Below are 72,089 nucleotides of genomic sequence, written 5' to 3'. Positions count from 1 at the left end.
GATGTCGTACACATGGATTTTAGTGAGGCGTTTGATACGGTGCACCAGGAACGGCTCCGGCAGAAGGTAAGTAGGCATGGCATAGACGCAAACCTGACCGATTGGATCAGTAACTGGCTATCACATAGAAGACAGAGCAGCCCACCCACCAGCGGTGGACCAAAGGGATCAGTGCTTGGTCCTCTGTTTTTTGTGATGTTTATCAATGTCATAGATGATGGAGTTGAAGGTTGGGCTAGTAAATTTGCTGATGACACCAAGATTGGTGGAGTAGTGGATAATGTGGAGGGCTCTTGTAGGCTGCAAAGAGACATTGACAGGATGCAGAGCTGGGCTGAAAAGTGGCAGATGGAATATAACCCTGATAAGTGTGAGGCGGTTCATTTCGTTGGATAAATTTGAATGTGGATTACATGGTTAACGGCAGGGTTCTGAAGAATCTTTACGCAAAGAGTAGTGAGGCCGTGGAATGCCCTGCCTGCTACAGTAGTAAACTCGCCAACATTGAGGGTATTTAAAGTTTATTGGATAAACATATGGATGATAATGACATAGTGTAGGTTAGATGGCTTTTGTTTCGGTGCAACATCGTGGGCCGAAGGGCCTGTACTGCGCTGTATCGTTCTATGTTCTATGTTCTAATGTGGAGGAGCAGAGAGATCTCCGAGTTCATATCAAAAGATCTCTGAAAGTTGCCACCCAAGTGGATAGATTGTTAGCATTTATTAGCAGGGGGATTGTGTTTAAAAGCCGTGAAGTTATGCTGCAACTGTCCAGGACCTTGGTTAGACAACATTTGCAGTATTGTGTGCAGTTTGGTCACCTCATTATAGGAAAGATGTGTAAGCATTGGATAGGGTGCAACGGCGATTTACCAGGATGCTGCCTGGATTGGTGGGAAGGTCTTTTGAGGAAAGGTTGAGGGAGCTAGGGCGTTTCTCATTCGAGCGGAGGAGGATGAGAGGTGACTTAATTGATGTGTATAAGATGATGAGAGTGATAGATAGAGTGGACGTTCAGCGACTTTTTCCTCGGGTGGATGTAGCTGTTACAAGAGGGCATAACTATAAGGTTCATGGTGGAAGATATGGGAGGGATGTCAAAGGTAAGTTCTTTACTCAGAGAGTGGTTGCGGCGTGGAACGCACTCCCAACTGTGATGGTGGAGTCGGGCACTTTAGGAACTTTCAAGGGGTTATTGGATAGGCATATGGAGTGCACTAGAATGATTGGGAGTAGGTTGATTTGATCTTAGTTTGAGGCTAGTTCGGCACAACATCGTGGGCCGAAGGGCCTGTACTGTGCTGTACAGTTCTATGTTCTATGTTCTATGAGTACAGACCCAGAGCCATCAAACGTTCCTCAGACAAGTTCTTCATTCCAGGAATCTTCATTATTTAGAATCTTCATTACTTAGAATCGCTGAATTATTGAATACCTACAGTACAAAACGTGGCCATTCGGCCCGTCGAGTCCGCAACTACCCTTTGAAAGAGCAGTCCACTCAAGCCCACATGCCTGTCATTGCCCAATAACCCATTAACCTAACAAATACATCCCTGGTCACTAAGGGGCAATTTAGCATGGTAAAGCCACCCACCCCACAGATTTTTTAACTTTTGGCGGGAGCATCCGGAGGAAACCCATGCAAACATGGGGAGAATGTGATAACTGTGCACAGACAGTCACACAAAGTTAAAATTGAACCTGGATTCCTGGCCCTGCGATGAAACAGTGCTAACCACTGTGACAGCATGCCGCCCATTTTAAGTGATTTAACACAGTTTGATGCCTTCGTTGATGTATGCACGCCCCCTGTAAGCTAATGTGAACTATTTGTCTGACAGGTATTGCAACGAACAATTGCCCACCTCCAAAGAACATCCCGAAATTATATCAGAGGGGATGTGTGTCTGGCCTCTGCGCCTCAGCAGTTGCTGTTTCGGACGTTGAGCTTGGAAATTAACAATTCATGTATCAACACTCTCCTCTTTTCCCCCTTCCCTCCCTCCATTTAACCACTCTTCCAGCCCTCCTTCCGACCTCCATTTCTCCCCTTCCCACTTCCCTCCCCTCTTCTCTACCTCCCCTTCCGTCCCTCCCTTCCAAAAATAGACACCATTTTCTGTTTCAGTGAGCAAATACACTTTATTGCAAGAAATTTGAGTAGTTAAGATACTTAATCGAATTATTCAGTTGATGAAGTTAAACCACAAGCTAAGTGTTAACTGGTTTTAAACTTGTGTATTATAAAATTATTGTTGTTAAGAAATGTTTTGCATTGAAGTTTACATGCTGACACATCTGAACCACACATTTAATTGAGATGATTATTAGTTGAAATATAATACAATAAACAAGATTGAACATATTTAACAAGGTGGCACACTGATTAGCACTGCGGCCTCACAACACCGAAGGACCCGTGTTTAATTTGAACCTTGGGCGATTGTGTAGTGTTTGCACATTCTCCTGTGACTGGCGGTTCCTCGAACCACGGAATAGAACCACAGAATTCCTACACTGCAGAATGAGGCCATTTGCTCCATCAGGTATACACCAACCCTCTCCAAGTGTACCTAACCTGGGACCACTCACTCACCCGATTCCAGGAACCTTACCTGCGCAGTCCTGGACATTATGGGAAACTTAGCTTGACCAATCCACCGCACCTGTGGGAGGAAATCAGAGCACCGGGAGGGAACCCACGTAGACACGGGAGAACATGCAAACTGCACACCAATCGCAAAAGGCTGGAATTGGACAGAAGTCCCAATGGATGAAATCGCCTTCTTCTGCACTGCAATGATTCGATAAACTAATGAACAAAAGGTTAGATATTGCCAGGGTAGTTTGAGCAAAAAGCCACGGGGCACTTTTAAAAACGTTTGACCAAATCTAAATGATAACATTCACTCGTTTCTAAGCATGCCACCAGTAAAGTTAAATAATATTGTTCTGCAGATTTAAATAGGTTCACATAATTCAAACAAATTGTTAAATCTATGTTCGTATACAAATAATCACCTTTAGTCATGAAAATACAAATTGCTTTAAAAGAATCAACAACATTCTTAATGCCTGTTTAGAAGAAAGAATTATGAAAAACATGATTTAAAAGGTCTACAGATCGGGCTTCCCCCTCCTGCCCCTCGCTGGAGATGCGCAGACCAGGAGCTGGAGGCCCGACGCTGCCGCATGGAAAGGAAGGTTGGACACATCGTCAGAGCGCAGGAAACTGCTTACAGTTTATTTTTATAATTAGCGGCCCGTGGATTCTCGCCACCAGCAGGAGGTTACGGTCCATTGGCAGGGGATTCTGTTCTTTATCCCCCCCCCCACACACACACACACAGCGCATTGACCAGGGGGGGGGGGCAGTGCAGCTGAATTTTGTCCCTCCCCCCCCATCTCCCCATCCCGACGCCCAGGTCCATCAGGGGCACTGTCGGTGAACGTTGCCCCTCATTCCTCCCTCCCCCTGCTTATAATGGACATTGTCGGTGAACTTTATCCCTCATCCCCCCTCCCCCCGTTTATCAGGGACACTGTCGGTGAATTCTGTACACACAGAATTCTGTGCCCACCCCCCCCCCCCCCCCCCGCGTTCATCAGGTACACTGTCACTGAATTCTGTCCCTCAGTTCACCCTTACCCGTTTGTTACGAACAGTGTCGGTGAACACTAACCGTCACTCCCCCCACCCACCACCCGTTTATCAAGGGCAAGGTGAATGACGAATAGTAGGGGTCACACAACCCACAGAACATTGTCCAAATACGTAAGAGCCAATGAGAGGCTCTGTAGAGACAAAGAAAAGAAGCACCATTATAGGAAGAACAATGAGCAACATCTTCTTCGTACCATCGGTCTGTGGAATTCCCATCAGCAGTAAATTGTACAGACCTGTCGGTGGGGAGGAAACAAGAGAATCCTCTGTTAGCACTAGAGTATATTTGTAAGCCCTACTTACATGAAAATAATGTGTCCCATTTCCTGTCCCTCGGGTGATGACTTGTCAAACATATTGGTCAGTTTTCAGAAAAGGTGGTGGTAGATTTATAGGGAGAGGATTCAGGTGCCGATGGTAAATTGGTTGGTACCACCCTGAAAAGTTAGTTAATGGGTAACCTGCAGACCTCCACCACTGAGCCTTCCTTCCTTATCACTCAGACAAGGAAGTTTTTCGCCTGCATGTATTGGCTATCTATCGAACTTGGGAAAAACGGGCGATGCTTTGAAAAATGTGCCATTCTCCTGATTCAGAAATACAAAAAGCAACTGAATAAAGACATAGATCAAATAATACAGAAACTGGTCAGAACATAGCGAAAAACACAAAACATTAACGCATAAAAAAGTATAAATCAATCACTTTCAAACAAAAATAAATTCATAGATGTTTCAAGAATTCGGGATGGCACAAATTCGGCATAAAACCTCGACCACGAGGTCTTACTTTTAAGGGAATCAACATCTGAGCTCTAATCGCTCATTTACTATCATTGGTTTCTAATTGCCAATTGAAAGCTCCTGATTCGTTCAAATGGATATCTCTACCTATAGGATGATTTATTGATCAAACATTGGCCGATACTTATGATTGACAGATGACCATCAAGGTTAGTTGAGGGTAATATCATGAGAATAGGTCGTTCACGCCGCTGCTGTACTCAGACCTTGGTGTAACAAATTAAATTGATGTATTTTCTTACTATGTTCCCTAAAAACATGTCTTTTCATTTTTCAGAAACGTTCATTGTCACATTATGCTCCATTCAATTACTCACATGAAACATTCTGTGAAACAATGTCTATACTCCTACAGACATGACACACAGTTCAATAGTTGAAACAATGGCTGTGTTGCCACAGTAATTGTCTTGTAAAATAATTTCACATTTTCACCCATGCATTCAATTAGTACCCAACCCATGAATTAATCAATGAATCAATAAATCAAGAACATATCACAGGTACACTGTCGGTGAATTATGTCCGTAATACACCCTCCCCCCACACCCACTTAATCAGGATGTGGAGATGCCGGCGTTGGACTGGGGTGAGCACAGTACGAAGTCTTACAGCACCAGGTTAAAGTCCAACAGGTTTGTTTCGATGTCACTAGCTTTCGGAGTGCTGCTCCTTCCTCAGGTGAATGCAGAGGTCTGTTCCAGAAACACACATAAAGACAAATTCAAAGATGCCAAACAATGCTTGGAATGCGAGCATTAGCAGGTGATTAAATCTTTACAGATCCAGAGATGGGGTAACCCCAGGTTAAAGAGGTGTGAATTGTATCAAGCCAGGACAGTTGGTAGGATTTCGCAGGCCAGATGATGGGGGATGAATGTAATGCAACATGAATCCCAGGTCCCGGTTGAGGCCGCACTCGTGTGCGGAACTTGGCTATAAGTTTCTGCTCGGCGATTCTGCGTTGTCGCGGGTCCTGAAGGCCGCCTTGGAGAACACTTACCCGGAGATCAGAGGCTGAATGCCCTTGACTGCTGAAGTGTTCCCCGACTGGAAGGGAACATTCCTGCCTGGTGATTGTTGCGCGATGTCCGTTCATTCGTTGTCGCAGCGTCTGCATGGTCTCGCCAATGTACCACGCTTCGGGACACCCTTTCCTGCAGCGTATGAGGTAGACAACGTTGGCCGAGTCGCACGAGTACCTGGTGGGTGGTGTTCTCACGTGTAATAGTGGTATCCATGTCGATGATCTGGCACGTCTTGCAGAGATTGCCATGGCAGGGTTGTGTGGTGTCGTGGTCACTGTTCTGAAGACTGGGTAGATTGCTGCAAACAATGGTTCGTTTGAGGTTGCGCGGTTGTTTGAAGGCAAGTAGTGGGGGTGTGGGGATGACCTTGACAAGATGTTCATCGTCATCAATGACTTGCTGAAGGCTGTGAAGAAGATGACGTAGTTTCTCCGCTCCGGGGAAGTACTGGACGACGAAGGGTATTCTGTCAGTTGTGTCCCATGTTTGTCTTCTGAGGAGGTCGGTCCGGTTTTTCGCTGTGGCGCGTTGGAACTGTCGATCGATGAGTTGAGTGCCATATCTCGTTCGTACGAGGGCATCTTTCAACGTCTGTAGATGTCTGTTATGCTTCTCCTCGTCTGAGGAGATCCTGTGTATACGTACGCTTCTCCATAGGGGATGGCTTCTTTAATGTGTTTAGGGTGGAAGCTGGAGAAGTGGAGCATCATGAGGTTATCCGTGGGTTTGCGGTAAAGCGAAGTGCTGAGGTGACCGTCCATGATGGAGACGAGTGTGTCCAAGAATGCAACTGATTTTGGAGAGTAGTCCATGGTGAGTCTGATGGTTGGATGGAACTTATTAATGTCATCGTGTAGTCGTTTCAGTGATTCTTCGCCGTGAGTCCAAAGGAAAAAAATGTCGTCGATGTATCTGGTGTATAACATCGGTTGAAGGTCCTGTGCGGTGAGTAGGTCCTGTTCAAACTTGTGCATGAAGATGTTGGCGTACTGGGGTGCGAATGTGGTCCCCATGGCTGTTCCGTGCGTCTGGATGAAGAACTTGTTGTCGAAGGTGAAGACGTTGTGATCTAGAATGAAGCGGATGAGTTGCAGAATTGCGTCTGGAGATTGGCAGTTGTCGGTGTTGAGTACTGAGGCTGTTGCAGCAATGCCGTCGTCATGGGGGATGCTGGTGTAGAGTGCCGAGACGTCCATTGTGACGAGGAATGTTCCTGGTTCAACTGGTCCATGGGTGCTGAGTTTCTGTAGGAAGTCCGTCGTGTCGCGACAGAAGCTGGCTGTACCTTGTACGATGGGTTTCAAGATGCCCTCAATGTAGCCAGAGAAGTTCTCACACAGGGTCCCATTGCCTGAAACGATAGGGCGGCCTGGTGTGTTGGCCTTATGTATTTTCGGGAGGCAGTAGAGATCTCCAATGCGGGGAGTAAGTGGGATGAGAGCACGTAGGGTGCTCTGAAGATCTGGATCCAAGGTTTTGATCAATCTGTTAAGTTAGCGGATGTGTTCCTTGGTCGGATCTGCGGGTAACTGTCTGTAGTGTTCTTGGTTGTTCAGTTGTCGGTATACTTCTTTGCAGTAGTCCGTTCTGTTCAGTACGACAGTGGCCCCCCTTTGTCTGCTGGTTTGGTGACGATGCTGCGGTTGGTCTTGAGAGCGCGGATGGCATTGCGTTGTGCTTGGGTGACGTTCGGGGCTGTCTTGTGAATGCGACTGATGAATCTGGCATTGACGCGACTCCTGACGGCTTGAGCATACATGTCGAGTCTAAGGCAGCGGCCTTCCGGAGGGAGCCAATTCGACTCTTTCCTCTTCGGTTGCCGCACCGCAGATTTCTCGGTCTGCTGTACCGGTTCATTGGTAGTCTGCTTGGGTTCGCTGTTGGCCTCTTGGGCCCTGTGGAAAAATTCCCGGAGCCTCATTCGCCTGATGAATTCCTCCATGTCTGCCGCGAGACTGATGTGGTCCATTTTGGTGGTGGTGCAGAAATTGAGCCCTCTGCTGAGGAATTCGATTTTGTCTGGTTGAAGGATGTAGTCTAACAAGTTGACACTAGATTTCCCTGTATTGTTTTCTACTGTGACACCGGGGGTGGCTTGGTTGCTGCTGGTGGTGATGCCAAGTTTCTCAAGCTTTCTGTTCTTGGTATGCATATAGGTGGCATAGTATTGTTGTCTCATCTGTTTGGCGGTGTTCCGCAGCTGTTCTGCTGCATCCTGAGCGCATGTTGCATTCAGTTGCATTCTTGGACACACTCGTCTCCATCAAGGACGGTCACCTTAGCACTTTGCTTTTCCGCAAACCCACGGATAACCTCATGATGCTCCACTTCTCCAGCTTCCACCCTAAACACATTAAAGAAGCCATCCCCTATGGACAAGCATTCAGTATATACAGGATCTGCTCAGACGAGGAGGAGCGTAACAGACATCTACAGACGTTGAAAGATGCCCTCGCACGAACGGGATATGGCACTCGACTCATCGATCGACAGTTCCAACGCGCCACAGCAAAAAACCGGACCAACCTCCTCAGAAGACAAACATGGGACACAACCGACAGAATACCCTTCGTCGTCCAGTACTTCCCGGAGCGGAGAAACTACGTCATCATCTTCACAGCCTTCAACACGTCATTGATGACGATGAACATCTTGCCAAGGTCATCCCCACACCCCCACTACTTGCCTTCAAACAACCGCGCAACCTCAAACGAACCATTGTTTGCAGCAAACTACCCAGTCTTCAGAACAGCGACCACGACACCACACAACCCTGTCATGGCAATCTCTGCAAGACGTGCCAGATCATCGACATGGATACCACTATTAGACGTGAGAACACCACCCACCAGGTACGCGGTACATACTCGTGAGACTCGGACAACGTTGTCTACCTCATACGCTGAAGGAAAGGATGTCCCGAAGCGTGGTACATTGGCGAGACCATGCAGACGCTGCGACAACGAATGAACGGATATCACGCAACAATCACCAGGCAGGAATGTTCCCTTCCAGTCGGGGAACACTTCAGCAGTCAAGGGCATTCAGCCTCTGATCTCCGGGTAAGCATTCTCCAAGGCGGCCTTCAGGACGCGCGACAACGCAGGATCGCCGAGCAGAAACTTATAGCCAAGTTCCGCACACATGAGTGCAGCCTCAACCGGGACCTGGGATTCATGTCGCATTACATTCATCCCCCACCATCTGGCCTGCGAAATCCTACCAACTGTCTTGGCTGGATACAATTCACACCTCATTAACCTGGGGTTACCCCATCTCTGGATCTGTAAAGATTTAATCACCTGCTAATGCTCGCATTCCTAGCATTGTTTGGCATCTTTGAATTTGTCTACATATGTGTTTCTGGAACAGACCTCTTCATTCACCTGAGGAAGGAGCAGCGCTCCGAAAGCTAGTGACATGGAAACAAACCTGCTGGACTTTAACCTGGTGTTGTAAGACTTCGTACTTTAAATCCTTTGGCAATCAGCTGACGACTATTAACGTACAGAATACAACTAATCTGATCATTCATCACATATTATTTTCAGCAATATATTGGAATGAAATCTATCGAAAAATGTGATTTATCCTTTCTTTAACCACCTAAGCAAATATTTGCTTTACATTAATTGAATGATTTGGTTGGATCTTAATTGCTACCATCTCAATTATTAGTTCATCCCGTCATGATGTGTCTCCCTTCCTCTGGGTAACTATGTTCATCCATCGGTTCATCCTGCCTTGAATGACTCACATCGCCACTAAACTCCTTCCTTCGAAGCGCGTACTTGTGCTCCAGAGTTCGATTTCCCGGTCAATCCATGTCAGTCTGGATTTGCTGCTCCAAACTCCAGGAAACCACATCGCTCCTCAAATGTAATAGATGCGATTAGGTTATTCCAGACTCAAATTGCTTCCGCATTGGAGACTGAATGTATTCAATTTCTGTAAGACAATCTGTCCACTCTCTCACACGTCTATCTTGGAGGGAACTTATCGACTCGGTCGGTGAAATTTTCATCTTTTGCTTTGACTTGGAAACTATCATCATCATCGATCACTTCTACTACCGTTCTCACTGCAAACTTCGACTGTGGCAGTCCATTCCCCTCCCTCGATCTCAGAGAACGAGTTTCCTTTCAATTTCTGCTATGATTTCCCCGGCTTCCACATCTCCCGTGAACATAGTTTATATCTCCGTTACTGACACAAAGGCCTCAGCTCCAATATTTCTGAATTTCGCCATACCGTATTAATCGATTCTGAGAATTTTTCCTTCCAATATGCTGCTGAGATTTATTCACTATTCAGTATTCAAGATTCCCCTCCAATGCTTTTAAAGCGACACCGCCAGCTCCAGTCAATTGGCCTTGTTCATATTTCCGTCCCTTCCCCTCATCGCTGGAACAATGTCAAGTCTCCTCTTGACGTCAGTTTGACCCAGAAAGCCTGCCTATGCAAACGATAATGTTCCAAAATTTCATCCTTAGCCAGTTCAGTGCCTGCAACTCAGTTCTGCGGATGATCCCTCTGGCACGGCGGGCTTTAAAGGCAGACTAAATTCAAATGTGGATTCAATAAATTTAGATGGTAACGTATTCAAAACTGCCATTATCTCCTTCTTTCTTCGTACTCAATAATTCTCATTATCTTCAGCCGTTTAACCACTGAAATAATTATGCATTATTTCACTATGAGATATTTGAGTTTGAACAAAAAACAAAACATGTCCCTACTGCCTGTTTACTCATTTAAAAATGAGAAGAGTGCCATGCTTAATCACATGTTGGCCGTTCCAACCTGCAGCAATTGTTTTTGTTTTTGCTTTCTCAGTGTCAGATTCAATGTCGTTAATGTATTTCTTAAGTAACGACAGGGAATAAAATGCAACGCGTGATGAGTAGAGGGCATTGAAATATAGAGTGGATTATGTGCCTTTTGCAGTAATTTTCTTAAAATAATTTCGGTTATGCTATTTTACTTCTCAGTCTGCTAGAGATATGGTTAAGCGCTTACCGCTTCCACAGGCTGTAATGTCACTCATGGGCGGGCTGGGTCTGTTTTTTTTGTTCAGTTTTCAGCCATGCCCTGCGCCTGTTGTCTTTAATTTCATGCTAGAGTTCTGCTCTGCGTTCTGAAGAAAAGTAGTTGTGTTCCTCAGACTGAATTCTGAAAGCGTCTCTCGCAAGGACTTGTGAATAATTCCCGTAGCCACTGAATGATACATTTAGCAATAAGTGGCATTTGACCCGTTTGTGGATGTTGCATTGTGGGAATTGTAGAAGTAGATGGGTAAGTCACCTCAAATATCCTGATTACGTTTTTAAGGACTGTTTGACTCTTTAGTGAATAGCTGAGCTTTTCCTTGAATGTTAATGGAATAAGCGTGTTTTCATATCAATGTTTTCTTTGATATAAATGAAGACCTATTTTTGTCAGGAAGTTTACTGCTGTGAGTAACGTATCATTTACAAACAGTTAACAAATTGAGATTTCCCATCCGCTTTCATAATATAAATTTAGGGTCTGGTCTTGTACTGCAACAAACAGGTCTCCAAAATGAACAGGGTTCAGCTCCACTGCATACATTACATGCTACCAAATGAAATACACAAATGTTACGTTGTCTTGATAACGTTCCACAATTGTACTCAGGGGGCAGCACGGTATCATAAGTGATTACCACTGTGGCTTCACAGCGCCAGAGTCCCAGGTTCGATTCCCTGTTGGGTCACTGTCTTTGCGGAGTCTTCACGTTCTCCCGGTGACTGCGTGGATTTCCTCTGGGTACTCCGGTTTCCTCCCTCAGTCCAAAGACATGAATTGGACATTATAAATTGTCCTTTGTGGCCAGAAAAGGTTAGGAGGGGTTATTGGGTCACGTATATAGGATGCAATTGAGGGTTTAAGTGGGTCGGTGCAGACCCAAGGGGCTGAATGGCCTCATTCTGCACTGTATGTTCTATGTTCCGCTTCGCTTCATGTTATTTTACAGGAGAAGTACTGTGCAGAAGATGCAGGACACTGCACTTACCTATGCTTCATTTTCAACTCACTTTAATCACAGGCACAATATCGCACACTCTTACACAGACTCAATCACATAGGTTCAACCACTCAAATAATCACAGAATCACTGACTCTCAATCAAACACACAGTTGTACTCATTGTAATTTAGACGAATGCGAGGTGGCCTTACTGAGACACATCGGCTTCTGAGCGGACTCTATAGCGTAGATGCTGAGAGGACGTTTCGCCTTGTGCGAGAATGTAGGTCCTGAGTATCAGAATCTCAGAGTAAGGATCGCCAATTTCGGGAAGATATGAGGAGGAATTTCTTCTCACTGGGGATAGACAATCTGGGAAAATCTTTACTGGAAAGAGCTACAGGGGCTTTGTCGTTGAATATGTTCAAGGTAGACATCGACATATTTAACCAGTAAGGGAATGATGCATTCTGGGGATAAGGCAGGAAAGTGTTCTTTAGAATGATCAGCGAAGCCATGATCTCATTGAATGGCGGAGCAGTGTCGATTGTCCGCGTGGCCGACGTATGCTCTTATGCCTTACGATCTAATAGTCTAATCCCCGCCTCAAAAACCTAAAGCATCACAGATGTTCACCATCCCACAATCATACATCATGAATGTAGGACGTTGTCACATATTATATTTTATATTTCTTGGAATAATGGTATGAAAAACCCCGATTTAAGACGGACAGCTTAGCTGCTAAAGCTATGATTAGGGGCTCGTAAACGCTGGATAGTCATTGATTTCAAACATTTACTTGTTTACGGATACGGCAGCACGGTAACATTGTGGATAGCACAATTGCTTCACAGCTCCAGGGTCCCAGGTTCGATTCCGGCTTGGGCCACTGTCTGTGCGGAGTCTGCACATCCTCCCCCTGTGTGCGTGGGTTTCAACCAGGTGCTCCGGTTTCCTCCCACAGTCCAAAGATGTGCAGGTTAGGTGGATTGGCCATGATAAATTGCCCTTAGTGTCCAAAATTGCCCTTAGTGTTGGGTGGGGTTACTGAGTTATGGGGAAAGGGTGAAGGTGTTAACCTTGGGTAGGGTGCTCTTTCCAAGAGCCGGTACAGACTCGATGGGCCGAATGGCCTCCTTCTGCACTGTAAATTCTATGATAATCTATGATAGGTGACAATAGGAACATGGTTTAGATTTTGAAGGATCCATGCTGTGCGAGAATTATGTGAGGGATGGTGCTTAATGCTGGATGTGGAGAAGCCGGCGCTGGAGTGGGGTGGGCACAATAAGAAGTCACAGAATTCAACAGGTTTGTTTGAAATCACGCGCCTCCAGAGCGCTCCTTCTGCATCTGATAAAGAAACAGCTCTTCGAAAGCTTGTGATTTCAACTGAATCTGTTGGACTTTAATGTTGTGTTATGAGACTTCACGCTGATCCTGGGTGAACAGGGCATGGGATATCTTAGAGGGAAGAGATCGAGGAACGCCTTATGATGAAATTAAGCGATGAAACCAGGTCTGATTGAGCAGAATTCGGCCATTCGGCCAATCAAGTCTTCGCCGTCATTCAATCATGACTGATACGTTTCTCATCCGCATTCTCCTGCGTTTTCCTCAAAACCCCTGATACCCTTTTTAATCAACACCATATCTGTCTCTGTCTTCAAGTCACTCAGTGATGTGCCCTCCAAAGCCCATTGTGGCAACGTTCACCACCCTCTGGCTGAAGACATTCCTTCTCATCTCAGTAGTTTTGGAGATTTCCATAGGATTGTAGCCTGACAGACAGGACGTTAGCTGGCTCCTGGATGGCTCGCCACACAGTTGTTACACATGTTCCAAGGGTCTCAGTCACGCCCTTTAACCTCAATCTCCTTTTTTTCTGGTTTCTATTCTGCAACTTGTCCGCGAAACGCACTTGTGCTGAATGTAGCCATGAATTACCGAAGATGTTTTTGAAATGAAAGTGCTGTGCTCTATCTTACTATTTGAAAATATAATCACTTGTATTTGTTCGAATAATTCAATTCATTATCGTATTTTTGCTGAACTTTGCACTGACTACTGTTGATTATATTCTGTGCTTCCAGATGTTTGATGTTCTACATTATTTTGTTTCCACTATTTTGCCTGAAACTGACATTGTTTTAAATGTTCTATAATTCATAACTCTACTTTAAGTACATGAAAAAAATTAGTTGCCTATCAGTTCTTCGATAATGTTGTTGCTGAAAATGGACGGACAATAGTATCTATGCTTCCTATTCACCTGCTTTAATATCTTTGGTGCTTTGGTTGCAATCCACTCCGAGAGATTTTCAACTGTCTTCGATTACTTTATGAAATGTCCGTGTTACATATATTAGCGCTTTCCATTTAAATTAACTTGCTACCAGTTGTCAGTTTAGTTCCTCACGCCGGGAGTTACTCTTCATTTTCAATCCATCAGTCCTCCTCAAATGATTTATTTTTCAGCTCTGATCACACAATACCAGTTACACCCTTCCTTCGGACAGGGAGCCGAGTTTCAGAAGTGTCTTCCCATTTTTATCCATGCCAATCTGTCTCTTGCTGCTCCAGATTCGAGTAACCAGAGTATTTCTTAAATTCACGAGGGATGGCTTCTGGCCTGACATACAACATGCGGTCTTTTTCCGTCCTGTTCCCGCTCCATTATTCCTCCACGTTCTTCCTGTGCACTATTTTATTCGCTATGCTTCACCATCGCAACAATTATATTGATCACCAGCTGCTGTATTGGAATTTAAACAGTCGCAGATTCCTCATCATTTCGTTCCAGGGACCCTGTTGTGAAGTAACAGTGTGTGGGTTGTTAAAGCATAGGGACAATCTTATCTCAAGTTGTGCCACTGAGTGCGTCTGTATGTGTGCTGACGATGCTGTCTTGTTTAGGATACATGGAGCTCTGCTACCTGTGCTGCGTTAGGGTAATACAGTGTGCTGTGTATTATTGTTCAAAATTCCTTTCCTCATCCTCCTAAGGTTCCTGATTATTCTGATGTGTGTAGAACTCATTTGCTTACTTTTCTTTGAACCAAATATTGCAATAAATTTGCCTTTAATTCCATCAGCCTTCTTCTTCCCATCTATTGTCATTTTCATTTTCCGTCAACTCCTTGACTTATGGAGCTACATTTAATATAATTGGATTTCCACCAATATGTATTGTAATCATGCCGCCTTCAGAAGCACGCTCCATTATAAGTCAACTAATGCCATCCACTCCACCAACCCCATACGGCTTCCTGGAGATACTCTGTTCCTCTTTCTCAGTTTCTGACCCTCCATTTCATTATGTATTACCGGCTTCCCTGCGAGAAATGGACTTCTGATGCTTTTTTTTGTTATTCCTTAACCGAGATTCCTGTCCTCCATTGTGATTGGAACCCTCAAACGTTCCCATTCCATTTTTCGTTTTGCTCCAATTAACTTCTCCCCTTCCGGGAGGAATAATGATGAAGTCACCATACCAAAACTTACACCACACCAAATTCGGCATTCAACGCAAGTGTTCCAACTTTTTTCCACATCCAGATGAGTTCGTCGCAACCATATATTGACCCCATCTTCCACATGCCGCTCATGCTGAAAGCTTTGACTACCGGTGCGGTTTTTAATGATGTCTTCAATTATAATGCTTATTGAATCAGTGCTAGGAGAAACTGTTATGTTGACATTCTTAGCTATCTGCTGTTAAAATGTTATACAATGTGAAAATTGAACCTGTAATACTGGCTATGAAATAATACAAAATGAAAGCATGTCATACCTGCCGAGTTTGAGCAGCACCGCAGCACTGTGGTTAGCACAGTTGCTTCACAGCTCCAGGGTCCCAGGTTCGATTCCCGGCTTGGGTCACTGTCTCTGCGGAGTTGCACATTCTGTCCGCGCCTGCGTAGGTTTCCTCCGGGTGCTCCGGTTTCCTCCCACAGTCCAAAGATGTGCAGATTAGGTGGGTTGGCCATGCTAAATGTCGCTCAGTGTACAAAAGGTGGTGTGGGATACTTGGGGTTGCAGGGATAGAGCGGAGGTGTGGTCTTCGGTACGCTGTTCTTTCCGAGGTCCAGCGCTGACTCGATGGGCCGACTGGCCTCCTTCACTGTAAATTCTATGAAATAGTTGACACGCGTCAACCATTCCGAAAAAGCGTCTATTTGGCATCTTCCTGTGCAAGTAGTGGAGATGTAACAGAGGTCCATTTGCCTCATCATTTTAACTGTCCCAAATCGCTCGCATACTTTCCAGTGAAAAAGGATTTTTTAGTGAAATTCGTGTAATTTCAAATTTATGCACAGCAAAGATGGGTGAAGGCCATTCACCGATTGTGTGTCCACTTAGTCGATGCGCGTCTTTCAGTCTGCAAGCATAAATATGCGTATCCGATCATTTGTCACTCTAATTTCACATCCAACTCCTCTCTGATTTACATAGCCGGGACCCGCCGCACACTCCTACTGAAGGTAAATCATGAACATCACTATTTTACTGTTAAACATTTGATTGTTGATGTGTGGCTCAGAACTGTGCATGAAACGTCGCATGCTTTCTTCCATGGGTCCAGCCAAACCAATTATTTCCTTAGTCTTTGTTGGACATCCACTGTCTCCAGCACAGTAAGGTATTCCTCAATCATTACAGCTACAGTTCACGTTTCCACACCCCACCCCATCTATCTCTCGCTCTGTCACACACACAGACACACACGCACATACACACATGTAACTCACATACACGCGGACTTATCTATCTTCCCTTTATGTTTTCCCTTAACATCTTGCACACGGAGGTACCTATTCCGAACAAACAAACACACAGACAAAGAATAGTGATTGGCTAATCAGTCCTCTGGCCTGCGTCAGTAATTTCTCACTGACTGGAGCAGCACGTATGAAATCATGCTTCTCTATTTTAGTGCTAAACGCATCTCCCGGTATTCGGTTCATGCTATTATATCTTACTGGTGGTGATTTGTTTTTCCTGACTACCAAACTGTAGTGTTTGTTCATACCCTCATCAACTGTACGAGCAAGCCTTCTCGCTAGAATCTCCTCCCGTCTCCTTGATGGAGCAATCTGCCCGAGTTTCAGATGTCACTTCCCCCCCCCACCCCCCCCAGATGCATTCACAAGTTTTGATCTGATTTGATTTATTATTATCACATATATTAGTATACAGTGAAAAGTGAATTGTTTCTTGCATGCTGTATCCACAACGCATACCGTACATAGGGAAGGAAGGAGAGACTGCAGAATGTAATGTTACAGTCATAGCTCGGGTGTAGAGAAAATATCAACTTAATTCGAGGTATGTCCATTAAAATGTCTGACGGCAACAGAGAAGAAGCTGTTCCTGACTCGGTTGGTACGTGACCTTAAACGTTTGTATCTTTATCCTGATGGAAGACTGTGGGAGAGAGGTGCGTGAGGTCCTTAATTATGTTGGCTGCCTCTCCGAGGCAGCGGGAATTATTGACAGGGTCAAAGGATGGGAGGTGATTTGCGCGTTGGAGTAGGCTCCATTCACGACCTTTTGTAGTTTTCTGCGGTCTTGGGCAAAGCAAGATGCATACCAACCTGTGAACAACCGGAAATAATGCTTTCTATGGTGCATCTGTAAATGTCGGTGAGAGTCGTAGCTGACATGCCAAATTTGCTTAGTCTTCTGAGAAAGTAGAGTCGTTGGTGGGCTTTCTTAACTATAGAGTCGGCATGGGAGTCCAGGACAGGTTGTTGGTGAACTAGACAGCTAAAAACCTGAAGCTCTCGACCCTCTGTACATCGTTCCCACTGATGTATACAGGGGCACGTTCTCCACTACGCTTTCTGAAGTCGATGACAATCTCCATCGTTTTGTTGACATTGAGGGAGAGATTATGGTCGTTGCACCAGTTCGCCAGGTTGTTTGATATCTGACCCAATGTGGTGGTGTCATCAGCAAATTGGAAAATCGAGTTGGAGGGGAATTTGGCAACACAGTCATAGGTGCATAAGGAATATAGTAGGGGCTGGCGCCAAAGCCTTGTGGGGCACCGGCTTTGAGGATGATCGTGGAGGAGGTGTTGTTGCCTATCTTTACTGAGTTAGGAAGTTCGAATCGCAGCGGGAGGAGCCGATGCCCAGGCCACATAATTTCGAGATGTCTTTCGCAAGAGTAATTGTGTTGAAGGCTGAGCTGTAGTCAATAAATTAGAGTCTGACATAGGTGTCTTTGTTATCTAGGTGTTCTAGCGTTGAGTGCAGGGCCAGGCAGATGCCGTCTGCTGTGGAATTGTTTCAGCGGTACGCGAACTATAGTGGATCAAGGCATTCCGGGAGGCTGGATTTGATTTGTGCCATGACTAATCTTTCGAAGCACTTCATGATGATGGATGTCAGACCCACTGGACGATAGTCATTAAGACACGCTGCTTGGCTTTTCTTTGGTACAGGCATGATGATATTCTTCCTGAAGCAGATAGGGACCTCAGATTGTTGGAAAAAGAGTTTGAATTTTGTCTGCGATTACCCCCGCCAGCTGATTCCCGCACGACCTGAGTCCTCGTCCGGGTACCTCATCCGGTCCAGTGGCTTTCCGTGTGTTGACCTTTGAGAAGGCTACTCTGACATCTGCAATGATAAGAAGTCTTACAAGACCAGGTTAAAGTTCAACAGGTTTGTTTCGAATCACTAGCTTTCGGAGCACAGGTCAGGTGAATGGGTTACTGTGCTCACTCCAGTCCAAAGCCGGAAACTCCACATCATCTGCAATGGCGACCTCGGATACAAGTTCATTCGAGGCTTCTGGGTTGGACGGCGTGGCCTCTTGCTCTAAGCCTACTAAGAACGCGTTGTGCTCATCAGGGAGGGTGCGTTGCAGCGGGCGATTTTATATACCTTTATCTTGAAGCCCGTTATGTCTTGCAGACCTTGCCATTGTCGGCGGGGTTCCATATGGCTAGCCTGGAACTGGAGCTTGGCCAGTACTGTCTTTTGGCATCTTTGATGAATCTCCTTACATCATATCTGGCTTTCTTGTATAGGTCAGGGTCGCCATCTTGAACGCCTCAGACCTATACTTCAGCAAGCAGTGTTCATCCAGGTTTTCCGGTTGGGAAACATACGGATTTACTTCTCTTTTCGTTAAATTTTAGAGTGCCCAATTATCTTTTTTTCAAATAAGGAGCAATGTTTAGTGTGGTCAATCCACCGAACCTGCACATCTTTGGGTTGTAGGGGTGAAACTCACGCAGACATGGGGCAAATGTGCAAACTCCACATGGTTAGTGACCCAGGGCCCAAGTCCTCAGTGCCGCAGTCCCACTGCTATGCACTGCGCCACACGACGCCCTGCGGGTTTACTTCTTTGGCATATAGTCTTCTACACATTTACTAATGCATTCAGTTACTATCGTGGCGGACTCCTTCAGGCTGGTCGCAAAGTTTTTGAATACTGCCCAATCCACTTACTCTAAGCAGTCGAGTAGGAGATCATCCGATTCCTCATACCAACATTGCAGGACTTCCTATGGCGAATTCTCCCGCTTCCGTTTTTGCTTATAAGCCGGGAGCAGGAGCACAGCCTTGTGTTCAGATTTGCCAAAGAGTGGGCGGCCGAGAGACCGGTAGTTATGTTTGACAATTGTGCAGCAGTGGTCCAGGATGTTTAGGCCTCTAGTGGAACAGGTGACATGCTGGTGGTAACTTGGTCGTAGGCTCTTGTGCTTGGCCAGATTGTGGTCCCCATCTACGATGAACAAGGCATTGGGATGTTTCATTTCAAGGCTATTTGTGGTGGTGTATATTTGGTACAGCGCGATTTTCACATTCGCATGGGGAGGGATGTAAACTACGGTCAGGATAACGGAACTGAACCCCCGCGGAAGGTAGTAGGAGCGGCATTTTAGCGTCAGGTATTTGAGCGACAGGTATTTGAGGTCCGGGGAGCAGAAATTCGCCAGTATTGCATTATCGACGCACCAAGAGGTGTTGATTAGGAGGAAGATCCCATCTCCCCTTGCCTTGACTAAGGCTGCCGCCCTGTCCATTCAGTGGATTGAAAAGCCCGCTGGCTGCAGGGCACCGCCAGCTGAAGGAGGAGTGAGCTAGTTTCCGTGAAACAGAACACACTGCAGTGCCTCAGTGTCTTTGAAAAGTGAATCTGGCTTTAGAACATAATAAGAACATAAGAACTAGGAGCAGGAGTAGGCTACCTGGCCCCTTGAGCCTGCTCCGCCATTCAGTGAGATCATGGCTGATCTTTTGTGGACTCAGCTCCACTTTCCAGCCCGAACACCATAACCCTTAATCCCATTATTCTTCAAAAAACTATCTATCTTTATCTTAAAAACATTTAATGAAAGAGACTCTACTGCTTCACTGGGCACGGAATTCCATAGATTCACAACCCCTTGGGTGAAGACGTTCCTCCTAAACGCAGTCCTATATCTACTTCCCATTATTTTGAGGCTATGCCCCCTATTTCTGCTTTCACCCGCCAGTGGAAACAACCTGCCAGCATCTATCCTGTCTGTTCCCTTCATTATCTTATATGTTTCTATAAGATCCCCCCTCATCCTTCTAAATTCCAACAAGTACAGTCCCAGTCTACTCAACCTCTCCTCGTAATCCAACCCCTTCAGCTCTGGGATAAACCTCGTGATTCTCCTCTGCACACCCTCCAGTGCCACTATGTCCTTTCTCAAGTAAGGAGACCAAAACTGAACACAATACTCCAGGTGTGGCCTCACTAACACCTTATACAACTGCAGCCAGAACCTCCCGAGTCTTAAACTCCATCCCTCTAGCAATGAAGGACAAAATTCCATTTGCCTTCTTGCCTTCCTGTTGCAACTGTAAACCAACTTTTTGCGACTCATGCACTAGCACACCCAGGTCTCTCTGCACAGCAGCATGTTTTAATATTTTATCATTTAAATAATAATCCCTTTTGCTGTTATTCCTACCAAAATGGATAACCTCACATTTGTCAACATTGTATTCCATTTGCCAGTCCCTTGCCCATTCACTTAACCTATCCAAATCCCTCTGCAGACTTTCAGTATCCTCTGCAGTTTTTGATTTACCATTTATCTTGGTGTCGTCTGCAAACTTGGACACATTGCCCTTGGTCCCCAACTCCAAATCATCTATGTAAATTGTGAACAATTGTGGGCCCAACACTGATCCCTGAGGGACACCACTAGCTACTGATTGCCAACCAGAAAAACACCCATTGATCCCCACTCTTTGCTTTCTATTAATTAATAAATCCTATATCCATGCGACTACTTTCCCCTTAATGCCATGCATCTTTATCTTATGCAGCAACCTTTTGTGTGGCACCTTGTCAAAGGCTTTCTGGAAATCCAGATATACCACATCCATTGGCTCCCCGTTATCTACCGCACTGTTAATGTCCTCAAGGAACTCCACTAAATTAGTTAGGCATGGCCTGCCGTTTATGAACCCATGCTGCGTCTGCCCAATGGGACAATTTCCATCCAGGTGCCTCGCTATTTCTTCCTTGATGATACAGTCCAGCATCTTCCCTACTACCGAAGTTAAGCACACTAGTCTATAATTACCCGCTTTCTGCCTACCTTCTTTTTTAAACAGTGGTGTCACGTTTGCTAATTTCCAATGCCCCGGGACCACCCCAGAGTCTAGTGAATTTTGGTAAATTATCACTAGTGCATTTGCAATTTCCCTCGCCATCTCCTTTAGCACTCTGGAATGCATTCCATCAGGTCCAGGACACTTGTCTGCCTTTAGCCCCATTAGCTTGCCCATCACTACCTCCTTGGTGATAACAATCCTCTCAAGGTCCTCACCTGTCATAGCCTCATTTCCATCTGTCACGGCCATATTATTTGTGTCTTCCACTGTGAAGACCGACCCAAAAAACCTGTTCAGTTCCACAGCCATTTCCTCATCTCCCATTATTAAATCTCCTTTCTCATCCTCTTAAGGACCAATATTTACCTTAGCCACTCTTTTTTGTTTTATGTATTTGTAGAAACTTTTACTATCTGTTTTTATATTCTGAGCAAGTTTACTCTCATAATCTATCTTACTCTTCTTCATAGATTTTTTTAGTAGCTTTCTGTTGCCCCATAAAGATTTTCCAGTCCTCTGGTCTCCTACTGATCTTTGCTACTTTGTATGTTTTTTTCTTCAATTTGATACTCTCCATTATTTCCTTCGATATCCACGGTCGATTTTCCCTCTTTTTACCATCCTTCCTTTTTGTTGGTATAAACCTTTGCTGAGCACTGTGAAAAATCACTTGGAAGGTTCTCCACTGTTCCTCAACTGTTTCACCATCAAGTCTTTGCTCCCAGTCTACCTGAGCTAGTTCTTCTCTCATCCCACTGTAATCTCCTTTGTTTAAGCACAAAACACTAGTGCTTGATTTTACCTTCTCACCCTCCATCTGTATTTTAAATTCCACCATATTGTGATCGCTCCTTCTGAGAGGACCCCTAACTATGAGATCCTGAATCAATCCTGTCTCATTACACAGGGCCAGATCTAGGACCGCTTGTTCCCTTGTAGGTTCCATTACATACTCTTCTAGGAAACTATCGCGGATACATTCTATAAACTCCTCCTCAAGGCTGCCTTGACCGACCTGGTTAAACCAATCGACATGTAGATTAAAATTCCCCATGATGACTGCTGTACCATCTCTACATGCATCTGTTATTTTTTTGTTTATTGCCTGCCTCACCATAATGTTACTATTTGGTGGCCTATAGATGACTCCTATCAGTGACTGTTTCGCCTTACTATTCCTGATTTCCACCCAACTGGATTCAACCTTATCCTCCCTTGCACCGATGTCATCCCTTACTGTTGCCCGGATGTCATCCTTAAATAACTTTAAATAAAATTAAGTTTGTCGAGTTTGTTTTCCGGAGATTGGACATTAGCTCGGAGTAAGCAAGACAGAGGGGCTTTGGGCCAGCGTTATTTCACTCTCTCCCGCAGGCCTGCACGTTTTCCACGCTTCTTGGAGTTACTGCTTCTTTTCGAGCTTGGAGACAGTGAGAGTATGCAGTGTTAAGGACATAGTTGTGTCCAATGAGGTTCTTCACTCTTGTTGGTGTGTGGATGGAGGATGTGTTCCCTTCCAGTTCCTGCGTCGGTAGATGGGTCTTCGCGGTCGAGCGTTCCGGTTCTCTGTTGGGCTGCGGTTTTGCTTCACAGGTCGGTGGATGTCCAGAGCACGCTTGGCATTGATGGGTCAAAGGCCGATAAGTGGATGACGTCTCTTGTGTCGCGGTGCGGATGAGGCGATGGCCGGGTCCGTGTGTTCGTGTCTGCAGGGTCCTTTTCCAGATCACGGCCTTCCTTCAGAGGTAGACGACCTCTAGACCTGCAAGGAAATTTAAAAGTGCAGTATTAGTGAATGTTAGGCTGTGGAAGTTGATGTTTAGGAGTGTGGGACGACTGTAGAGTAGGGGAGTGGAGAGAATGCTTGGGGCCTACAGGTCGTCCCAGTTGTCCGGGTGAGAGGTATTGGGGGCTGGGGCGGAGTGGGTTCCATCCACTTGGATGTTTGTCTGGTCGTTGGAGAGCAGCAGCGTCAAGTTCCCATCTTCGGCGGTGTTTTCCAGGTTTCTGGGAGATCGCAAAGTGAAGGCCAGGACATCTCGGGTGCTTTACCGGTCTCTGGAAGTCGGTGTAAGGGAATCCCGAGGCCTCGGACTGCACCGTCGGCAGCTGATCCCACATGGTCGGTTGGTCCAGGTCGAATCACGTCATCAGTTTCAGATGTCTCCAGGGTCCCAAGGATCGCCTTAGCTGTAAATGTTTGAATTAGAATATTGCTAGAGAGTTTAAACGAGTTAGAATTAAGTTTTGGAAACTAGAACGAGAGTAAAAGATGGAATTAGAGGGTATTCTGGGCACAGCTTGCAAGAAGTCGCCTCGCCCCGACGCCATTTTTGAATGTTTTTCTTTTCGCAAGAAGCTGTAGCATTCCTTCCTGTTGTAACTTTCCAGCCACATGATCGCCAGCGTCCATACTCAGTTACGCCTGATACTGGTAGTGATCTGAATATTCGCTGATATCCTTTCCTGCTTGTTAATTTCCAACCAGCCCCCTAAATGTTGATGAGGGCACTCCCTCCTTCCGTTGACATATTTGGTTGGTACCGATAGAAGCCACGTTTTCTGACCGCCCACCTCCCCACCGCAGGCGCTCATTAAGACCCCCAACCCCAACCATCTCAGAGAGGTGGGAGGCAACACACCACTAAAGATTCACTGCTGCGAATGCACAATCGGCAAGATGTTGAACCGTCAATTGAATGATCTGTCACTTTGTATTCAAAACTTGGTAGTCTGTCCCTCACACCCTGAGCAGCTGAACGACACTTGACTATTGTGCTCCCCATGGGAACTGCCATCTTCATCAGTACTCAGAGCTCAACGGTTGTTGGAGAGTGTGATACACTCAGGAAACTCCTACATTGTGTGCCTTTACACTTTCTGACTGCCTGGTGGGCACACCTACCTACTCTCCCTGTTCCCGAACAAATGCTCTGCTGGCCATGTTTATCAACGAGATATCCATGCAGGCGGCATGGTGACGTATTGCTTTCCACTGATGCCTCAGGGCACTGAGGACTCGCGTTCGAGCCCGGTCCCGGGTTACTGTCCACGGGGAGCTTGAGCATTATCCCCATGTCTGCGTGGGTTTTACCACTACAACCGAAAGATGTGCGGGGTAGTTGGATTGGGAACGATAAATTGCCCCTTCATTGGGGACAAAAACAATTAAAATAAAATAAAACAAGTCTTGGCATCACCAGCATGGATTAATTTGGTTGGCAAAACACCACTATTGCTGGAATCAATCACACCAGCCGACGCAGTCACGCCAACACCAGATGCACATTCAGTAGCAGTACTAGAACCAAGCGCGGGTGCTCCAGCCGACATTGCACCAACCGCAATAGGACCAGACAAAACGGCAGCAGCAACGCTTGAATCGGCCACCTCGGCACCAGCAACTGCTCACTCCGACCCTCAACCCAGAATCTTAGATTAGTTTGCGTGCTCTACGAATTTGACGTTTCCAATCATGCTGTGCTCATGAATTAGTTTCAGTTCCTTGGATCGTTTAATGTTGCAATGGAAGCCATTAATGGCTGGCATTTATCTATTGATTAACAACGTCCGCTGTTAAGGACGGCAGCAGGATCCGAAGGTGCAGCAGAATAGCCCTGAGAAACACTTCAGAATTGGAAACTAATAACTGAAAGAACACGTTCGAGTGAAGGTCAGCACTGAGAATGTACGAATATATATCTAGCGAATATATATCATCATCCACAATGTCCTGTAAGCTCCCCAAGACATCATTAACTCCAGCACCAGCGAGGCAACTTATCATCCTGGAGCCTCAGATACGGTCACAGAAACGACTATCTGTTCCTATTACAATCTAATCCCCCTATGAATATTATTTTCCTAAACCTATTACACCTCCGCTTTGCATCAAACCCGACCGCGGTGCACCAAATTTGACTGTTGCTGTTCTCCCCTGAGAGGCCAGTCCCATCAACAGTATCCAGCTTGTTATATCTGTTTTTACAAGAGAATGGTCACAGGCGATTCCGCCACTTACTGCCTAACACTCTAGCTCTGCGAGGTGGCCACCCATTCACTTCATGCCTGCGAAGTCTCAGCTGTGGTGTAACGACCTCTCTACACGTGTTATCTCCGGCACTCTGCGCCTCACAGGCGCTCAAAGTGTCCTCTTCCGCTGCTCCAGCTCAGAACTCGAGGCTTCCAGCAGCTATAGTTGGTATCACGTCCCGCACACATGCTTGCCCCGGGCGTTGGACAAGTTCCCGGCTTCCTACATGGACAAAAAGCAGCGAACCACGGTTTTGATCTCTCCTGCCATGATTAACCCATTAAATTAAACCTTTGAAAGATGATGGATATTACATGATATCTAATTCTCTATGACCCTTCATTCCTTGCCCTGGCTACGATCAATTATAGCCCTTACAATTTAGGAATCACAGAAGGTATGTTCAACAATAAGTGACAAAGTTGTAACGACTTAACGTACTTACCCACTACTTGGGGTTAATCCGCTCTCTCCCTTGTAGCCTCAGCTGCATCTGAGCAAGATCGCTCTCTGAAGATTTACAAGTTACAAGGTGTGGAGAAAAAGCGAAGAGCACCACTTCCCGCACTGCAATGAATTCCCACTGCTTCAAATTCCCAAGTTTAAAACTATCTCTGCTCAATGCGCTTTCCAGCCCTTGACGTAAAAAGAGCTGAGGTGGTTTGAGATGACTCAGAGACTCACACACCAGTTAACCTTCAAAAATAAGTAATCAAAACCTCTTGATTCCTAATCGGGCATTGGATGATGGACAGATAACTGCCAATCAGCTCCCTTGATGGGGCAGTTCCTTACCATCATGTTAACTGACTACTAAACTTAAAAAAAAGGAAAGAATGTAAGACACTTTTCAATTCCCACACTGTTTCAAATTCCCAAATTTAAAACTCACTTTGGCTGTGTTTCACTGCGAATGTGTCCTCTCCCACTGCTCGTGAGCAGTGCCCATTAATGTCAGTCTCTGTCAATGCAGGGATTTACTGAATGTTAGTCTTTAATCAGAGTGGAATACCCAACCACAGTGACAATATATTATTGGGCGTATTTTTCAATGAAGAATTGTACTGAGTGCGGGTCAGCCTAGAATACAGTCACAATTTCCATACATTAATTGGGGTATCTGTTAATTTAGATTTGTACTGAGTGTAACGATAATAATAACAGTAATTCTCTAATCAGATTGGGATACACAACTACAGGTACCGTGCATCATTGGGAGCTCTGTCAATGTAGAATTGTATTCAGTGTGGGTCACTGATCAGAATGGACTACATAAACGCATTGACCACATATTAATGGGACGATCTGCCAATGTAAAATTGGACCGAGTGTGAGGTTCTGACCAGAGTCGAACAGCTAGGCACAGTTACCATACATTAATGTCAGTTTATATCAATGTAGAATTGTACTGAGTGTGGGTCTCTGATCAGAGTGGAACACCTCAGCACAATAATCATTCATTAATGGCAGTATGTGTCAACGTCGAATTGTGCAGTGTACCTAAATACATGGAAATAATTTATTTGGTTAGTTTCTGAAATTTATCGTTGTTGTTGAATGATCTCTGCATACCATGTTTGACCGAGTGAATTGATGGAAAACCAGAAGTTTACTGTTGGGTGAACTAGTCAGATTAACAATACACGAAGAAAAACAGTCGCTATTTCCGAACAAACTGCTCCACCAGAATCAGACATCACCGAATTCCAGACATTTCAACGACCCGATACAAGGCTGGGACTGCTACAATCCACGTTGTATTTTAATTATACATGCATTCCTCTATAATTGCTGAAATACGTTGGTTTGATGTTTAATTTCCTTGATAAATCGTCTTGCTGCTCGAAATTATTTGCCAGTTGTTCATCTGAATGTTTACCTGCATTCGCACTCATATTTTCAAAATTATGTGAGAAACTTGTTGTTTCGATCAAAAATACAGCACCTGGGGCAGCACGGTAGCGCAGTGATTAGCACTGCAGCCTCACGGCGCCGATGGCCCTGGTTCTATCCCGGATCTGGGTCACTGTCCGTGTCGAGTTTGCACATTCTCCCCGTGTTGCGTGGGTTTCGGCCCCACAATGTGGCAGCACGGTAGCATTGTGGATAGCACAATTGCTTAACAGCTCCAGGGTCCCAGGTTCGATTCCCGGCTTGGGACACTGTCTGTGCGGAGTCTGCACATCCTCCCGTGTGTGCGTGGGTTTCCTCCGGCTGCTCCGGTTTCCTCCCACAGTCCAAAGATGTGCGGGTTAGGTGGATTGGCCATGCTAAATTGCCCTTAGTGTCCAAAATTGCCCTTAGTGTTGGATGGGGTTACTGGGTTATAGGGATAGGGTGGAGGTGTGGACCTTGGGTAGGGTGCCCTTTCCAAGAGCCGGTGCAGACTCGATGGGCCGAATGCACTGCAAATTCTATGATAATCCAAAGATGTGAAGTTTAGGTGGATTGGCCACGCTAAATTGGACAAAATGTATTGGGCACTCTATTTTGATTTAAAAGAGCACCTGAAGCTTAGCTATAGTGAAACTCTTTTATCATTGTTTTATCCACCCTGCAAGTCTATTAATTGTCACTATCATATACCGATATGCTGTTGTATTATTCCTCTCTTTCCAATCTACTAACCACCTCTTATATTTTATGAATCTGATTTCCGTATATTAACCCTGTTATAAAACATCCGTGCATGAAGCAGGGGTGTTTTATACATTCATTCTCTCCCGAATTGTGCCGTCAGAGAATGAGGATGAGTGCAAACGTTGCTGTTTTTCTGAAGAATGTGTGGAGCTGTGAAAGCTACGCTGTGCAGGACACGTGGAAAAATAAATCGAATAGCATCGTGGAAAAACTGCGGCAGAGAATGAGGCCATCCGGCCCAACTAGTCCGTGCCAGCCCGAGGACACCAAGGTGACCTTACTAATCCCACCTTCCTGCACTGGGTTCACAGCCTTGTAACTTACCGTACAGAAACGGCAGATCCAGGTACATTTTAAAAAGTGTTCCAAATCCTCCAGTACCATCTCGGACAGCGATTTCGAGCCTCCCGCAACCTCTGCATATAAAGTTATTCCTCACCCCCCCCCCCCCCCTCGCATCGTCTGCCACTTATGTTTCATAGAATTTACAGTGCAGAAGAAGGCCATTCGGCCCATCGAGTCTGCACCGGCTCTTGGAAAGAGCAACCCACCTAAGGTCCACACCTCCACCCTATCCCTATAACCCAGCAATCCCACCCAACCCTATGGGCAATTTTGGACACTAAGGGCAATTTAGCATGGCCAATCCACCTAACCTGCACATCTTTGGACTGTGGGAGGAAACCGGAGCACCCGGAGGAAACCCACGCACACACTGGGAGGATATGCAGACTCCGCACAGACAGTGATCCAAGCCGGAATCGAACCTGGGACCCTGGAGCTGTGAAGCAATTGTGCTATCCACAATGCTACCGTGCTGCCCCTATGTTGAATCTATGTCCCCTGGTTTTAGAATTCTACAGCAAGGGAGACCATTTTGTCCTGTCCACTCTATCTCTTCCATTCACAATTTGGGACACCTCAACTAAGTCACCGCTCAGCCATCCTTGTTCCAAGGAAAAGTAGACGAACCTATAAAATCTCTCCTGGTACCGACACTTTTCGAACCTTGGTGACATTCTTGTAAACCTCCTCTGCTGTCTGTCCAGAGCAATAACGTCCTTCCTGTAATGTGGTGACCAAAACTGGAGACACTGTCCAGTTCCAGCCTCTCCAGCCTGTTATACAATTTAAACATTACATTCTTACTTTCATATTCTATATCTCTGCCAATTAAGTCGAGCATTCCATATGGTTTCGTTACAACCTTGTCTCCTTGAACAGCTGCCGTTAGGGACGTGTGAACTTGTTCACCAAGATCTCTTACTTCATCTACCCCTCGTAGTATATTACCATTTATTGTGTGACCCCCATAGTTTTTGACCTCCCTCAATGCATTACCTCACACTTCTCTGTATTAATTTCCATCTGTCATTTTACTGCGCATTCTGAGGCCGTCTGCATTTGCCCTGGGGGCTACTCTTGAGGTGTTGCAGAGTTGTTGAATAGTTTATCGTGTATATCGAGAGTGACTCTAATTTAATTCTTAAATTCAGTATATAGACCGAAAATGGAATATCCACCAGGCCAAAGTAATTGTTTCAGATAAACCTATGAGAATTGCTTAGTAGGAATTTAATAGATATCAGAACCAAGCATTTTTTCAAGTCGGATCCGTCAGGGACTGAGGACACAGAGTAAGGGATACAATTATAATGATCCAATGGTGGAAACATTGTTTCAAGAAATGTTGCATAAAATCCCTCTTAACGAATACACCAATGTTCTGCAAATACATCTAGTACTGAAAAAGTATTGCATCCTTATAACATAAACATTGAGTGATAAAAATGGAGCAAAACCTGAACAACAAGCCAGGTTAATGCACAACACCTTATCTTTGTAAAACTGGGACACGTAGACATTTAATGCATTTGATAGACATTAATGAACCTTCATCAATGACCAATGCCTGGAGAACAAATTATGCTCTGAGTGACAGACAGTTATTTGAACAAATCGGGAAGCCTCAGCTCAGAATTAGAAACCAATGAGAGCAAATAAGGTTTTAGGCCATTTATAAGTCTTTGTTTAAGATTAAAGTTTTGTTCTTTATTTCTGCTTTAAGAATTTCCGAACCATCTACTGATTTCCAAATATCTTTGTTTAACTCTCTTTCTTATCGTTTTATGTATTATTTGATCTGAATTTTGATTTATTTTTATGTAAGAGAATCAAGATGACTAATTAGCAATAACGTTGTATCTTGGACTCCTCCAATCAAGCGCACTTTCGGGTGTTATTTGAAGATGAAATAAGGGATCTGATCACATATCTCTGACACTGGGCCTTGATGTTGGGGGGATGGGGCACATTGTTCCATATCTGGAAGTATCCAAACACGGAGAGGGCGTATTTTGGGGATATGCATGGTCTGGGAATGGGCGAATCCTGGCTACGGCCGATTTCTGAGTATTCTGATTGTGTGTTTGAGCACTGACTCGACCAACATTATTGTTGTTTTGGTATCGTGCTAGACGATCTGGCCACATGATGTTGACGGTGACCGTTGGGAAATGCAGTAATTGTGCTGTGTTTTGCATACCACTGAATATTCGAGTTCTATGAAGTGTTAATCCGCGTTAGGTCGGATGATTTACTGGGGAGTGGGTGGCTCATCTGATGAGAATTGTGGATGATTTTGCGAAGGCTGAGGTTTTCATTGTCTAAACGATACCTGTCACCGTAAAACCTGTCAAACAGATTAATTCCGATGGCAAATCTCATTAAATCATTTGGAGTATTGAAACGCTTAGAGTATCCAATCCATTTGTTCCAATTAAGGGGCAATTTAGTGTGGCCAATCCATCTAATCTGCACATCTTTGGGTTGTGGGAGCAAACCCCACGCAAACACGGGGAGAATGCACACACTCCAGTGACACAGAGATCGGATCGAATCTGGGACCTCGGCGCTGTGAGACTGCAGTGCTAACCACTGAGGCACCGTGCTGCCCTTCCTCCTATCAACTTTGTCCATTAACCGACAGGGTTGAGAAATTTGACAATTGTGAACTCTGACGAAGACCCAATCCCCTCCCCCCATTTTTGTGCAAAATAGATGCCTTCATACCTTTGTCAGAAAATGAGAATATGATATCAGTAATCCAAAATAGTTTCTGTCATCTCTGTCTTACAGTTCATTTACTAGCAATTATGATCCTCTCTCGGAGAAATTGCGGCCTTTCCATCTGCATCACTCGGTATCTCATCGCCTTGGCAACGGCGGATCTGCTGGTTATTATCATTGTTGTCATATTGACCATCATGAATTATTATTATTTCCCAGTGAGTTTCCTGTACATCACCCCTGTGTGCAGTGGTAAAATTGTCCTGATTGGGGCAGCCACTGATTGTTCCGTTTGGTTCACTATAGCGTTTTCCTTTGATCGATTTTTGGCCATTTGTTGTCAAAAGCAGGAAATAAAATACTGCACCGGGAAAACAGCGACTGTGGTTCAAGCAACAGCTGGGATACTGTAATTTTTAAAAAACATTCCCTTATACTTTACAATTCAACCTAAACTCATATTCAACAACGTACCGTGGGGCTGTTTAACAAAGGCTAGATCGTACATTGATCCTGGATGGGTTGGATTTCAGTGGTTTGATAAGGTCACAACTCCTTTGCTCCCATTCTGTTTAATTCTGTTGCTGAATGCTCTGACAGTCAGACACATCATAATGGCAAGTCGGATCCGTAAGGGACTGAGGGCACAGAGTAAGAGAGAACATGACAATGATCCAGTGATGGAAAGCAGAAGAAATTCTATGATTTTACTCTTCAGCATATCTGCAACCTTCATTCTCTTGTGGTCGGCCAATGTTATAAAATTCGTGTATGTTAAAGTGATCGGATTATTTAATATCGGTGAATCTGCATATACATTAGAACGTGCTGCATCTATGTTGCTCAATTTAAATTGTTGCACAAACACATTTATTTATGTGGTAACTCAGGCCAAGTTCAGAGAACAAATTAAGTAAACGCTGAAATATCCGTTCAGAGCCATTGCACAGAGACTCAACCAATCCAGGAGCTCCGCCTGATGACTGACAGCCGGATCAGCGAATCAGGCGTAACGCAGATCACGACGGTCTGCTTCAGCCAAGCAGAAATCTTGTTCCAATCACTGCGATAACCTTTCCATCAGAGCCAGTCATCCAGTCAGTAAAGTTCACCTCAGCAAACCGTAGAATATGACCTGGTGAAATAATGACTCATCAGCCAAACAGGCACTCTAACAGAATCACCCACAGAATAAGTTAGTAAATAAAGAGAGAGAATGCTTCATGTCGTTGAACGGCAGTTATAAACTACATCATCTCCATTCATGACATTGTGGTGTTTTAATTATGACGGGGAGCCGGGCATGATGGAAGGAAATGTGGCCAGTCATTTACTGGCGGAGGAGAATCGCTTCCTGGTTTGACATCGCCGCTGAACACGTCTGGAGAGTTCCAGCGACATTGTGTGATATCGTGACACGCATTCGCTTTCCGACCGCCAATCGGGATATTCACAACATGAAACACAAGGAATAGTGGTGGCGAGTCCAGGAAAGTCACAACCTAAAAAAAGTTCTGTTCAGAGTAATGTACAATAACACATTTCAACACACGATCTTGTTCCTATGGCTAATTATATGAAATTAAATCTAGACTATGACCCAAAATTTGCCAGGAATAAATAAAAGTGGGAAGCAGCGCATGAATAATAAGAATACTTTCACAAAGGCCGCATTCCCAACACAATTTCTCAATCAGAATTATAGTTTTCATTGGATAGTAAGTGAATATTGTTCACATTGCAAGACTTCCCCACAGACAACAATCGGAGAATGAGCAGTGAATCTGTTTTAGTTGAAGGTTCATGGATAAATATCATCGCACTCATCAGTATAGCCTCATATAATTTAATACAGAGAAACATGGAACATAGGAGCAGAAGAAGGCCATTCAGCCTCTCGCGATTGTTCCGCCGTTTAATGTGATCATGGCCTGCGATAATGTAGCTCCCCCATTCTTACGACGAGCCAATACACGAATGCGTTCAGTTTTACACCAGTTTTATATGAAGTGTGTTCTAAAGATGCATGAGCCTCTGCGTGCAAAATAAATAAACATCTCATCTCAGTTCGAAAGCACTTAATTGTAAACAGTGATACTTAGTTCTCCATTCCCCGAATATGGATACTCCCTGTCCACACTTACCCTATCCAGATCCCTCAGAAGCTTGAAGGTTTCAGTGAATTCGAATCTAACTCTTGCAAATTCCACCGCAGGGAAGGTCCATACCACGTACAACCCAGCCTGACTAGACATTGTGCTGGTAAAGATTAGATGATCTATTTCCAATGAGTTTAGATCCTTCCCTAAATAAGATAGGCAATGTTGTATAGAGAATTCCAAATGTGGTGTCAAAGAACAAAGAACAATACAGCACTGGAACAGGCCCTTTGGCCCTTCAAGTCTGTACCGGTTATGATACCAACCTTTGCCAAAACCCTCAGCAACTCCCTTGTGCCGTATCCCTCCATACCCAGCCTATCCATGTGTTTGTCAAGATGCCTAGAACGCCATTAATGTATCTGCTTCCACAACCTCCCCTGGCAACGCATTCCAGGCACTCACCACCCACCGTGTAAAACATCTGCCCCGCACACCTTCTCTAAACATTTCCCCACGGACCTTAAACCGAAATTCCCTGGTGGTTGACGCCCTCACCCTGGGAAAGAGTACCTGTCCATCTGCTCTCTCCATGCCCCTCAAAATCTTGTAGTCCTCTATCAGGTCAGCCCACTATTCCGTCTTTCTAATGAAAACAGTCCGAGTCTATCCAGCCTCTACACACAGCCTCTCCGGACCAGGCAACGTCCTGGTAAACCTCCTCTGCACCCTCTCCAAATCCTCCACACCCTTCTGGTAGTGTGGCGGCCAGAATAAAACAAACAATGAACAAAGAAATGTACAGCACAGGAACAGGCCCTTCGGCCCTCCAAGCCCGTGCCGACCATGCTGCCCGACTAAACTACAATCTTCTACACTTCCTGAGTCCGTATCCCTCTATTCCCATCCAATTCATGTATTTGTCAAGATGCCCCTTAAATGTCACTATCGTCCCTGCTTCCACCACCTCCTCCGGTAGCGAGTTCCAGGCACCCACTACCCTCTGTGTAAAAAACTTGCCTCGTACATTTACTCTAAACCTTGCCCCTCTCATCTTAAACCTATGCCCCCTAGTAATTGACCTCTCTACCCTGGGGGAAAGCCTCTGACTATCCACTCTGTCTATGCCCCTCATAATTTTGTAGACCTCTATCAGGTCGCCCCTCAGCCTCCATCGTTCCAGTGAGAACAAACTGAGTTTATTCAAACGCTCCTCATAGCTAATGCCCTCATCGCTATCCGCAATTTCACCAACCTTTGTGTCGTCTGCAAACTTACTAATCAGACCAGTTACATTTTCCTCCAAATCATTTATATATACTACAAACAGCAAAGGTCCCAGCACTGATCCTTGCGGAACACCACTGGTCGCAGCCCTCCAATTAGAAAAGCATCCTTCCATTGCTACTCTCTGCCTTCTATGACCTAGCCAGTTCTGTATCCACCTTGCCAGCTCACCCCTGATCCCGTGTGACTTCACCTGTTGTACTAGTCTTCCATGAGGGACCTTGTCAAAGGCCTTACTGAAGTTCATATAGACAACATCCACTGCCCTACCTGCATCAATCATCTTTGTGAACTCCATACCAGGCAACAATATGTAGACTCTATCAAGTTAGTGAGACACGACCTCCCCTTCACAAAACCATGCTGCCTCTCACTATTAAGTCCATTTGCTTCCACATGGGAGTAGATCCTGTCTCGAAGAATTCTCTCCAGTAATTTCCCTACCACTGAAGTAAGGCTCGCCGGCCTGTAGTTCCCTGGATTATCCTTGCTACCATTCTTAAGCAGACGAACAACATTGGCTATTCTCCAGTCCTCCGGGACATCACCTGAAGACAGTGATGATCCAAAGATTTCTGTCAAGGCCTCAGCAATTTCCTCTCCAGGCTCCTTCAGTATTCTGGGGTAGATCCCATCAGGCCCTGGGGACTTATCTACCTTAATATTTTTTAAGACGCCCAAAACCTCGTCTTTTTGGATCTCAATGTGACCCAGGCTATCTGCACACCCTTCTCCAGACTCAACATCTACCAATTCCTTCTCTTTGATTAATACATAGAACATAGAACGATACAGTGCAGTACAGGCCCTTCGGCCCACGATGTTGCACTGACATGGGAAGTCAAAAAACAAAAACCATCTAACCTACACTATGCCATTATCATCCATATGCTTATCCAATAAACTTTTATATGCCCTCAATGTTGGCGAGTTCACTACTGTTGCAGGTAGGGCATTCCACGGCCTCACCACTCTTTGCGTAAAGAACCTACCTCTGACCTCTGCCCCATATCTATTACCCCTCAGTTTAAGGCTATGTCCCCTCGTGCTAGCCATTTCCATCCGCGGGAGAAGGCTCTCACTGTCCACCCTATCTAACCCTCTGATCATTTTGTATGCCTCTATTAAGTCTCCTCTTAACCTTCTTCTCTCTAACGAAAACAACCTCAAGTCCATCAGCCTTTCCTCATAAGATTTTCCCTCCATACCAGGCAATATTCGACCCCAGAAGGCAATGGAGGCCAAGTCACTGAACGAATTGAAGATAGAAACATATATATATTTTTGATTTTAATGGCAGCAAGTGGAATGTGGAGGCAGCGGAATATGTCAGTGAAATCGAGGATCAGTCATGATCACATTGTATAGCGGAGCAGGCTCGAAGGTCCGAATGGCCTACACCAGCTCCAAGTTTCCATCACCCTTCGTCTGTTCCTCACTTTCTGCCCCACTCGCCCCGTGTCTCCCTCTCTGCCCCTGTGTCTGTCTGTTTGTCTGTCTGTGTGCGCCTCTCTATCCGTGTCCCTCTCTCTGTCTCCCTCTGCCTCTCTATCTTTGTCCATCTTTCTGTATTCTTCTCTCTTTGTCACCCTCTCCATGTCCTTCTCTCCGTGTCCCTATCACCATGACTCTCTCTCCGTGTATCTCTATCCATGTATCTCTTTCCATGTGTTTCTCTCCGCGTCTTTCACTGACCCTCTCACTGTGTCGCTCTCTGTCTACATCTCGCTTTCTGTATTTCTCTCTGTATATATTCTTCTCTATATCTCCGTGCGTCTGTCTCTATGCGTCTGTGTGTGTGTGTGTCTCTATCTCCGTGTCTCTCACTCTCTCTTTCTCACTCTCCCTGTCTCTGTGTGTCCCCTCCCTCCCATCCTGTGTTTCTCTCCCTCTCACTCTGTATACCTGAAACTCCCGTGGAGTTTAACAGATGAGCAGTTTTTCCACAGAATCTGAGGAGAAAGTGCAAGGACTTTGATACAGTGTTTAAAACAATTTGCGCAATATTTTTTAATGTTTCGTTCTTTGGAAAAATGTCTGTAAAAGCTGCTGAAATCAATTTCTACTTCATATATTTCTGGAAATGTGAGTATGTTTTATATTTACAGGGATATGGTGTTGGGAATGTTTGAATGGAATGTTTTGTGCCAAAGTAAAGTGTAAATTTACTGACAGAAGATATTTGCAGTAAGTGTCCCGAGATAGTGAATTGTTTCAGTGATATTGACGTCTCTGACACATCAGAAACACGAAGTAAATATTTTTGAAAAAGAGAGATAGCAGGAAATCCCTACAATTAAGTGTCAGATCTAATCACTTTCTGCCGCGCATTTGGTCCTACCTTCGAGCGGCAGAGTGGTTTGCACTGCTGCCTCACAGCTCCAGGGACCGGGTTCAATTCCGGCCTCGGGTCACTGTCTGTGTGGAGTTTGAACTTCCTCCCAGTGTCTATATGGGTTTCCTCAGGGAACTGCGGTTTCCTCCCACAGTCCAAAGATGTGCAGGTTAGGCAGATTGGCCATGATCAATTATCCCTTAGTGTGCAGATATTGGTATGGAGATAAAATGGAGGCGAGGGCATAAGTGGGGAGGTCTTTCTAAGGGCCAGTGCAGAATCGATCGGCCAATTGGCCTGCTTCTGTACTGTAAATCCCACGATTCTCTCTGTTTCACTGCAGTGCTGCCGGAGGCCATTCGACCCATCGATTCCTTACAGGTCTCCGAAAGGGCACTCGCCCTCGGTCCAAGCTGCATCGTACCCCGTGGTCCTGCACATTTACCATGGCCAATCCACCTAACCTGCACATCGCTGGACTTTAGGAGGAAGCCGGAGCACCCGGAGGAAACCCACACAGACACGGGGAGAAAGTCTCTGCACACAATCAGTCTCTAAGGTTTGGAATTCATCTGGGAGCATGGCACAGTGAGGCAAATGAATCCCTATCTGGAACCCACTCTTGGGTGTCTGTTATTCTGAATGAAAGATCATAAGGCATTGGAGCAAAATTAGGCCACTCGGCCCATCGAGTCTGCTCTGCCATTCAATCATGGCTGATATTTTTCTCATCCCCAATCTCCTGCCTTCTCCCCATAACCCCTGATCCCCTTATTAATCAAGAACCTATCTATCTCCGTCTCAAAGACACTCAGTGATTCGACCCCAAGAGTTCCACAGATTCACCACCCTCTGGCTGAAGAAATTCTTCCTCGGCTCTGTATGAAAGGGTGGTCCCTTTAGTCTGAGATTGTATCCTCTGGTTCTCGATTTTCCTGCAAGTGGAAACATCCACTCCAAGTCCACTCTATCCAGGCCTCGCAGTACATGTGAGTTTCAGTAAGATTCCCCCTCATCCTTCTGAACACCAATGAGTACAGACCCAGAGTCCTCAACCTTTCCTCATACGACCAACCTTTCATTCCAGGGATCTTTCTTGTGCACCTCCTCTGGACCCTTTCCAAGGCCAGCACATTCTTCCTCAGATACGGGGCCGAAAACTGCTCACAATAGTCTAAATGGGGTCTGACCAGAACCTTATACAGCCTCAGAAGTACATCTCTGGTCTTGCATTCTAGCCCTCTTGACATGAATTCTAACATCGCACTTCCCTTCTAACTGCCGTTTAACCTGCCCATTAACACATTAACACATTAACCTGTCCTTTTACAGATCTTTGTATCATCTGCAAACGTAGAACAGTTCCTTCTTCCAGGCGGTTTGTTCTTTCACCTTTGTTTGTTTCCACCTTGTCACAGCGATTCTCCTTTGCTAATTCTGACCCCCCTCACCTCGCGGTTTATTAAATCTGATATTACCAGAAGACATAGGCCCGTCGAGACTGCTCCGCCATTCAATCATGGCTGATAATTTTCTCATCCCCATTCTCCTGCCTTCTCCCCATAACCCCTGATCCCCTTATTAATCTGTTCGTCTGTCGAACCATTCCGCACGCTACCACGCATCTAATGTCCGCTTTTGTTGCATCGTCACTTGTGCAGGCAATTGGACCTTGTTTCGCTGGGATAGGATCGATGACAAGCAGGAACAGACCAGAGCGAAGGCAGCCAGGCCCATGTGAGAATTTATCTATGTCTGAAACACACTCAGTGAATTGGCCTCCACAGCCTTCTGCGGTAAAGAGTTCCACAGATTCACCACCCTCTGGCTGAAGAAATGGCTCCTCATCTCTGTTTTAAAGGATCACCCCTTTAGTCTGAAATTGTGCCTCTGCTTCTATCGTTTCCTACAAGTGGAAACATCCTCTCCACGTCTACTCGCTCCAGGCGTCGCAGTATACTGTAAGTTGCAATAAGATTCCCCCTCATCATTCTGAACTCCAACGAGTACAGACCCAGAGTCCTCAACCGTTCCTCATATGGCAAGCTCTTCATAACCAGGTATCATTCTTGTGAAACTTCTCTGGATGCTATCCAAGGCCAGCACATCCTTGCTCAGATACGGGACGCAAAACTGCTCACCATATTCCAAATGGGGTCTGACGAGAGCTACGTACAAACTGAGAAATACACCCCTGGTCTTGACCTCCAGCCCACTCGACATGAATTTGCTTCTTAACTGCCGACTGAACCTCCACATTAACCTTAATAGAATCGTGAACAAGGACTTTGATGGGTCGTCACCTGTGCAGGCAATTGGACCTTGTTTCGCTGGGATAGGGTCGGTGACAAGCAGGAACAGACCAGAGCGAAGACAGCCAGACCTGTGTGAGAATAAACCACGGGCGGCTCCGTGTACTTTCAAAATTATACTGACTTGGCATTATGGATTCTCAAATTGGTCATTAAACGAAACGGGCCAGTCTCGTATCCGGTGCGGGTGTAAGGGAAGGACGTGAATATACATGTGGACCATCTGTGGAGCTCAATGGAACAGATACCGAGGACTATCCACGGATCCAGTGCCTTGCGTTGTCTCTCCCTCAGGAGCGATTGCCGGTGGCACCCAGCAATGCGACCGCACTTTGGGACTCTACAATATGGGATTTGGACCACTTTGACCAGGAGTCGGACATTGACGTTTCTGCCCACAGACATCGCCGCAGGTTCAGGAGTGATCGCTGAAATAAAGGCTGACGAATCACCCAGAAACGACGCTTCCGGGTCCATTTCACCCCTTCGGGCCTGGAGCACTTGTCAAATGTAGCAATGAATTTCGCGCCTTCTGTCGAAATTGACGAGGTGTTGGACGTGGGGGCGGGGGGTGTTGTTATCCTACAAGAGTCCCATAACTCTGTGACGTCTGGGTCCCTGTGGCGTTAACTGGATCACAGCGACCCAGCTGTTAGGGGGGGATCTAATAACAGTTTCCTGGGACATCTGGAATATAAATAACCCGGCCCATGTGGGCTGGGCGCGGGAGACCCATTGGGGAATGGGAGGGATGTATAGTAACCAAAATAAAACTGAACGTTTCTCCAGCCAAATAGGCTTCCGAGTGGTCGCTTGCCTGAGATTGCACAGATACTATCGATGGGAATGGCCTCACAGACGAAAGCGGCATCAGGCGAGGAATTCAGTAGTTGCAGGAGATTACTTGAAGGGGAAGAGATGGGAATTCCTGTGGCCACCATTGAGTCTACAACATGGCACGTTGAATTACAATTCCATAGCAATGCTCAAAGACACTGATTGTCAGACACCTCGATCTCATTTGTATGCAATGCCATCAACTGAAATATATATCATGAGGAACACATATTTTGTAACACTTAGGTGCTGACAATTCAGGTTCTTCAGTCCTTTCCTGGTAGCTTGACTCATGTTTACCGTTCTGCAGTTAGTAACATCCTGTGTTGTAAGATGTGTTACTGAACCAACAAAGTGTGTACTTCCCTTATCTCCAGCCCAGTCACAAAGACAAGGAAGAAGGTGAACATCTATTTTGGCCTTTCTAAACATTGATACGAATCTCCTTGGGAAAAGGAAAATGTTTACTTTGTCAGTTCTGCTGTGGATCCGTGAGTATGGCTTCCTAGATTATTCCTGAATTAGCTGCATCGAGGAAAAGAGGTTCAACATGTAAATAACAAAGTGCTGAAATTGAGGAAATGGATGTGCAGTGTGTAGCCAGCTATATCAACACTTTACATATTGAGACTCAAATTTATATGATTTGCATTTTTGAAATCGAAGGAATTTGCAAAAAAAGGAAAAGCCGGAATGGAATGAGTTGTTTGCATTGGATTTGGATTCTGTTTATTGTCACGTGTACCGAGGTACAGTGAAAGGTATTTTCCTGCGAGCAGCTCAACAGATCATTAACTACATGAAAAGAAAAGGAAATAAAGGAAAATACATAGTAGGACAACACAAGGTACACAATGGAACTACATAACACCGGCATCGGGTGAAGCATACAGGGTGTGGTGTTAATGAGGTCAGTCCATAAGAGGGTCATTTAGGAGTCTGGTAACGGCGAGTTAGAAGCTGATTTCGAGTCTGTTCGTGCGTGTTCTCAGACTTCTGTATCTCCTGTCCGATGGAAGAAGTTGGAAAAGTGAGTAAGTCAGGTGGGAGGGATCGTTGATTCTACTGCCCTCTTTCCCCACGCATCGGGAGGTGTACATGGTGTCACTGGATGGGAGGCAGGTTAGTGTGATGGACTGGGCGGTGTTCACGCTTCTCTGACGTTTCTTGCGGTCCTCGGCCGAGCAGTTGCCATACCAGGCTGTGATGCAGCCCGATAGGATGCTTTCTATGATGCATCTGTAAATGTTGGTAAGAGTTAATGTGGACACGCCAAATGTCCTTAGTTTCCTGAGGAAGTATAGGCGCAGTTGTGCTTTCTTGGTGGTAGCATCGACGTGGCAATACTAGGACAGGTTTTTGGTAATGTGTCCCCCTAGGAATTTGAATATTTGAGTTTGGGTATCTGAAAGTGGAAAACGGGAGGACGATGTGTCCCGCTTCTGAAACCTCAACATACTTTATAAGAGACGGGCTGAATGGATTAAATTGGGAATGTAGATCCAGAGAATAGAAACGTAACATTCCAACAGAATAGAAGGAGGCCATTTATCCCATCCAGTCTGCACCGACCCTCTGAAACTGCGCCCTACCCAAACCCAAACCTATTCCCCCGTCCTCTACCTGTTATCTGCCCTGCACGTCCCTGAACACTAAGGGGTAATTCTACACTAGCCAATCCACCCAACCTGCACATTTTTCGACAATAAGGCACAATTTAGCTTGGCCATAGCACCTACCCTGCAAATCTTTGGACTGTGGGAGGAAACCGGAGCACCCGGAGGAAACCCACGCAGTCACGGGGATAACGTGCAGAGTCCACACAAACAGTGACCCGAGGCTGAAATTGAATCCGTATGCCTGACAGTGTGAGGCAGCCATTGCTAACCACTGTGCCACATGCCACCCCTGAAATGAAAATAGAAACAAAATATCTCAAGGATACATTTACAGTCCAGAAATGTGCAGACCGGGTCCTGCTAAATTGCCCCTTATTGTCCGAAGGTTAGATAGGGTAATGGGGGCAGGGAGTAGGGATTGGGACTGAGGAGGTTGAATTCCAGAGATTGAATTGCAGATGAACCGAATGGCCTTCTGCAGCGCAGGGATTCTTTGATTCTGCCGAACTCACTGCAAACTAGAAATGATGATAACAGAAAGTTTGGAGACGGAGTTAACATTGACGTCTGGAGACGATGAATTATATTCAGCTCAGATGAGGTCAGGCGTGAAAGACGATTAATAAAAACAGTGAGGATAAACTGTACTGTTCGATAGTACCTGTGACAGCATTCATTACCAAATGGAAATGGACAATGTTGAGCAAGAGGGACTGATATAGGAGGCAGGCGTTGCCACAGCATGTTGGGGCACGGTGTGGATCTAAATCCGTAGCTGGTGATTTGAGAGGATGGGACCTATGGGAAGTGTACGAACACAGACATGTCCAATTTGACACCAGGAGATAAAATTACTCAGTTGCTTCGAATGAACGAACACGTATTTTGGAAGAGAACAGGCAGGTGGGAGGGGGCGAAGAGAGATGGACGGAGCAAGGAAGGTGGTAATGATCAGGGAGGCTAAGTGAGACAATTACCAAACAGAACATTAATTCTCCGAACTCAGATATACTTTATGGCATGGTGGCACAGTGGTCTGCTTGGGTTTCCTCCGGGTGCTCGGGTTTCCTTCTACAGTCGGAAGATGTGAAGGTTTGGTGGATTGGCTATGCTAACTTGCCCCTTAACTTGCAGGTTAGGAAGGGTTATGGGGGTTGCGTGGGAATTATAGGGCGGTGGACTGGGCCTGGGAGGGTATTTGTAACGGTCGGTGTTAGTCGAGCTGGGCCGAAGTGCCTCCTCCTGCGCTGTCGGGATTCTATGGTTCTATATTAGGAGTTGTTTATATCTTCCATTCTCCGGATATGATTGAATTCAGCGAGAAATACAGTAATTTTGTAGTCTGTCTACAGATGCTTCCTGAACTGCAAAGTGTCTCTGCATCACCTACTTCTCTATTTTGTTTCCCGTCGTTACCGAGCAACTTGCTGTCCAAAATATTGGATCCATCCAATTATTGTTCTCTGGGGAAGTTGTTCGCTCTGCATCTGAGGAGGTCAAAGTGCAATAAAAGTCACAAGCTGACTTTTTACCCAAATCGTTATACAGGGAGACAGAGGATATGGAAAAATAGGTCTTTGAGCCAATCGATCAGGAAGCAAAGGTATTGGTTAGATGATTTTATTTGTGTGAATGGGCAATGGTTTCCGCGAGAGTTCCATTTGGCACGTACGCGGGGCTACTGCTGTTTGCTGTTCATTTAGCAATTTTGTCTTTACTGTTGGCGGCATGATTAGGAAGCTCTAATCTTAAGTCCCCCAACATCCCTCATCACAATTTGCAAGAGCCGGTGCAGATTCAATGGGCCAATGGCCTCCTTCTGCATTGTAAATTCTATGATAATCTATGATAATTTCAGACTGCTCCTTATTCTGAGTCTGTGATTCTTGATTGTAGATTCAACAGCCATGGCAGGATGTGGGGAGTGTGGGGAAGGGATTATAAAATCTGTCCTGCCCTGTAATAGTTTTGTAAGTCCCAATTACATCTTTGCTTCGAAATAGTAGAGGTAACAGGCTCAGTTACCTCAATCGCTCCTCACTGGCGAGCTCCGCCATCCCTGGAATTAACTTGGTGTATGCTTTAAGGCACATCTGAAGTTCCTTAGGAACGGAGACAAACACTGTGCACAATACTCCCGATGCAGACTCAACACGTCTGTATCGCATTGCAGCAAGGCATCTTCATTCCTGTCCTCAAATCCTCGTAAATTAAAGGGCACAATGGCATTTTCGTTGCCAATTGCGGACTGCATCCATCAATGCCCCGTTGCCCTTCAGAAGGTGATGCTGTTCGTGAACCGGCACAGTCACTGGGGGCAGGTGTAAGGTCCTTATTTGAAGGAAATGGATGTTGCCTGGCACTTGCTCTGCCTTTCTGTTCATTTCCTACCCAACTGCATACTTGCACACTTATTCATGTCATATCCCACCTGTCAGGAGCAAATAATGCGTGTCCTTGATATGTATGTCCCTGTCAGGCAGGGAGGAAATGGTCGAGTGAGGGATCCATGGTTTACAAAAGAGGTTGAATGTCTTGTCAAGAGGAAGAAGGACGTAAGGATGAGAAAACAAGGTTCAGTTAGTTCACTTGAGGGATACAAGATAGCTAGGAAGGAGCTCAAGAAAGGGCTTACGGGAGCTAGGAGGGGGCATGAGAAGTACTTGCCGCAGGACCAAGGTGATGTTAGGGCCGGTCACGGACAAAAGTGGGAACGTGTGCATGGAGTCTGAAGATACAGGAGAGGCCCTAAATGAATACTTTTCTTCAGTGTTCACAAAGGAGAGGGGCCATGTTGTTGAGGAGGATATTGCGATACAGGCAGCCAGGCTGGAGGACGTAGGTATTCGGAAGGAAGATGTGTCAGAAATGTTGAGAAGCCTGAGGACAGATAAGACCCCTGGGCCTGATGGGATATACCCTTGGATTCTTTGGAAGGCGAGGGATGAGATTGCAGAGCCTTTGGCTTTGATCGTTATGTCCTCACTGTCAGGAATAGTGAATTCCTCACTACAGGAATAGTGCCATGAGACTGGAGAGAGGCGACTGCTGTCTCCTCGTTCAAGAAAGGGAATAGGTATAACCCTGGGAATTATAGGCCGGTTAGTCTCACTTCGGTCATAGGTAAATTATTGGAAATGGTTCTGAGAGATAGCGTTCAAGATCATTTGGAAAGATACAGCGTAATCCAGGATAGTCAGCATGGATTTGTGAGGGGTACGTCTTGCCTCACAAGTTTGATTGTATTCTTTGAGAAGGAAACTGTGTACATAGATGAAGGTAGAGCAGTTGACGTCGATGCATGGATTTTTGTAAGGCGTTTGATAAGGTGCCCAATGGTCGGCTCATGCAGAAAGTAAGGAGGCATGGCATAGAGGGAAATTTGGCCGATTGGATCAGTAACTGGCTATCACATAGAAGACAGAGGGTGGTAGTAGACGGTACATTTTCATCCTGGAGCCCAGTCACCAGCTGTGTACCACAGGGATCAGTGCTGGGTATTCTGCGATTTCTGATTTTTATCAATGAATTGGATGATGGAGTTGAAGGTTGGGTTAGTAAATTTGCTGATGACACCAAGATTAGTGGAGTAGTGGATAATGTCGAGGGCTGTTGTAGGCTGCAAAGAGACATTGCTCGGATGCAGAGATGTGCTGAAAAGCGGCAGATCGAATTTAACCCTGATAAATATGAGATGATTTATTTTGGTAGGATAAATTTGAATGTGGATTACAGGGTTCACACAGGTTTCTGTAGAATGTAGAGGAGCAGAGAGATCTCGCAATTCATGTCCATAGATCTCTGAAAGTTGCCACCCAAGTGGATAGACCCGTGAAGAAAGCCTATAGTGTGTTAGCATTTATTAACGGGGGGGGATTGAATTTTACAGCAGCGAGATTATCCTGCAACTGTGCAAGACGTTGGTTAGACCACATTTGGAGTATTGTGTGCAATTCTGGTCACATCATTATAGGAAGGATGTGGAAGCAGTGGAAAGGGTGCAAAGGAGATTTACCAGGATGCTGCCGGGATTGGAGGGTAGGTCTTATGAGGAAAGGTTGAAGGTGCGAGGGTTTTTCTCATGGGAGAGAAGGAGGATGAGAGGTGACTTAATTGAGATGTATGAGGCGATGAGAGGGATACATAGAGTGGACGTTCTGCGACTTTGTCCTCGGTGGATTATAGCTGTTACATGGGGGCATAACTTTCAGGTTCATGGTGGAAGATATAGGAGGGATTTCAGAGGTATCTTCTTTACTCAGAGTGTGGCTGGGGCTTGGAACGCATTCCCAGATATGGTAGTCGAGTCGGACACTTCAGGAGCTTTCAAGCGGTAATTGGATAGGCCTTTGGAGTGCACTAGAATGATTGGGAGTAGGTTGATTTGATCTTAGTTTCAGACTAGTTCGGCACAACATCGTGGGCCGAAAACCCTGTACTGGGCTATACAGTTCTATGTTCTATATTGAAAAACAATCCTAGCTATCGTGTTTATATCAGTAGCTAGCTTGCACATATATTTCATCTTCTCTCACCTTTTGCTTTTTTAGTTGTCCTCTGCTCGCTTTTAAAGGCTGACAATCCTCTGGCTTCTCACTAATCCTCGCCACTTTCTGTGCTTTTTCTTTCGCTTTTATTATGTCCCTGAATGCCTCATCTGCCACGGGTGCCTCGCCCTCCCCTGAGCAGGTTTACTTCTCCTTGGAATGAATTTCTGTAGAGCCTCAACTCTGGCCAATTCCTCCCTCATGTCTTTGTCGTTACCCTTATTTGATTGGGAAATCGTTACATCTGATTGCAGCTTCTCCCTCTCAAACTCCAGGGAAAATTATTTCATATGTGGTCACTTCTCCCTCAGGGTACCTTCGCCTTAACTTCCCTAATCAAGTCTGTCTCATTACACATCAACAAATCCAGAATTGGCTCTGTCACAAGTTGCTCCAAAAAAGCATGTTCTCGACATTCCACAAATTCCTTTTCTTGGGACCCATTACCAACATGCTTTTCAAAATACACTCACATATTGAAGTACCCCGTGATTCATATCATATTGCCTTTTCGATCTCCTGATTTACTTTCTGTCCCACATTCTGATCACTGCTAGTTAAACTGTACATAATTCCCATCAGGACCTTTTTACCTTTGTAATTCCTCAATCCCGCAGAGTTTCTATGCATTCTTATCCTACATCGCTTCTTGCTGTCGATTTATCTTCATTCCTTACGAACAATTCAACCATTTGCCCATCCACCTGTCCTTTCGATAGGATCCATATCCTTTAGATCCCAGCCTTGATCCCCTTGCAACCCCGTCTCTGTGATGCCCACAGCATCGTACCGGCCAATGTCAATGCGCGTGACAAGCTCATTTTCCTTGTTCCGTATGCTGCACGCATTTACGCACAACGCCCTCAATCCTGCATTGACCACCTCCCTTCTCACACTTGTCACCTTTTTTGCTCTTCCTGAGGTTAGCTTTCTGCCACTTTCTATAATCTCTGGTCTATTACGTGTTCGGGAAACTTAACAAAACTCTCCTGAGCCTCGGTTCATTTAACTAGTTGAAAGTCCGCATAATTAACCAGCCCTTCTACCCCCACATATAACTTTGCTTTTCCAATTCTCCATGAAATTGAACCCCCCTTCCCCCACTATTAAGTTTAAACCCTATCTACAGCCCTAGTTATACGGTTCGCCAGGACTCTGGTCCCAGCATGATTCAGATGAAGACCGTCCCAACAGAACAGGTCCTCTCATCTCCAGTACTGTTGCCAATGTCCCATGAATTCAAATCCATTTCTTCCACACCAGCCTCTGAACCGCTTTCATATTCCATGACAAGAAATTAGCACACACAAGTAATTCCTTACTGGTTATCTATGTCCAATCGTGACTATCGATATAAGGGTACATCATGCACATTATATGAGCACAATTAACAGATAAGATGCATGCTTAATTAAGCAATAAAATCACAACAAAGGCACTCAGAGCATCTTGAATTTTTTGATATCCAATATCAGGGATGTAGCTATCAATCCTAATCCTTCCTGCTGTTCCATGGCTCTTCTTGAGGAATGGTTGGTATCCAACACCCCTTCCTATCCTTATCAGCAGGAGAGGATACAGAGGAGATATACCAGGATGTTGTATGGTCTGGAGCGTGTCAGCTGTGAGGAGAGGTAGGGTCAACTCGGGTTGTTTTCACTGGAACGACAGAGGTTGAGGGGCAACCTGATAGAAATCTACAAAATTGCAAGTGGCATGGACAGAGTGGATAGTCATGTGCTTTTTCTTTGGGTGGAAAAGTCAAGAACGAGGCAGCAGACGTTTAAGGTGTGAATAGGAAAGTTTAGAGTAGATGTGTGATCAAGGTTTTTTTCAGAGTGTGGTGAGTGCCTGGAACGCGGTGCCCGAGGAGGTGGTGAACGTTTAATAGGCATCTTGAAAAATAAACAAAAAGGATGGGAATAGATGGCAAGGTACCTCTGAATTGCAGCAGGTTTTAGTTTAGATAGGCATCGTGATCGGCGCAGCATTGGAGGATCAAATGCACTGTTCCGGGGCATCAGGAACATATATGAGAAAACAACATGTTCTGTCTGGCAAATTAATCTGTTGGACTAGGGTCAAGGCAACTCCAGGGATGAGAAACAGGACAGAAATGGGTTCTGAGATTGTCTGTTTTTCGGAAAAAAGAGAGGGTGAGATCAAAGCGTTATTGATCTCAGCCTTCCTCTCGTGCGTTCCATTTATGGATGAAGCAATTGGCTGAAATAATTAGGACTATTCGTCGGCCGACAGAATTGGCTTCCACTGCTGAGTGAATTTTCAATTCTAGTTTCAATTCCGAAATACTGAACTGGCTGGGAATATTATAGAAATCACAGGGTTCCTACAGTGCAGAAGGAAGTGCACCAGAATGATTGGCTCATCATGTCTGCACGACCCTCCGACATAGCATCCTCCCGAGGACCACACCATTTATCCGTAACACCACATAACATTTTGAACACCAAGGTGTAATTTAGCATGGCCAATCCACCTAATCGCCACATCTTTAGACATGAAAGAAGAAGTTATCACGGCCAACTCACTTAACATGCAAATCTATGGACACTGAGCGACAAATTTAACATGGCCAGTCCAGCAACCGTGCAGATCTTTTTGCCATCCGCATTGGCCAATCAACCTATGCCCCACATCTTTGGAAGTGGGTGGAACCCGGAGCATCAGAATAAAACCCACGCAGACACGGGGAGACCGTGCAAACTTGACCCAAACAGTCCATGTTTGGAATGGAACCTGAGTACGCAGCACTGTGCGGGATGTGTTATCTAAACGTGTTACAATCCGAAATCGTCTTATTTCGCTCGTAATCATATACGGAGCTGTTGCTCGTTCATGAGCAAGGAGCAAACGGAAGAATATCTGTCCCATGGTACAATGAGCGCTGATTGAAATGAAATTAAAATGACTTATTGTCACAAGTAGGGTTCAAATGAAGTTACTGTGAAAAGACCGAGTCGCCACATACCGGCGCCTGTTCGGGGAGGCTGGTACGGGAATTGAACCGTGCTGCTGGCATACCTTGGTCTGCTTTCGAAGCCATTGATTTAGACCTGTGCTAAACAGCCCCTTAGAGGCAGATCTCATCAGGGATGGGACGAGTAAATATTATTCAGAGAAACATTTGAAGGGAGTGTCAGATCCACCCACCCAGAAGCTTGCTGTACAATATGTTCATGCACCAAATTGGTGTTCGATTAGTCGTGTTTCCTTGTGTTTTACCTGACGACCACTCCGAACATCTACGCGTCTGTGGCGAATTCAAGTGGTTAATGAACTGTTCAACAGAGTAATCCCTCAATACTGAGTGCTATGCTACTGTCGCCAATAGAGATAAGGAAAATAAGGAGAATGCATTATCTTGGGGACCTCACCAGAGGCTCCGTCGATATGAACGATGATTGGATGAAGGATATTCGGTCAGCCAAGGCTTGCCACATGTTGCAGTAACACGTTCCATAGCATGAGAGAGGGGAGGGAGGTGGATTGGGGGTCATTGTGGACTTTCTCCGTTTCTCTCAGTTAGAACCTCCACACACCTCTTTCAATGGACCCTGACCCACCCTGTTGTGAGGCAAGGAGAGAGAATAGCAACACAGTTGCCACCGGGCCCTATCTATCCTCGCAACCTGTTTCACTCGCGTTATGTCTCATCCACCTTTTCCTGCTCAACTTGAAAATCTGTGGATCACGAGGTGCACAACTTTCAAACCATTATGCCACCCGTTCTCCAGACAGAAATTTTACTTTTAAAACGTTATTTCTGAATGGCATCGCCCTTGCCAGAATGCCATGTCCCTCTCCGTTCCACCCCGCCTCACCCCAACACCCCCTGCCACCATCACTCACTTCACCACACACCGTGCCTTCGCACACTACACTCTGCTTCCTCTCTACACCCTCTGCCTCCTCATACTTCAACTCATTCCAACACCCTCTGTCTCCCCTCAGCACACCCACCTTACTCAAAGCCCTCTTTCTCACACTACCTGACTCCAATACCCTCTGCCTCCCCTCAGCACATCCACCATACTCCAACGCACTCTTTCTCACCCTACCTTACTCCAACGCTCTCTTTCGCACCCCACCTTACTCCAACACCCTTTGCCGTCCAACTCACCCCGCGTCACCCATTTACCCTCCGCTTCACCATCACACCCTAGCTCATTGCAATTCGCTGTGACTCCCCCACCTCACCCATACACGTTCTGCTTCCCCGTCACGCCTCCGCACCTCAATCCAAGACCCCGCCTCCGACACATATCCCTCACTACAGCACCCTTTGCCTCTCCCCACACCACACGCCACCACACCTGATTCCAGTACCCTGGACCTCCCCCCACAGGACACCTCACTCCAATAACCTCTGCCCTCCCTCACCGCACCTCCCTAGCCAGCATTCTATATTGTCTCTCTATCCATAAATGTATATTGTCTCTCGATCCATAACTTTATACTGTCTCGCTATCCATAACTTCATATTGTCTCTCTATCCATAACTCTATATTGTCTCTCTATCCATAGCATTATATTGTGTCTCTCTATCCATAACTTTATATTGCCACTCTATCCATAACTTCATATTGTCTCTCTGTCCAGAACATTATATTGTCTCTCTATCCTTCACTTCATATTGTCTCTCTATCCATAACTTTATATTGTCTCTCTATCCATAACTTTATATTGTTTCTCTATCCATGACTCTATATTGTCTCTCTATCCATAACATTAAATTGTGTATCTCTATCCATAACTTTATATTGTTTCTCTATCCATACCTTCATATTGTCTCTCCGTCGAGAACTTTGTATTGTCTCTCTATTCATAACTTCATATTATCTCTCTATCCATTACTTTACATTGTCTCACTATCCATAACATTATATTGTTTCTCTATCCATAACTCTACGGAACATAGAACATAGAAAAATACAGTACAGAATAGGCCCTTATGCCGACTATGTTGCGCCGAACTTTTGTCCTAGATTAAGAACAAATTAATCTACACCCCATCACTCTACCGTAATCCATGTACCTACCCAATAGCCGCTTGAAGGTCCCTAATGTTTCCGACTCAACTACTTCCACAGGCAGTGCATTCCATGCCGCCACTACTCTCTGGGTAAAGAACCTACCTCTGACATCCCCCCTCTATCTTCCACCATTCACCTTAAATTTATGTCCCTTGTAATGGTTTGTTCTACCCGGGGGAAAAGTCTCTGACAGTCTACTCTATCTATTCCCCTGATCAGTTCATAAACTTCTATCAAGTCGCCCCTCATCCTCTTCCGTTCTAATGAGAAAAGGCCGAGCACCCTCAACCTTTTCTCGTAAGACCTACTCTCCATTCCAGGCAACATCATGGCAAATCTCATTTACACCGTTTCCAAAGATTCCACATCCTTTCTAAAATGAGGCGAACAGAACTGCACACAGTACTCCAAATGTGGCCTTACCAAGGATTTGTACAGCTGCATCATCACCTCGCGGCTCTTAAATTCAATCACTCTGCTAATGAACGCCAGCCCACCATAGGCCTTCTTCACAGCTCTATCTACTTGAGTGGAAACTTTCAAAGATCTATGAACATAGATCCCAAGACCTCTCTGCGCCTCCACATTCCCAAGAACCCTACCGTTAACCCTGTATTCCGCATTCTATATTGTCTCTCTATCCATAACTCTGTATTATATATCCATTCATCACACCCATGTTGCCTATCTGTTAATAACTGTATATTTTATTCTCCGGTATCAGAGACTTGTTCGAATTGGAATATGTTCAGGAACGTTTTATTCAATTTCATTATTTTTCCCGTAATTGTGTAACTCTGCTTTTTACAGTTGAAGTCGGCGAGCTGGTCGGGGATGTCGAAGCAGGTGAGTAACACGAGCATAAAAGGAATTGATTTTCAATCATGTGGATCTGGTTTACACAGAATGTCTGATGCGGACTTTACTCTGCACCTTTGTTCTCTTATGTTTCTACTTCTCCCAACCAATCACCTTTAATTTTTGGAATGACAATCACGGCTTCTCAAAAGTTTGTCAATTGTATTCGGCACAATTCTCACCAGTCACCGTGTGGGGGCTGTGAGGTTTAACATTACAGCAGTTACACTGGCACACTCTGTTCTCTGAATCTTCAAAGAACCATTCCGCATGTGGGTACAATTGATTTTAAAATGCACGTTTATTTCGGCGCACTAGATTTATTGGAACATTAAACACCGAACCTGCTAAATATCGACTTCTATGTTATTTCATTGAGGAATCGCATCTCGCTACTGTGATTGTGGAAGTCGGTTAATGCGATCTGCAGACATTAGTTTCTGCACATACATTGTTTTAAATGCGTTTTGTTTTTATTCCAGATCGTTTACGGAAACCAGTCGTGACTGTGGATCCAGCTTTTCGGAAGTTTATTACCGGAGAGAAAATAACTTTGAGTTGCCGGTGCGACTGTCCTGCCACACGGATCGAATATTTTCACAATGGGCAAGATGTTGATCATAAGGACTTTAAGAAAATACAATGCAAGACATATTTAGATCATTCCTTCTCTGTAGGCAGGGCAGGAAAGTATATTTGCCGATGTCAGACTTGGAAGAAGAACGGATGGATACATTCAGATGAGAGCGATCCCGTTCAGATACACATTGGAGGTAAGATACCAAATCTGAGTCCGCCTGTGTCATTACATCAACTGCCGATTGCTCTGAAAGTATCAGATCGGTTTCCCCCAAAGCGAATATCAATGGGATTCACTTTGGCCTTTGGACATTGGTCTGCCAAGCTAGCCACTTCAAATATTTTTGTTATATTTTTCCAGGCTAATGTCGGTCTCTTGTCGGCCAACAAGGAAGTAAACGTTCAGATTCCTCATCAAATGCTCGTTTTTAAAATTGAATAATCAGTATTATTTCTCGGGGGAACAATACTCCATCTGCCTAATTGTTCTGCATTGCATGACAAGCAGCGAGAAGCAGTGTCAGCAGATTGCCAGGATCTGTCCCGTTCAGCACTCTCGGCTAACTGCTAAGGTGCGCACCTCCTGCTGGCAATGAAATTCGCAGCGGAGTGTTTGAAGTAATGTGTCCCGTTGAACGCAGAATCGGCTCCGACGGATTAAATTGAAGAATGGGTTTCCTCCGGGTGCTCCGGTTTCCTCCCACAGTCCAAAGATGTGCAGGTTAGGTGCATTGACCATGCTAAATTGCCCTTAGTGTCCACAAAGGTTAGGTGGGGTTCCAGGATTCAGTGGACAAGGCGGAGTTGTGAGGTTAGGTAGTGTGCTCTTTACAAGGGTCGGTGCAGACTCTCTGGACCGAATGGCGTCCTTCAGCACTGTAAAATCTATGATTCTCTGAGACCATAAAAACCTTGACAACACGTTTTTAGATCGTTGCCAAATGTATAAGTTTACACGAGTTATACCTCTGCTGGAAAGGTTTTCCACATTTCCCTGTCTGAAAAATTTAACTTAAACTATGTTGTGGTGAATTAGAGGCACGGTTGAAAACAAAACGAACTTTAAAATTGCTGGAGTGGATACAAAAAGGGTGATCTCAAAATCGACTGACAAGCGATTGGCAGCGGATGGGAGAGATCACTCTGCGTCGGGTAATCCGTTACGCCGGTTGGTCAATAGGGTTTCCCATTGAAGGGCAAACCCACGCCGTCGTGGAAACCCCGGTGCTGCAGGCAAAACGAAGCATCTTGCCGGTGGGGAATACAGCCCAATGTTCTCCGGTTCCGATCTGATTTTCTAGTTGACTGTTCGGGTAGTTGAGGGGAGGAGTTCGGAGCATCCGAATGAAACCTACGCAGACACGGGAGAAAGTGCAAACACCACACAGTCAGTGACCCAAAGTCTGTAATTGAACACGGATCCCATGAGCTAAGAGGCAGCGCTGACCCACTGTGCCAACTAGTGTGCCGCCATGGCGACCCCAATTGTCTAACAGTTCGTTATCATTATATCATATCATACCTCTTCCGAAAGCCTTGTCCTGTTTTACCGTTCTGAGTCAGTTCAAAGGCGAACGAGATGAGGGAATAGGATAGTTCAGGGGTCGGTGATCCAAAATAATGCAACTGTTGCAGCACAACAGATTACAACGTCAACCCAAATATATTTGTCTCGGCCACACCTTATCAAAGACATGGCACAACTTGGGGTCCATGATTCCAGCAAACCCAAATGCTACTTTCGTAAATTCTAAAATGTACAGTTATCAATATCATTATGATTGATTTACTTGTTACCATCGCTGCCGCTAATTCTGCCTCAGTATATTTGCATGAAGTAGAGTGGGATGTTGAAGGGATTCCTTCAATAAATACCTTCATTGATTCGACGACAAATATTATATTGGGCACATGGATTTGTCACAATGGCAAAATCGTGTTACAACTACCTCCACCAGTACACACATTTTTTCATTGACCATATTCTTTCCAAGAGGTTTCAAAACGGTTATTTGTGAAGGTCCAAAGGTTTCCAAAAGATTTCCAATAGGTTATCTATGAAGGCCTTGGCTTCTCAAACTTGCCTGAGCTGTGATCATCCTCAGGTGAAATCACCACCATTCAACACTCACATTCAAAGAGGTAACAGCCGATGGTCATCGGGACTGTGGCGACGTGGCCACCTTCTTTGCCTTATTGTTTCTGAACTCCAGTGGTACGCAATAGGGTGCTTACCAGCAGGCACGTTCCATTCCATTGTTTTTATTATTTGACAACATGTCGATCACAAAAGTTAGGAGAATACAGGTGTTGTGTCTGACGTTTACAGGGAACTTATTAACTTTCCGTAAGATGTATCCCAATGAGCAATGACGATTCGCAAAGTGTGCATCCTCCGTGGTTAACTAAGGAAGCAAAGGTGAACATCAAAATTAAATATAGACTGTAGAATTCATCGTCAATTCGTGTGTTTTGTTGTTTGCTGCACAGAAGGCGGCGATTGGCCGCATCGTGTCTGCACCGGCTCCCGATGGAACTACCCAACTTGTCCCATTCTCCATCCCTATTTCTGCGGCACTCTGAATTAATCCTTTTCAATATGTATCCAGCTCTCTTTTGATACCTCCGATGGAATCCACATCCACCACTCTTCCAGGCAGCGCATTCCAAACCCAACAATTCCCTGAGTAAAAACATTTCTGCTCATTTCACTCCGAGCCCTCTTGATGACCATCTTGAAATTGTGATCCCCTCGTCGCTGACATGCCATCTACTGGAAACAAAATATCCCTCTTCACTCTGACAAAATGTTCAGAATATTGAACACATCAGTTAGGTCACCTCTTAATCAACTCGGATCCAAGGAGAACAATTCCGATTTCTCTACTCTTTCCTTGTATCTAAAATTCCTCATTCCTGCTATCATTCTAGGAACCCTCATCTGAACTCTCTCCAGGGCTTTAACATCCTTCCTGAAATAAGGTGCCCTAAACAGAGTCCCAAATGTGGTCTGACCAAAGATTTGTCGGGGTGTCGCACCTCCTGGCGTGTATCTCAATGACTCGCTTTGTATACTAGGGATCCTCTTCTTAACAACTGTTTCAACTTGCCTGGCCACCTTCAGAGAATTATGCACGTGACCTCCATGGTCCACGTGCTCCTGGAGTCTCCTCAATGCTCAGCCATTGAACCGAGATTGCCTCCCCAAGTTTCTTCTATCAAAATGCATGACCTCACATTTCACTGCATTGAGTTTCATCTACCAGGTGCCTGCCCATTTGGGGCACGTTAGAACCTGGGACCAATTTGGGGAACAGCAAATATTTACTGGACCGATCAGATACAGGGGCGAAAACGGCGATCTATAGACAACAAGACTACGATATAAAAATGAATCGGAAAAATGTATTTAAGGATTGACATAAGGAAAAGTAAAAAAGTGGTTCATGGCAGTCTAGTTTATTGTCAGGTCCGCGGCGAAGATTTGATGCAGGAGGATACGAATCTCATCAACTGTCCATAAAACTTACAAATGGATGCACGGTAGCACAAGTGGATAGCACTGTGGCTTCACAGCGCCAGGGCCCCAGGTTCGATTCCCCTCTGGCTCACTGTCTGCGCTGAGTCTGCACGTTCTTCCCATGTCTGCGTGGGTTTCCTCCGGGTGCTCTGGTTTCCTACCACAGTCCAAAGATGTGCAGGTTAAGTGGATTGGCAATGATAGATTGCCCTTAATGATCATAAAGGTTAGGAGGGGTTATTGGGTCACAGGGATAGGGCGGAAGAGGGCTTAAATGGGTCGGTGCAGACTCGATGCGCCGAATGGCCTCCTTCTGCACTGTGTGCTCTATGTTATATGTTCTATGTTCTAATGTTGAGTTGGAAATCTTCTCCAGCCTGGGTTCTCGTCTATCATGAGATATTAATGGACTCTTCGGCCAGTTTTCCACCAAAGGGGAAGGTTGGGCATGAAATTATTTTGTTTGATTCATCTCTCCATTCGATTCTTTCAGGGAAAACACTAATCTTGGGGTGTCTGCCAAATTTTCGCGTGCGCGGTCGGCACGAACAAAGAATGAGATAACATCCGGGGCATTAAGAATGGGACTACAGTGTGCGTCTGGTAGGCGGGAGTGAGTTCAACAAGCCTCAAACATTGTCCAGGAAAGGTTTTAGGGAGTGTCACTGCAGGGCTGGTGTTTCTTCCTGCTGCTCCTTGTGAAGAGAATCCGTTCTTTTATTTAAGTGTAACTTCTATTTAACTCTAAAATGTGTTTCTCGCTTCTTTCGGGTCTTAGTGACCTTATTGCCGTATGGGAGATAGTAACGCTTTCATCAGTCTTAAGCAGTGTCGCTAATTGCCCCGTAAAACAACTTAATTAACTTGGGATTTCTGGGTGTGAAATGTAAATACGCTCTCTGTTCATACGTGATATGCCCGTTCTTAACCCTCGCATTGCATTGACGTGTGATTCTTGGGAACAAACACTGTAAACATACCGGATCCGTTGGGAGCTGCATAGCCTGGATTGCTTTATAGACCCTCTTAATCACATTTTGATTTGATGTTCCGAAATTCAGCGCATCATCGTTTTGACTAAAATCAAACGCTATTTGTTGTGCATCTCAACATCTTGTCTCTGCTTTGTTACAGACAAAGTTTCGCCGCCAACCATCAGCAAACGCCGATCAAACAGTGACACTGTCCTTATTTCCTGCGAAGGTGACATTCGGTTTGCCGGCGGAATATTTTACTTGCACAGAATTCCCAGCGAACAACATGTACAAACTCTCGAAGTGAGCGATGGTCAGAAAAAGCTGACATTTGCTATAAATGTCACGGATCTGGATTCTTTAGGAAATTATAGTTGTCGTTACCAAACATTTGTTTTGGGACATTGGAAGCTGTCCCCGTTCAGCAAATCTGTGGAGGTTACCGAGAAAGGTAAGGATCAACAACCAAGCGGTATCTTTTTGTATCTCAATATTTTATTCGTTGTCGGCATTCTGTTAACAGAAGATAATAGAAGTTAACAGAATGTTCCCATTAATTTGGACATATATGAGATACTTATTGTAAGAAGAGGCTGATTGTAGAAACATATATATAGACAAAGTCAAAGATGCAAGACGATACTTTGAAAGCCACTGATCTTCGGGAAAGCGTTCTTCAGGACGCGCGACAACGCAGAATCGCCGAGCAGAAACTTATAGCCAAGTTCCGCACACATGAGTGCGGCCTCAACCGGGACCTTGGATTCATGTCGCATTACATTCACACCCCACCATCTGGGCTGGGCTTGCGAAATCCTACCAACAGTCCTGGCTTGAGACAATTCACAACTCTTTAAGCTGTGATTATCCCTCTCGCAACGTCTGAACCTGTAAAGACATAATTACCTGCCAAAACTCGCATTCAATATAGCATCTTGCACCATTGACTTTGTCTATATATGAGTCCGTGGAAGTCACCACTTCATTCACCTGGTGAAGAAGCTGCGCTCTGAAAGCCAGTGTTTGAAACAAACCTGTTGGACTTTAACCTGGTGTTGTAAGACTTCGTACTGTGCTCACCCCAGTCCAACGCCGGCATCTCCACATCTTAATAATCAAGTAACCTAGCTATCGCTTTCTCAAAGCCACTCGGTGAGTTGACCTCCACAGCGTTCTGTGACAATGAGTTGTAAAGTTTCACCACGCGCTAGCTGAATAAATTCACAGAGACATGAACGATATGAGCAGGAGGAAGCCATTCGGCGTTCGAGCCTGCTCCGCCATTCGTCACGATCATGCTGATCATCAAACTCAATAGTCTGATCCTGCTTTCTCCCCAGAGCCTTTGAAGCCATTCGCCTCAAGTGCCATATCTAGCCGCGTATGGAATAGTTTAAATGTATTATCCTCAACTACTCCCTGTAGTAATGAATTCCACAGGCTCACTGCTGTTTGTGTTTAGCAATGTCTCCTCAATTCTGTCCTAAATGATCTTCTCTCAATCCTAAGACTGTGACCCTGGTTCTGGAAACACCCAACATGGGCAACTTCCATCAGCATCTACCCTATCTAGTCCTGTTTGAATTTTATAAGTCTCTGTAAGATCACCCCTCATTCTTCTGAACTCCAGCGAGAACAATTCCAACCTGGTCATTCTCTCCTCAAACATTAGTCCCGCCAACCCAGGAATCAGTCTGGCAAAGCTTCGCTGCACTCCCTCGAGAGCAAGAACATCCTTCTGCAGAGCAGGGGAACAAAAATGCACAAAATATTCTAGTTGTGACGTCACCAAGGCCCTGTATAATTGCAGCAACACATCCCTGTTCCCGTGCTCGAAACCTGTCATTTCAAGCCAACATGCAATTTGGATTATTTGACGTCTGCTGCACCAGCATGCTTTTCAGCGACTGGTGCACAAGGACACCCAATTCCCGCAGCATACTCCCCTCCCCCATCCCCGTAGACCAATCTAACAACCGTTCAGGTCGTAATCTGCCTTTTTGTTTTCCGACCAAAGTGAATAACTTCACATTTATCCAAATTAAACTGGTAGATCCTCCACAGTTATGGTTTAACGGATAGTTCCGTCATTCTGATGCTTGCCCTCGGGTTGTAGTCGCTCTGAATAGTGGAAACATCCTCTACACGTCCACTCTATCCAGGCCTCTCAGTAAGCTGTAAGTCTCAATGAGATACCCCCACAACCTTCCAAATTCAGTGGAGTAAAGCCTCAAAATCCTCAGCCGTTCTTCGTATGACAAAACCTTCATTCCGCCTTCTTGTGAAGCTCCTCTGTACCTTCACCAAGGACAACACATCCTTCTTCAGGTTCCGAGCCCATAACTGCTCATAATATTCCAAATAGGGTATGGGCACACCCGGACAGAGCTTCAGCCGTACATTTCTGCTGTTGTATTCCAGCCCATCTCTACATGAATGTTGGCATTATATTTGCCATCCTAACTGCGATATAAATCCATGTTATGTCGTGCATTAGGTATGAGGAGAGGTTGGACACATCTGTTTCGTTCTCACTGGAATGACGGAGGTTGAGGGGCGATCTGATAGAAGTCGACAAGACTTTGAGGGGCATGGGCAGAGTGATTAGTCGGAAGATTTTCTTCCCAGGGTGGAAGAGTCAATTACTAGGGTGCATAGGATTAGGTGTGAGGGGCAACGTTTAAGGAGATGTGCGAGGGAAACTTTTTACATTGAGAGTGGTGGAAGCCAGGAACCCGCTGCCCGAGGACGTAGTCGAAGCAGGAACGATAGTGACAGTAAAGGCCATCTCGACAAATACATGTATAGGATGGGAATAGAGGGATATAGTCCCCGGAACGGGAGGGACATTTAGTTCAGACGGGCAGCATGGTCGAAGGGCCAAAGGGCCTGTTCGTGTGCTGTTATTTTCCTTGTTCTTTATTCTTGTTCTTTGTTAAATTTAAGAGAATCCTGAACTGAGACTCCATATGCGGCCAATGCAAAGCCCTGTTTGCAAAATGAACAAGCCCGTTGCAAAGGATATCAAGTATGATGGATTAGAAACGCGGCTATGTAGTTGGCAGAAATGTTTGTGTGTATGTGGGGGAGGGGGGGGCGGCTTGAGTTGGTATTAGATTGGCCCCTTGTTTTTTTTTATCGCTGACCACAACAGAACTGAGCTAGGACGTGCTTACAGTGATCGTCCTTCACACACAGTGTTCCGAATCCGTTCAATTGAGACAATATATATATGGCCGCATACCATTTCTACGTTTCTAAGTAGGTAATGAGTTTCTGGTTGATATTTTGCAGGATGTACCAATAGTTCGTATGGTTTTTCAACAAATGTGCTGTAAACAGTTGTATCGAACATCAGTCTGTGGTGTATGTTTGTTTATCACAAGCCATTGGATTTAAGGTTAGGCAGCCAAACCAGGCAAAGGTATGTTTGGTGGGAAGATGCCTCAGGCATCTGTATCAACCTGCCATTATTTGATTGAACTGAATTAGAAATAAAATTCATCAGTTGATGGCGAAGGATAAACATTTGCTAATAACACTGCAAAAATTGACTGAGAAACGAGTTTATGTAATTGGCAGGGAATGGTGAGTAGTGATATTTGTAGCTCTGGGAAGGCTTTTATTGGAAATACATTTGGCCACCTTCAGAGGGCACAGCAGTTAACGGCTGCCATTGAAATCAGGAGAACAAATTGCCTATCAAGGGTGACATCTTGCAATCGCTTTTTACATAATGAGACATGAACCGAAAAACTCTATCGTGGCGGAGGTATCGAAAGATGCATGCATTATCATAATGGTCTCTGCCAGAAGTGTTGACATTCCCTCCCCCTGCCCCCGAAAAATTCTTACACTGATTTCCCATTTTATCACTTATTAGTTGAACAGAAGAACATGTCGTTGGCCATTGGCCCAGTGTGTGCTGCCTTCATCATCGTTTTGCTGATTGCGGCGCTCATTGCTGGCGTCATCATCAAGCGTCGTGAGTACATTTGCAAAACAGTTCTATATATTGAACCATAGAATCGCTATAGTCAGGATAGCTCTGGACACTAAGGCGCGAATTTAGCATGGTCAAGCAACCTCACCAACAGACCTTTGGAAACTAAGGGGACACATTTAACCTGCACATCGTTGAACAGCAAGAAGCAAACTAGCATGATCAATCCACCTAATCAGCACATCTTTGGACAATGAGCAACATTTAAAAAAATATAACCCACCTAACCGGCACATCTTTCGACACTAAAGGACTTTTTTTTATTGTGGAGAATCCACCTAACCTGCATAGCTTTGGATACAAAGGGACAATATAGCTTTGCAAATCCATCTAACCATATCACTGGACACCAGGGGGCAATTTTTGCATGGTCACATCATCTAACCTGATAGATGCCAATGGAGGCGGATTCCTTAAATGTTCTGCACGCGCATCCCTGTTCCATGTGCCTATGGTCATCCTTCGCAGAAATTCAGTGTTGTATTTCCCAGTGGCAAAATTTCCGAAGGTTAATTTCGATTGACAAAATAGTTCAATATGTGAGGAGGCACGCAAAAGTAACTGTTCGTTCTGAAGGAAAGTCAAAATACGAGCTAAGCAAACAATATAGATATGTCCATCAGCCTTGAGATAAACGTATTTATAAAATGGGAGAATTCCTGAGATCCTGAAAGTGCATACATTGTTGAAGGAGGCCTTTCGTCCCATCGAAATTAGCATGCCGCCCAATCCCACTACCCTCCCCATCCCCGTAGACCAATCTAACATTTGAACACTATGCGGTAGATTTGCATGGCCAATGCACCTAACCTGCACACATTTGGACACTAAGGAGAATTTATCATGACCAATACACCGCACCTGCACATGCTCGGGCACTAAGGGACAAGTTAACATGGTCAATCAACCTCATCGGTACTTCTTAGGATGTTAATGGTCAATATTGTCAGGACCTTTCCACATGTTTTGACACTAACTGTATTCAGCAATGCCAATACACCGAGACTGTGTGTGGTATTCGGAGCTCGCGGCGGAGCAGAGAAAAAGTGCAAACTCCAGAAAGACAGGAACCCAAGGTCAGAATCCAACCGGGTCCATTGATTTATACATACAAATTGAAACGATCGAGAGGTATTTTATTTTTTCTAAGTTTGTATTGTCGAATTTGCCACCTTTTATTAAACAGGCCAAGTTCTTTTCCGTTTCAAACATAGGAAAACAAAGCTCTGCGAGCTGTCAAATGGCTGCCCAAAATTCAAAGGAGGCCGCCACATGATATTGGGCCAAATTGAATCCCAACTAGACTCGGCAGGTCCTTCCTTCACTTAAACATGCGCAGTTTCACTGTTACTTAGCTTGCTAGGCTGAGTTTCACACACAACATATGTCCAGTATGAAGCTTGCGTCTTCAGGCATGGGGAGGACAATTTCGAGGAAAACCGACGACCTTTTTGACATGTTTCACCATCTGTTTTCACAACAGGGCGAACAGAAAGTCAACTCAATGAGAGGTGAGACTATAATCTGCTGCATTGAATGTTGATAATGGCACATGTATTCAATGTATCGAGTTGCACAATAATTACCTGCGTTATCCAGATGAATCGTTCCGAAACTTGATGAATTTTAAAAAGTAAATTTAATTTGGCCTTCATTCAAAATAACATATTGCCGTTTTCCATATTTTATAGTGCTCCAGCCAAAGGAGATGGAACTCGAAGGTATCAAGAAGATGATGGCACGTGTGAGTGCAGAATCGATGCTAGCCGCTAGTTTTCATGATCAATAATTTATTTTAGACGTTTTTGGGGAATTCCTGTGACGAAAAATGTTTTAAAGGCACAAAGACATAAAATACTGGGCAAACTCAGAATCTCTGATTGCATCTGTGGAGAGCGAAGGAAGTTAAATGTTCCCGTCTGCATGACGCCTTTACAAAGCTGGAGGGAAATGGAAATAGGTCAGATTTATACTGTTCTGCGCGTGTGTGTATGTGTGTGTGTGTGTGGGGGGGGGGGGGGGGGGTGAAGCGGTGGAGCTGGAGGGAGGGCCAGGAGTAGGGGGAGATTGTCTAAGATGTCTTGCACAGAAAGACGAAATGAATATTAATGTGGTGATTATGGCAAACAAGGATGCTGATAGTGGAACAAAAAGAGATTAGAATGTGTGAATGGAGGAACAAAGGTCAGCACTGTGTTGAGGGCAACGAGGAACAAATCGCTCAAGTGGGGTCGCGGGATGGGGAACAGATCAATGGAACAAATGAAAATAAATTGGTTGAAATAAAAATGGGTGACGGTGGAGGAGAGAGTTCACAGTCTAATGTTCTTGAATTCATTATTAATTCCGGAAGGCTGTAAATTACCTAATTGGAAGGTGAGGTGCTGTTCCTCCAGTTGCGCTGGGGTTCACTGGAACATTGCGGCAGGCCCATCACGGACATGTGGATGTGAGAGCAGGACGGTGAGTTGAGCTAACAAAGAACAAAGAACAAATAAATGTACAGCACAGGAACAGGCCCTTCGGCCCTCCAAGCCCGTGCCGACCATGCTGCCCTACTAAACTACAATCTTCTACACTTCCTGGGTCCGTATCCCTCTATTCCCATCCTATTCATGTATTTGTGAAGATGCCCCTTAAATGTCACTATCGTCCCTGATTCCACCACCTCCTCCGGTAGCGAGTTCCAGGCACCCACCACCCTCTTCGTAAAAAACTTGCCTCGTACATCTACTCTAAACCTTGCCCCTCTCACCTTAAACCTATGCCCCCTAGTTATTGCCCCCTCTACCCTGGGGAAAAGCCTCTGACTATCCACTCTGTCGATGCCCCACATAATTTTGTATACCTCTATCAGGTCCCCCTAAACCTCCTTCGTTCCAGTGAGAATAAGCCGAGTTTATTCAACCGCTCCCCATAGCTAATGCCCTCCATACCAGGCAACATTCTGGTAAATCTCTTCTGCACCCTCTCTAAAGCCTCCACATCCTTCTGGTAGTGTGGCGACCAGAATTGAACACTATACTCCAAGTGTGGCCTAACTAAGGTTCTATACAGGTTCTAACATTAATAGCGTTCGCTCATCATAGGATTTAGAACAAAGAAGAAAGAAATTTACAGCACAGGAACAGGCCCTTCGGCACTCCAAGTCTGTGCCGACCATGGTGCCCGGCTAAACTAAAACCTTCTGCATTTTCGGGGTCCGTCTCCCTCTATTCACGTCGTATTCACGTGTTTGTCAAAATGTCCCTTAAACGTCACTATCGTCCCTGCTTCCTCCACCTCCTCTGGCAGCGAGTTCCAGGCACCGATTACCCTCTGTGTAAAACACTTGCCTCGTACATCTCCTCTAAACGTTGCCCCTCGAACCTTAAACCTATGCTCCCCCAGTAATTGTCCCCTCTACCCAAGGAAAAAACCTCTGACTATCCACTCTGTAGATGCCCCTCATAATTGCGTAGACCTCTATCAGGTCGCCGCTCAACCTCCGAGGTCCTAGTGAGAATAAAACGAGTTTATTTAACCTCTCCTCATAGCTAATGTCCTCCATATCTGGCAACATCCCCGTAAGTATCTTCTTCCCCCTCTCTAAAGCCTCCACGTCCTTCTGGTGGTGTGGCGATCAGAATTGCACACTCCACTCAAAATGCGGCCTAACCAAGGTTTTATATAGCTGCAACATGATTTCTCAACTCCTGTACTCAATGCGCTAGCTGATGAAGTAAAGCATGTCATATCTACTCTGAATCACATTGGGCACCTGTGTTACAACATTTAGGGAACTGTGGACCTGCACGCCCAGATCCCTCTGGATGTTAATGTTCCTAAGGGTTCTACCATTTACAGTATAATGCACACCTAGATTTGATCCTCCAAACTGCATCACCTCGCATTTGTCCGGATTACACTTCATCTGCCATTTCTGTGTCCAAGTCTCCAATCTATCTATATCCTGTTGTATCCACTGACACTCCTCAGTACGATCAACAACTCCGCCAATCATCATGTCATCCACAAACTTACTGATCAGACCACCCATATTTTCCTCCAGAATTTATATGGTATACAAACAACAGAGCTCCCGCACTGATCCCTATGGAAAACCAGTAGCTAGATCTCCATTTTCAAAACAAAACACCCTTCCGCTGCTACTCTCTGTCTTCAATAACCAAGTAAGAAGTCTTACAGCACACCAGGTTAAAGTCCAACAGGTTTGTTTCGATGTCACTAGCTTTCGGAGCGCTGCCCCTTCACCTGAGGAAGGAGCAGCGCTCCGAAAGATCTTGACATCGAAACAAACCTGTTGGACTTTAACCTGGTGTTGTAAGACTTCTTACTGTGCTCATCCCAGTCCAACGCCGGCATCTCCACATCATGTCTTCAATAACCAAGTCATTTCTGTATTCAGTGAGCCAGTCCACCCGGAATCGCATGTGATATTAGTTTTAATCCCCGTCTGCCATGTGGGACCTTGATAAACGCCCTACAGAAGTCCTTATAAGCAACATCCACAGCACTTCTTCATCGATCTTCTTTGTTGTCTTTTCAAAAAACTCAATCAACTTGGTGAGGCATGACCTTCCTCGTAGAAAACCATGTTGTCTGTCACAAACCGTCAATTTTCTTCCAAATGTTCATGTAGCCTGTCTCTCAGTATCTTCCCCATCACTGAGGAGAAATTTTCAGGAACTGGAATGCTAAATGGCTGGACTTTGATTTGATTTCCAACCACAAACCCGATCGGATAATCGGTTCCTTTGAACACACCATGGGATAGAAGCAGGGTTTGCCATATCACAGGAGGCAGACTTGATAATTTGTGCTTCCAGTCAGAATGTGAGATTATCCGCTTCGTTAGCAAAAAATAGAAAAGCAGTCTGTAATCTGAAAGGATTCAAGTTGGGAGAGGTGGGAACTCAGCGAGACCTGATGTGCCAGTGCATCAGTCGCTAAAGGTGAGCACGCAGGTGCAGCAGGCAGGAGAGAAGACCAATGATATTTTGGCCGTCATAGCGAGAAGACTTCAGTATAGGCTAGGGATGTTTTACTACAATTATGCATGGCATGTGGCGAGGCCACATCTGTAGTATTGTGTGCAGTATATGTTTCCTTTTCTGAGGCAGGATGTTCTTACTATGGAGGGAGTGCAGCGTCGGTTTACCAGGCTGATTCCTGCGATACTGGGACATATGAGGTGAAACTAATTTAGTTACCATTACATTTATTGGAGTTTGGAAGAGTGAAAGGTGATCTGCAGCACACTGATAAAATTCTAACAGGATGAGACAGGGCAGATTCCGAAAACATGTCCCTGATGGTGGGGGAGTCCAGAACTAGGAGCTCATAGATTCTGGATAAGGAGTAAACCGTTGAGGACTGAGGTGAGGAGAGTGGTGAACCTGTGGAATGCACTACCGCCGAAATTAGTTGTGGCCAAAACGTCGTGTACATTCAAAAATGAGTAAGATAAAGATCTTGGGGCTGAAGGGCTCAAGAGATATGCCGAGAAGGTGGGATCAGGATACTGAGCCTGATGGTCCACCAAGACCGTAATGAATGGCAGGGCAGGCTCGATGGGCGAAATGGTCTCCTCCTGCTTATGTTTGGTAAGTATGTTACTGTTTTTTCACTCATGTATCGTTCTAGTCCCCGAATATCAAAAACAGGTCTGAATGTTAAAGGCACAAATATGCCATTGTTTTAGCCTGAATAACCATGGAGGGGCTGGGTGGGGCGGGGTGGTCTCTCTATGGATTCAATAGATGCCGGTCAAACGCACATTGGATAGGCATCTTTGTATTCTATGCCTCTGTTGCACCTGAAAACGTGGAACGGTGTTGGAAATGAAAGAACCCGAAACAGTTTATTTCTCAGAATCCGGCAAAATGACTCAAACATATTTGCATTTTTACAACGTGATTTTAAAATTTGGCAAATTGCTTCCCGAAATGTTTTTTTCCCCTTCTGGACGATAGCTGCAATGTACATTGACTTTCTGGTCACAGGATGTGTGTGTAGCTGGCTGTGCCAGTAGTTATTGCCCATTCTCTAATTGCCCTTGAATTGAATGGCGTTTCAGAGGTCCTTTACGAATCCACCACATTATGGGCATGACTTTTTTTTATTGAATTCAACTGTCACCATCTACTTTTGGGAGGGGGGGGGGTCAAACCTGGGTCCCCAGGTCACTCCACGAGCTTTGCCAACTTGCCACTTCCGTGACAATACCACTGCGTCCCTACCTCGTCTCGATTGCCATCCACTATATCGATATTGGAACAGGCATTTATTGATGGGCCATTCATTTGTTTTATTTCAGATGAAGATGTAAATGAGCCTCCGCAAATAAATGTAATGGTACGTATAATTTTCCAAGAGAGATATAGATAGATAGATAGATAGATAAAAAGTTAGATAGACAGGTTGATAGATAGAGAGAGAGAGAGAGGGAGATGAATAGATGTATTGATAGATTAATAGATAGGTAAATACATAGATAGGTAGATAGATAGATAGATAGATAGATAGATAGATAGATAGATAGATAGATAGATAGATAGATAGATAGATAGATAGATAGATAGATAGATAGATAGATAGATAGATAGAGCTTGCGGCATTGGTTGGTACCTGGGACTTCGATGTTGTCGCCATTTCGGAGACATGGATAGAGCAGGGACAGGAATGGTTGTTGCAGGTGCCGGGGTTTAGATATTTCAGTAAGCTCAGGGAAGGTGGTAAAAGAGGGGGAGAGGTGGCATTGTATGTCAAGGACAGTATTACGGTGGCAGAAAGGACGGTTGATAAAGACTCGTCCACTGAGGTAGTATGTGCTGAGGTTAGATACAGGAAAGGAGAGGTCACCCTGTTAAGGGTTTTCTATAGGCCTCCGAAAAGTTCCAGAGATGTAGAGGAAAGGATTGCAATGATGATTCCGGATAAGCGAAAGCAACAGAGTAGTTGTTATGGGGGACTTTAACTTTCAAAATATTGACTGGAAGCGATATAGTTCGAGTACTTTAGATGGGTCCGTTTTTGTCCAATGTGTGCAGGAGGGTTTCCTGAAACAGTATGTAGATAGACCAACGAGAGGCGAGGCCAGATTGGATTTGGTACTGGGTAATGAACCAGGACAGGTGTTAGATTTGGAGGTCGGTGAGCACTTTGGTGATAGTGACCACAATTCGATTTTATGTAATTGCCAGGGAATGGTGAGTAGTGATATTTTTAGATCTGGGAAGGTTTTCATTGGAAATACATTTGGCTACCTTCAGAGGGCACAGCAGCTAATGGCTGCCATTGAATTCGATTACGTTTACTTTAGTGATGGAAAGGGTTAGGTATATACCGTAGGGCAAGAGTTATATTTGGGGTAAGGCAATTATGATGCGATGAGGCAAGACTTAGGATGCATCGGATGGAGAGGAAAACTGCAGGGGATGGACACAATGGAAATGTGGAGCTTGTTTAAGGAACAGCTACTGCGTGCCCTTGATAAGTATGTATCTGCAGGAACGAAGTGGTCGAGCGAGGGAACCGTGGTTTATTAAAGCAGTCGAAACACTTGTCAAGAGGAAGAAGGAGGCTTATGTAAAGATGAGACATGAAGGTTCAGTTAGGGCGCTCGAGAGTTACAAGTTAGATAGGAAGGACTTAAAGAGAGAGCTGAGAAGAGCCAGGAGGGGACATGAGAAGTCTTTGGCAGGTAGGATCAAGGATAACCCTAAAGCTTTATATAGATTTGTCAGGAATAAAAGAATGAGTAGAGTAAGAGTAGGGCCAGTCAAGGACCGTCGTGGGAAGTTGTACGCGGAGTCCGAGGAGATGGGAGACGTGCTAAATGAATATTTTTCGTCAGTATTCACACAGGAAAAAGACAATGTTGCCGAGGGGAATACTGAGATTCAGGCTACTAGATTAGAAGGGCTTGAGGTTCATAAGGAGTAGGTGTTAGCAATTCTGGAAAGTGTGAAAATAGATAAGTCCCCTGGGCCGGATCGGATTTATCCTAGGATTCTCTGGGAAGCTAGGGAGGAGATTGCTGAGCCTTTGGCTTTGATCTTTAAGACATATTTGTCCAAAGGAATAGTGCCAGAAGACTGGAGGATAGCAAATGTTGTCCCCTTGTTCAAGAAGGGGTGTTGAGACAACCCCGGTAACACTAGACCAGTGAGCCGTACTTCTGTTGTGGGCAAAGTCTTGGAAGGTTTATAAGAGATAGGATGCCAAACCATCTGTAAAGGAATAATTTGATTAGAGATAGTTTTGTGAAGGGTAGGTCGTGCCTCACAAACCTTATTGAGTTCTTTGAGAAGGTGATCAAACAGGTGGATGAGGGTAAAGAAGTTGATGTGGTGTATGTGGATTTCAGTAAAGCTTTTGAAAAGGTTCCCCATTGTGGGCTACTGCAGAAAACACGGAGGCATGGGATTTAGTGTGATTTAGCAGTTTGGATCAGAAATTGGCTAGCTGGAAGAAGACAGTTGCTGGTGGTTGATGGGAAATGTTCAGACTGGAGTCCAGTTACTAGTGATGTACTACAAGGATCTGTTTTGGGGCCACTGCTGTTTGTCATTTTTATAAATGACCTGGAGGAGGGCGTAGAAGGATGGGTGAGTAAAGCTGCAGATGACACTAAAGTCGTGGAGTTATGGACAGTGCGGAAGGATGTTACAAGTTACAGAGGGACAGAGATAAGTTGCAGCGCTGGGCTGAGAGGTGTCAAATGGAGTTTAATGCGGAAAAGTGTGAGTTAATGCGTTTGGAAGGAATAACAGGAAGACAGAGTACTGGGATAATGGTAACATTCTTGGCAGTGTGGATGAGTAGAGAGATCTCGGTGTCCATGTACATAGATCCCTGAAAGTTGAAACCCAGGTTGAGAGGGTTGTTAAGAAGGCGTACGGTGTGTTAGCTTTTATTGGTAGAGGGATTGAATTTCGGAGCCATGATGGCATGTTGCAGCTGTACAAAAATCTGGTGCGGCCGCATTTGGAGTATTGCGTGCAATTCTGGTTGACGCATTATAGGAAGGATGTGGCAGCATTGGAAAGGGTACAGAGGTGATTTACCAGAATGTTGCCTAGTATGGAGGGAAGATCTTACGAGGAAATGCTGAGGGACTTCAAGCTGCTTTCGTTAGAGAGAAGAAGGTTAAGAGGTGACTTAATTGAGGCATACAAGATGATCAGACGATTGGATAGGGTGGACAGTGAGAGCCGTTTTCCTCGGATGGTGATGTCTTGCACGAGGGCCATAGCTTTAAATTGAGGGGAGATAGATATGTGACAGATGTCAGAGGTAGGTTCTTTACTCAGAGAATAGTAAGGGCGTGGAATGCCCTGCCTGCAACAGTAGTGGACTCGCCAACACTAAGGGCATTGAAATGGTCATTCGATAGACATATGGACGAAAAAGGAATAGTGTAGATGGGCCTTAGAGTGGTTTCACAGGTCGGCGCAACATCGAGGGCCGAAGGGCCTGTACTGCGCTGTAATTTAATTTTTAAAAATAGATATATAGATAGTTAGGTAGATCGATGGATGGATGGATACGTTCATACACTAATCTTTTCCTTTTTCCATGTTACTCATTGTAGACTATATATTCTGAAATCGTGTAGAACGACCAGTAGGAGTTCAGGTGTGCAAATTTGTTGGTGGACGTGCTGAATCCGCATTAGTGGAGACTGGCTTTCATTCTGATCTGCAAATGGAGGAAAAGAACGTTCTGATTACCGTCTGCTTGACATATGCAACTTCGAAATCTGTAACCGAAATGGTGTCAGATAGCATGAACTCCCTTATTGCAGAATTGTGAAGCTGACGGAAGTGTTTAGATTACCCTTACACATTTTCCAAAAGCTGATTTCCCAATTTGAGCACCGAATGAAGCATGGTTTTAGCACAGGTGTGCAACTCCAATGATCAGATTTTCGTTTCTGTCCAATATCTAATTATGCTTAAAAGCTCGCTGGTAAAGATTAAGAATTTTAAAGATGAACGCCTATTGTTCACCTATATTGTAGTTTTTGTTGATATCCCTTATTGCTTACAACGCATGCTTTGCATATGGGAGCATATGCGTGTAGCGACAGAATTCATACTGATGTGCCCAAAACCTGGCACGTCATATACGTAGGTTCTTGTATGGAATGCCTTAGATCCGTGGAATGTAATTGATAAAAATGAGCAGAATCTGAGTAGAGGTGCCCAAAGCTAAATAAACTATACCGGCAGCAGCATTGCAACTTCCAGTGAGCCATCCTAGACAGACCTTTCCAAAGAACGTTCAAGATTACTCCTGTTCCCTGTGCGAGCATGTGTATCCCGTGTTCTCTGATAAATGGTTTGACTAAATGTGAAATGTGTGTTTTTTTCCTACTTAGGATTCCTTCTACAAAGGAAAACCGTTCGTCATGCTCACTGTATAAACTAATTATGGAGTTCCATGGCCCATTTGCCGCACTGAGTTTTGGTTTGCTGGAAACCTGTGTTCTTTAAACATAAAGCATAGAACCACTAAGTTGCAGATGGGAAGGGGGAAATCCGGCCTATCGAAACTGCACCGACAAGCTAAAATGGCACCACACCTAGGCCCATTCCACCAAGCTATCCACGTAACCCCACGTAAACCGCACACCGTTGCACACTAAGGGTTAATTCGGCGCGGCCAATCAGTTTAATCAGAGGATCTTTGAACACGAAGAGAACATTTAGCATGGCCAATCGTCCTAACCTGCACACCTTTGGACACAAAGGGTCAATTTAGACTGGTAACTCCAGCTAACCTGCACATCTTTGGATGCTAAGTGACAATTTCTGATGACCACTCCACCGAACCAGCACATCTTTGGACACTAAGGGGCACTTTAGCGGGGTCAGTCTACCTAACCTGAACACTTTTGGACACTTAGGGTCAATTCAGCGTCGTCAGTCCACCTAATCTGCATTTCTTTGGACGATGTGGGGCAATATATCATGGCCAATCTACGTCACCTGCACATCATAAATTGTCCACTTCAGAGAACTGTCCATTGATATAGAGTTCAGCGAATTTTTGGGAAGTTTCATACAGTATTGATGCATACTTCTACAATTCAAATAAATAATTAAATAACTGCTCAAATAGTGAGCAGTTCATGGTTCAAACAATGTTGGTTTTCATTCAAATTGCATTCTGCCCATGGTGGAAATCATATACATGAGGGCAC

At 45.1% G+C, this 72,089-nt stretch overlaps 1 protein-coding gene across 1 annotated transcript; it reads left to right on the top strand.

The window, feature by feature from the left end:
- Window positions 1–16,824: 16,824 nt before the first annotated feature.
- LOC140399553 (uncharacterized) lies at window positions 16,825–71,203 on the top strand. The gene is made up of 10 exons (XM_072489097.1): window positions 16,825–16,879; window positions 30,923–31,105; window positions 51,754–51,789; window positions 52,284–52,574; window positions 57,035–57,325; window positions 60,758–60,859; window positions 62,361–62,388; window positions 62,569–62,621; window positions 67,197–67,234; window positions 70,476–71,203. Exons 1-10 carry the CDS (start codon window positions 16,825–16,827, stop codon window positions 70,497–70,499), a joined length of 1,101 nt encoding a protein of 366 aa, XP_072345198.1. The 3' UTR covers window positions 70,500–71,203.
- Window positions 71,204–72,089: the final 886 nt, after the last annotated feature.

The sequence above is a fragment of the Scyliorhinus torazame genome, chromosome 23, assembly GCF_047496885.1.
Source record: "Scyliorhinus torazame isolate Kashiwa2021f chromosome 23, sScyTor2.1, whole genome shotgun sequence".
In the NCBI taxonomy this organism is placed as follows: Eukaryota; Metazoa; Chordata; class Chondrichthyes; order Carcharhiniformes; family Scyliorhinidae; genus Scyliorhinus; species Scyliorhinus torazame.
This window is presented reverse-complemented; position numbering and strand designations above follow the sequence as displayed.

Bases quoted from the DNA above. Each gene is read 5' to 3' on its own strand.
- LOC140399553 (XM_072489097.1), top strand. From the start codon at position 16,825: ATGTCCATTAAAATGTCTGACGGCAACAGAGAAGAAGCTGTTCCTGAC. The intron at 16,880-30,922 runs GTACGTGACCTT...TCTGTCTTACAG, and splicing joins AGCTGTTCCTGACTCGGTTG to TTCATTTACTAGCAATTATG. The intron at 57,326-60,757 runs GTAAGGATCAAC...ATCACTTATTAG, and splicing joins TGTGGAGGTTACCGAGAAAG to TTGAACAGAAGAACATGTCG.